Source organism: Patella vulgata, chromosome 3 (assembly GCF_932274485.2).
Source record: "Patella vulgata chromosome 3, xgPatVulg1.2, whole genome shotgun sequence".
NCBI classification, from domain to species: Eukaryota; Metazoa; Mollusca; class Gastropoda; family Patellidae; genus Patella; species Patella vulgata.
In genome coordinates this window covers 68554810-68626898 of record NC_065881.2, presented here as the reverse complement: position 1 = coordinate 68626898, position 72089 = coordinate 68554810, and the positions used below count along the sequence as shown (strand labels likewise).

Sequence of the window (72089 nt, the reverse complement as noted above, 5' to 3'; positions counted from 1 at the left end):
CAAATATATGTGAGAAAAAGTTGTAACGTCGATGTTAATTAAAGTTGCTTCCATGATGAATCTCAATATAAAAAGTTGAATAGTCTGTGTAAAAAAAAAGTTCCACATTTGGAAACCCCATCTTAAATTCAGAAACGAAATACGAATAATTAAGTCATTGGGGAAAGATATGTTTCTAGAAAAACGTGAGAGCAATTTTCAGTAAGGCAGTTTAAGTTGACATTGATACAAAGGTGACGGATTCCATGCTTCCTTTTTTGTATCGATTGTCGGTGTATAATTTTAAAATCTATATCCCCACTGCGAATCTGTATTTAGGTGATCTGTAGTAAATCGTTAGGGAATCGATGTATGTGCTGTAAACTTGTGATTAGAAAGAAAATAAATCTATTAACGAGATTCCTACATGATTGTATCTATATTAAACCTTAATGTCAAGTTCTTGATAAAAATCCTGTGAACCTTGCATTAATAATGTGCTGGTGTGCTTCGCGTTTCTGCCATTAACTTTAAAGTGGGTATTTATCCAGTGTCTACATCTAAGGAGCAGTAGAGCTCTCAGCTAAAAAAACAAAGGTTCATAATGGTAATTGGGGCATGGGTGCCTAGTCTGTGTGTAGTGTGCATTACTTTTCCCGATCATAAATGTTGAAGGAAATGCTTGTCTAGCAATCTATGGTTAAGCAGCTGTGGAGCTTTCGACAAAAAATTAAACCATATGTTAGTCCCGAAATGACTTAGTTTGTGTCGAGTGGACGTTAAACTCCATTTCTCTCTCTCTCTCTCTCTCTCTCTTGCCCGGACAGCGGCACTACGGCCTACTCTTATATCGAATTCCAACTGTCAAGGGATCTTTTACGTGCACGCCAATATGTACACGGGACCTCGGTTTTTCGTCCCATCCGAACGACTAGACAACAGCTGTCCTTGTCAGGCCCTCTGTCCTGCACGACGGACAAGGGGGAAACCACGCCGGAAAATCTGGATGAACTTTCTCGGCCAATGCAGGGATCGAACACCCGACCTCCAGGCTAGCGAGCCAGCGTCTTACCCACTTAGCCACGTGATCCACGAGTGATGTAGACAGGTCGTTAATATTTTCGCATCATTCGATTATTAAAAAATCCCAAATAGTTCGGTCTGGAACACACATCGTACGACTATACTCTAGTTCAATCGATCCTTGCTCTCTTCTCTCACGATCGCATAAGAGTAGGCCGTAGTGCCGCTGTCCGGGCAAAATTTCCCTCATAGCACACTGTATGGCGTATGCCCGTCTTCATTAGCCCAGGTTAGGAGCAGAACAGTAGGACGTTAAACCCCATTTCATTTCATTTCATTTCTCTCACGATCGCATTGATCTAACTCTTATAGACACGATATTGGTGCCGTGTCGACGATCCAGTCGACCGTCTCTCTTAATTAATTATTCTCTCGCGATCGTATAGACACGTCAATAATCCAACCTCTGCCATAGTTATTCCATCACGATCCATCTCGATACCTAGTCGACGAACCGGTCAACCATTCCCATAGTTATTCTATAGCGATCGTACTTAACACTATCGATACGTAGTCGACTAACCAATCAATCAATCCAATCAACTCAAACGATCGTATCGGTCTACATCCCTGTTACGATATATATATACGCCAGTGCTCTCAGTGACGATTCTCACTGGAATCAATTGTACTACCCCCTGGTTTCAATCGAAGGAAATGGGCTTTAACGTCCTATTGTTCTGCTCCGACTGGGCTTATAAATGTTACAATGAGTTGATTGGATCGCTATTAAAGTTTCGGACATTTCGTTCCTGTTGATTGTTCAAGAGTTGTTCAAGATCGTATTCGATGGTCGTATTAATAAATATTACATGCCATTAATTGGAAATTTTCGATCATTCCGACTGACAAAGTTCGGGCTGCGATCTTGACCCGGTCTTGAGTCGTTTTCTGTAATGTCGCAATGCGTCGTGTCTCCGACTCGTCTGCAACGATAGCAGATAGCACTACTACCCAAGGCTACCTACGACGGTGTCTTTGATTCGCCAAAAAATGCCAAATACAAACGTTGAAAAATGTTATCAAAGTATGTATGTACAATGTTACGTATATTAACGTCTTTCGTTGCAATGTCCGGGAAATGAACGAATCCCGGCCATCTTATTCATATTTTCCTATATTTCGACATTCGTAGTTTAAAGACAATGCTACCAACGATTGCCAAGGATAAGTTGTGGCTAGTAGTGTTACCAGACACGGATCGATGCCTATAAAAAAGAGTTTTTATATTTACTATCGCATGTTTTATATATATATGACACTGAAGTGATTAAATCGACATATAAACGTCGATAATTGTATTAAGAGTTGATTGGGTCGATACGATTTAGGCGATCGTACAATGAACGAATTGAGTTGATACCATTGATATATTTTGTCGAATCAATCGATTGTGCCATACCTCTGTGGATATCTAGAAAACCTAAGGATCCAGCCAAATAAAGCCTATATTTTAGCGAAAATATACTATACGAAGTAATCACATATTCAATCCAATATAAATTATCGTACCTGTTTTATACGGCAATGCTTTAAAAACGGACTATAATTATTTTATCTGAGAATGGTCCGTGCACACTTAAATAACTATGAATCGCAGTTAACATTTCTTTAAATTGTTCAGTTTATAAACAAACATCTTGAAACTTTTTCTCTGGAACGGGTTTTCTAGCTAATAGCTTTAACTATATTTTATTGTGGCGTGAACATATTTGATTTCATTATTTGTCAAAGCAATGTGATGCCAAAAACATCACAGGATTGCTCTTTTTCCATCTCAAAAAACAAACCTCTTTGATGTCATTCGTCTCGTGTTAACTAGAATCTATCGACGATGTTCAACACAGTTTATTTGATGCTTTCTGGACGAGTTTGTATTTATAAAGGTGTGTTTATTTATATATGTTACTTCACAACACCTGTAATTACAGGTAATGTTGAAGGGGCAGGGTGATGAAGAGATAACGTGCATTTGTTATGGGTATAAATATTGCATCGTTTTTCGTCTAAATAACAAGGGCGTTGATTCCATGTAAGATAAATGTTAATTAGTATCCCGGTTAAAACAAACATGTCCTATGACATTATAAACCAACTATTTAATATTATGAAAAGATACAAATAGTTCAAACATTAAACTCTCATTTCCCATTAAATGAGTTCAAAAAATGTAATTTTACTACTTTATATTATTTTTAAAAATCGGAATGCGCTATATAGACGATACCATATCATTTGATAATACAAAATAGGCTAATTGTCAATAACAAACATGATGTGGCATTGATGTTCTATTTACTGATATATAGCTGTACTACATGATTTGATAATACAAAATAGGCTAATTGTCAATAACAAACATGGTGTGGCATTGATGTTCTATTTACTGATATATAGCTGGTATAGTCACACATTTATCTCGAGATATCAATAGATCTGTCACAGAACTAAGTCTAAGTAGTCGTTTCATTAACGCCGGATCTAAATAGTCCTGTATATACTAAGTTGTGGTACTATTATACACTGTTTTTCTTGTCGATTTTCATTGACCTGTTCTATTTTTAAGTGGAAACATTGGTCAAAGAAATCAAGTACGTCTTAAGTAACGTGATACCGTACTAACGGATTTACGATGTCTCTTACGCTTCACTTCAATTGCACAACGTAATCATAAACATAATTATCAATGATGCGAATGACGTCATATAATTAATTATAACATTTAATTAGATACGGAATGGTCATATGACGTTTATTAACCATGTATAAATAGATCAAAAGCGCAATTAATCTTCCCGGAAAGATAACCTTCCTTTTAACCGTTTAATAATACGTGCTTGAATAGCGCTTGGTTTGTCCTTTTAACATTAGATGCTGGAATCCTGACTGGCATTTCACTTTAACGTTAGATGCTGGGATAACCTCAGGTTTGTCCTTTTAACATTAGATGCCGGGATCACCTCAGGTTTGTCCTTTTAACATTAGATGCTGGAATAATGACTGACCTGTTAGTTTAACATTAGATGCTGGAATAGCGTCCGTCTTTTCTTTTAACATCAGAAGCTAGAAGACTACTTAACCGTAGTACCTCTAACGTTAGATGTTCTATTAACATTAGATGCTGCCATACCTCCTGGATTGCTCTTTTAGCCCTAGTAGCAAAGCGACTGGACCGCCCTTTTGACATTAGATGCTGGTATAACGACTGTCTTGTTCTTTCAACGATGGTTGCCGAGAGAGATGTTGATCTGCCTTTTAATTAGTAGATGCCGGAAGAACGTTTGTGTTCTCCTTTTATTGGTACCGCGTATGTGCTGGATGGCCGTATGATCCTACTTCTTAACAATAGGTGCTGGATAAGTGCTTTATTGTCCATTTCACTATGGATGATGTTAGGGCGAGAGGAAAACAGTGATAGCAACCAGAAGCAAACATGTTTTATATCAGGGAAAATTAGGTTTTGGGCGTTCCATACAAATTACCGTTTCTTGACAGTACCAGTAACATACGAAAACAGAAATCAAGATAACATTATGCTACCCACATGACAGTCCACATGTAACATGGGACTCTATTTAAGCTAATCGGGATGTGTGCCATCCAAATTACATCTCTCATCATTTATTGGTTGGAATCATTTAATGGGTTTAGAAGAAGAAGCAAAATAGTTAAAAAGCTACGGGATCAGAAAATGTATGAACTAACAATTCGTTTCGGTTTATTGACCTATCAGATATTTCATATTAACAGAAATCATATTGTTCATGCAAATTACTATGAAACATAAAATATATCCTAGAAATATGGTAGATAACAACAAATATATGTGAGAAAAAGTTGTTACGTCGATGTTAATTAAAGTTGCTTCCATGATGAATCTCAATATAAAAAGTTGAATAGTCTGTGTAAAAAAAAAAGTTCCACATTTGGAAACCCCATCTTAAATTCAGAAACGAAATACGAATAATTAAGTCATTGGGGAAAGATATGTTTCTAGAAAAACGTGAGAGCAATTTTCAGTAAGGCAGTTTAAGTTGACATTGATACAAAGGTGACGGATTCCATGCTTCCTTTTTTGTATCGATTGTCGGTGTATAATTTTAAAATCTATATCCCCACTGCGGATCTGTATTTAGGTGATCTGCAGTAAATCGTTAGGGAATCGATGTATGTGCTGTAAACTTGTGATTAGAAAGAAAATAAATCTATTAACGAGATTCCTACATGATTGTATCTATATTAAACCTTAATGTCAAGTTCTTGATAAAATCCTGTGAACCTTGCATTAATAATGTGCTGGTGTGCTTCGCGTTTCTGCCATTAACTTTAAAGTGGGTATTTATCCAGTGTCTACATCTAAGGAGCAGTAGAGCTCTCAGCTAAAAAAAACAAAGGTTCATAATGGTAATTGGGGCATGGGTGCCTAGTCTGTGTGTAGTGTGCATTACTTTTCCCGATCATAAATGTTGAAGGAAATGCTTGTCTAGCAATCTATGGTTAAGCAGCTGTGGAGCTTTCGACAAAACCAAAGGTTCATAATGTTAAGTAGGGCATGGAAGCCGAATCCTCGTGTAGTGTGCTTTTCTTTTCCTGGTCATAAATGTTAAAGGAAATGTTTGTCTAGCATCTGAATCGAGGCTTAAAAAACTGTGGTGCTTTCAGCAAAAACAAGGGTTCATAATGGTAATTGGGGCATGGGTACCGAGTCCCTGTGTAGTGTGCCTTACTTTTCCCGGTCATAAATTTTATAGAAAGTTGGCCTTGCATCAGAATCTATGGAACAACCGAATTTTTAACGAACATGTCCTGTGAGCACTTAATAATCTTAACTAAACATGTTACTTGATGATTTATGTTTTTATGCAGGTAATGTGATATTTGTTTCAAGCTTTGGCTGCTGTGTGAAAGGTATAGACATCGTCGAGAAATATTTATTACATAATAATAAATTATCAAGTTGATGGTATTTTATATCTGTTTACAAGTGGATTATATATGACGTATTATGGCATAATCAATGGACCTGTACACATTTACAGTTTAGTGGAAAAATTATTTCATAATTTAAAATAATCTATAGCATTATTATCGATGATATGGGCGTTCTTTGGAAGATGTATTGCGTTGTATGGTAACCCATTATACAATGACAAACCATATATACTATTGGCGCCTTTTTCTCTTGCCAAAACCTATTTTTAAAAGATTTCTTTGATGTGGCTTTAAAAATATAATGTCAGTAGACTTACGTGTGACGCAAATTGCAATGGTTGTTTTTGTACAAAGAGGGTATCTGTCTATATTCAAAATTGTATGGCTGCAAACATGGGGCGTTTTTGAGAAATTGTCGAGTTTGTGCAAAACGTTAAACAAAATATAAAATAATTACATCCACTGTCGTTTACTTTAGCCGAATGCTGCTTATATAAATTCAATCTTGGGTCTTGGTTCACCATATCTTTTCAATTCTCGAGGCTCTGTCAAGGCATTCTGTGTTTGTGGAAAACTGAAATGAAATGAAGTGGGGTTTAAAGTCCTACTGTCCTGCTCCGACTGGGCTAATGAAGACGGGCATACGGCGTGCAGTGTGCTATGAGGGAACTTTTGCTGGGACAGTGGTGTTACAGCCTACTCAAATCGAACTTCAACTGCCACGGGATCTTTTACGTGCACGCCAGTATGTACACGGGACCTCGGGGTTTCCTCTTATCTGGACGATTAGACAGCTGACCTTGTCAGACCCCCAGTCCTGCATTACAGAAAACCAGATGAACTTTGTTCGGCCGACACCATGAACGAACCCGCGACCTTCAGACAAGCTAGCCAGCGTCTTACTCACTTAGCCACCATGGCTCCCAAAAACTGAAATGAAGTAGGGGTTAACGTTCTACTTATCTGCTCCTTAAAGAAGACGGTTCTTGTGGGAAACGGTTCATTAATTGCAAGGGTTAGTTTTTTTCTGGCTAAAATCATGTTAATCAATTTTGATTCAACTGGCTTTTATGTTATACATTCATGGTGTTATAATATCAATTCGAGTACACATTGTACCATCTCCTGTATTGGATTTTTTTTAAAACAGGAAATGAGTGACGTAAAGGAAATGAATTAAAATGGGGTTTAACGTCCCACTGTTCTGCTCCGACTGGGCTGATGAAGACGGGGTGACGTAAAGGAGTCTGGTGTATTAGAGCAAGCTATTCAGTCTTAATAAAACTCTCTCCCTTGTTAACGTTTTACAGTTAAAGGTATTACATAAGATGGCGGAAATATTCTTTATGTGAGACAAATGGCACAAATTAGGTTCTCATCATCGATCAGAAAACCGACACCTTCCCGATTTTATTCATTAGGATTGGGACCATAACTTTATTGTTGATAGCATCATTATGACAGTCATTCCACGTCAAAAGTCGTCCATAGACCATTTTGTGGAATATATTATCATTACGAGAAGAATGTTATGTAAGCAACACGTGTCGCCACCTTTGCTGTATCATTAAAAGACAATATATCAAGGCACAGTAACGTGATTGTAGGTTATTCCGTTACTAGAGGACTGTTATCTTTCCTACATGGTGTCTTATGGGATATTTACATGTCAGAGATGGAATAATTCTATAAGAATGAATTGACGCCCGTCTTGACATTAATGTACATAGATATTTTATCTGTAGAATAGTCTGGTTCCTGATAACGAATAAATGTACTTAGACATGCACAGACACATGCGGTGTTAAAAGGACAGCCCAGTTTCTTAAAATAAATTAATTTACAGCAGGCGTAGATTAATTAACAAGACGAATGAAAACACAGAGCCTAAAGTTGTACAACGCAACAGAAACGTTAAAGGGGCATATTAGTCGTAGCTGTTTATCTTATTTAATAATTATCTAGTATTGTAGGAGTCACGGTGGGTAAGACGCTGGCTCGCTAGCCTGGAGGTCGCGTGTTCGATCCCTGCATTGGCCGAGAAAGTTCGTCGGGATTTTCCGATGTGGTTTCCACGTGTCAGTGATGCAGGACGGAGGGCCTGGCAAGGACAGCTGTCTAGTCGTTCGCGTAGAACGAAAAAACGAGTTCCCGTGTACACATTGGCACGCACGTAAAAGATCCCTTGACAGTTGGAATTCGACTGCCCAGGCAAAATTTCCCTCATAGCACACTGTATAGCGTATGCCCGTCTTCATTAGCCCAGTCGGAGCAGAACAGTAGGACGTTAAACCCCATTTCATTTCATTTCTTTTTTATCTTAGTATTGTGACAAATCTGAAATTTCTTTGAGACTGACTGATTACACATGCATCATCTATTGGACAATAGCATCCCTGTGGATTTTAGGCTATTCACGGCGAACTAATATAATTCCTAGCATCCAAAAACAATAAGGAAAACCTTTATATGATATTCATAATGAAAAATCACGAATTGTTAACAGTGTGCACAAAGCAAAGACACTGTAAAACGTTATATTTTATTAATAAAATAAAGCTGATACTAGTTTTAAAATTTAACCGGTGCTACTTATAACCAACCCTTAGTATGGCTATTTTCAGTAGCGGCGACAATCTGCATTGTGCCTATCATGCATATTTTTTCCCTTACTTTTACTGAATGTTATACTAAATAATTTAGTTGGTTAACGGTTGTGTTAAATCACTTAAAATGAGTTTTAAAATAAAATCGTTAAACATTTTGTGTTACAATATTGATAAACGCTTCCTGTTATTATCCCATGGACCTGTCCTGAGATTTTTTAGTAGAACCCACGACGCTAACGCGCCTTGGGTCCCAATGGTCCCAGGAATGTCTATGGCAGAATAACACCCTTTAAATAAGGAACAGGGAACATAGCATTAAATTAAATAAAATCTAACAGCGACAATGACTTAAATTCTCTGGCAACAAACTGACATTAATATTGCTGTTGGTGTTTTAAAACAAAATCAAAACCCAATTCAATATATTTATTGATGAGTGACTATCACTGCGTCGAAATCAATTTTCAATAATGTCACTAAACTACATCATGGAAACGACACAACCCAAATGCAAGTGTGGGTTACCACATAATTAAAGACATTGCTAGCAGTAACTCGTATAAGGAACCCAAATGAATTCAGCTGCTGGGTACAGAAATTAAAAAAAAATCCAACTATAATTAAACTCAGTGACCAGCTGAAGCAAGCTATCAAGAGAAGATATGAGATTTTAGATCCACGTATATTCAGATAACGGTAGTCTATTCCCTGTGTTTAGTTTAGATGTTGTAAATTTGAGTAAATATAGATCTGATATATCATCTAGCATTTAAGGGTTAGTCAAGAGACAACACGCGTTCTATAGTGAAAAATATTTTTTAAAAAACAAGTACCACCCTAATATGGACCAGGAATTGAGTATGACGTCATCGCAGCCATCTTAGAAACCAAATTCGAAGTCAGTCAATCGGTGTGCAATTATCTAATGAACAAGACTTTGTGTCACCCCCAAGAGTAGCGATTGAGGACTAGTTCCTATCATGGTCCGAAAAATGCAAACTTTATAAAACTGAAACTTTTTCGGCTCCAATATTTAACAGTGCTTATACACAAGGGAATCTATGATGACCAGATCGATAATAAAATCTGGTTAGTATGATATTCATTGGGGATATTATCCATAATTCATATTAGTAGGTTACCTCATAACATATAAAACTCCACGTTATAATACACGATACACCATCTACACTGATCGATAAAAATTAATTAAAAACCAAATTACGCACTACGCCATTTCCATTTATTGAATACCCTAGAAAAATGCATAATATACTTTATGAATGCTCAACTGTTCGTGTTCTATTTATAGCGTTAAAAAAACTATTATGAATCACCGGCGTGGTCATTTTTTGCTATAGTGTAAACAGCAAACGGCTCGTCAATTACATATTTAATCCCATCTATACGTCACTGTCTGACTACAAAGAATCTCTTCTTTTCATTCGTATATTTGTATTTACATATACAAGTTACCTTTTCTAGGTTGCTGTGTTGTAAATCGTAATAAAATTGATACCAGTCTAGACTTTTGTGTAATGAATTAATACAAGTAAACAATCAGCGCTGATCCATGTTTAAATTTATCGGTTATTGTGAAAATTGTTGGTGATATAAACGATTTTAAAAAAGCAGCAGCGTTTTCTTAGATCGTTTGCATACATAACACAAAAGCTAACACGTGTTGTATTTGACATAAGTGGCTAATTATGTTTAATAATTATGTTTTCCTCTTCATTAGGAGACTTACATTTTCCATGAAATTTGTTTTATAAACAAAATATGAAATTATGGGTATTCTTTAGACAAAATACCATTCTACAGACAGGGTTACCCACTGTTCCAGTATTGAACTCAATTCTACAGACAGAGGTACCGACTGTTCCGGTATTAAACGCAATCTATACGCTGTTTTCAAGGCAATATATTTCTTCAAGATATAAGGTTGCCTTTATGTTCCTGATTTTGAGACATAAATATTTAGACAGACATTTAATTAAGGGATTCACAAACTGTATCAGCTGATAAACACAGTTGAATTGAAGAACGGGACGAATTTAAAATATGGCGGAAGAATTTCAGAAGAAGGTGAGTGGGCCACCGTGATACTGGTTGATCTAGAGGGCTAGACGTCACGTCACGTATACGACACTAGCCGAGTATAATTGATGGGGATAAACACGGTGAGTATCTCCCGGATTCACTAACTAGAAGGTCCCAGGAATGACCGAGAAAGTACCTCGGGGTTTTCCAGTCTATAGTGTCCCATTGTCAGGGCTCTGGCAATGAAATGGCGTTTAACGTCATACTGTTTCTGCAGAACTATGATAATGCAGATGTGCATAATAGTCTACTCATAATTAGAATTCCAACTGCTACGGGTATCTTACCTACATGCCAAAGTGAACACAGGGTCTCGAGTTTCTTTCCGACAAGCAATACGAACATAACTATTACATTCTCAGATAGTATTATACCGAATCTAAATATTTAACATATTACGAAGTTAAAGTCCATTTCCCACAAAATGTCATTTTATAAACTTCAGAAATAAAAATCATGGTTCAACAATGGAGAATTTTATGTGATGCCATAAATTACGTGGCTCCTTTCTATAACCCCCACTCCCTCCTACCCCCCCCCCCCCCATCTTTTAAAATCAAATTGACCAACATTTGAGCTATTTTAAAATAAGATACTAAACTAAGATTATTTTTAATAACAATTTGACTTTCTACAAACTTAAGATTATTCTTAATAACAATTTAACTTTCTACAGCAAACTGGACTGGCATCTTTAACCGTTAATGCACTATCTAGATAAGCTTTTTACAATTAGGAAACATTAAGTCAGCTTTTATCTCTCTCCCCATGCTCCATTTATTATGTGTTCTAAACACGATCATTTCCACAATAAAATTAATCCCATACTAAACCATGACATTAAAACACAATCATTTAAAGTATGTAACAAAAACACCACATATGGTTAGAAGGAAGTGGTGGTGCATAGTGGGGATTATCGTCGGCCATTGTTCAATTAATATGACCTCATTTCTCTAAATAGTTATTATTATGTATCCATTTACCATTTGAATGATTTAAAACTGAAATTAAGAACTTCTCTGTGCGTTTATTTGTCTGTTAATCGATTATCGATCATAGTGAAACGATGAGAATCAATTCGTCTCCGGAATGACAAGAACCCATCTAATACAATGTATAGAAATCGGTATTCAATTGGCAAGAAACCGATCAATTCTCGCGCTAATAAAGATTTTAGCTAAAAAACAAAACTAAACAACTACTTTAAATCAAATGTAGCGAGTATTGATGAAAATGGAATCAGTATCAATTTCTTTCACACCATTAGAAAAACTGAAGCTTACATAAGATGCATGACACGCTTATAGTGTTGAAGTTTTGTCAATATTTTTATCCTAACCAACAGTCAATTAAACTAGGTAACCCATAATAAACTATGGAATGAAAGAGAGCTTTTTGTGATTTATGGTTTGGCTTAAATCCGATTACAAGTTTAAAACAAGCTTATGTTTGGAAACTCGACTTATGTCTTGCGCCTAAAAGAAAAAACCCATTGATAGGCTTAAACTTCAAGCAAACACAAATATATATTTTTTTTAAAATAAAAGATAAAAAAAATGTAAAGAAGAGAAAGGGTAGGGATATATTTCTAGTGTCTAGAGGGTTTGCATGCTTTACTAAGTTTTGAAACTCGACTTAATGTTTTAACGTACTTATTAAAACAAAACATCTCAGTGATAGGCTAACACTTTAACTTCAAGCAAACATACACATTTACTCTGGTTGTTCTTTCTTAAAGATAAACAAAACGTAAACAAGAAATGAAGTGTGTATACATTTAATTCACGGAATTCAACAGGGTGTCCCTTTAAGACAGATGATGATATAAAATTATGGTGAGTACACGTGTATAGATGATTTAAGTTTGGTTACTGAAAGTCTGGTTATCCATATAGATAATAATACAATAATAAACATAGGGATTGCTTCACAGTATTATTATTATTATTATTATTATTATTAATAAGAGATATACCTCTCTTTCGTAAAGAACCGAATCAATGAACAGACCCGAGTTAAAACAGTAAATAACAAGTGAAACCGCCTTGCACCAAGACTGGTGTTAATTTAAACATATCTATATAGAGACCGAATGGCTGTATGATAACAGTAAATATTAGACTACCAGACTATTTTCTAAAGTACATATTACTATTGATAACAAATATTACAGAGCGGATTCGGTAAAATGTAATATACACACATTGATTTAGCCAACTGAACCTCTCCTGTCATCCTGGTAACCAATATCGATAGTAAAGATTGTGTCATGCACCAAATACGTCTTGCAATTGTAAATATTTTGGAGATTGACTTAACTCTATAGCACTTATATATAAGATCACATACTATAGTAAGTATACAGAGTATTGCACACAAATGTTACCCCCGATACTGTAATTTCTACGTTAGTCAAAAAAGTATGACGGTTTAACTTGGTACCCGTTTGGTTGGGTAACTTGGCCTTGATATGTATACATATTTACAAGCTAAATGGTTGGACCTTTAATGTCATCTATGAACCAAGTTTCGTACGGAAATAAGGGACCAAACTGATGAGGTCCCGTGTACAAGACACCAAGCCAAACAGGACAATGGGGCAAACAGGCGACACCGGTGGCACAAGAACGACTCTGCATTTGTTCCAAGAGGATTTAATTTATGAATATTGGCGTTGATTATAATATAAAAAACCCCAATGAATTCAAACGTTCATATAATCTGATTATGATGATGAATCAGGGATCGTTTTCATTATGGTCAGACTGCCCTTGTGAAAGATCATTTAATTATTCTGTTAAGATGCTGACAACCTTAATATTTACTTAATAAGTATGGGTATGAATGTACTGGTTTGGGTTGTTTATTGTCAATTCATTTATAACTAGCTTGATTATGAAATCATCGCAATCTTTAAAGTTTGATATATATTATGCGAACACTCCAGTGTTGTTCTATTTATCTTATGTAAGCATATTTCTAAAAGTGATATAAATAATATTTTATGATAAATCATAAATCAGTTATCTATGTCAACAAACATATTTACCGTAACATATATTTTAAAGTCCTATATGTAAGTTTAAAGGATGTTTAATGCTTATATACAGAAATAGATTCATTATTATTATTATTATTATACCTTTACGTACTGTGTTAATTAAATAATAATTGTCCAGAACTTAAAAACATGAGGATTAATCTTAAAGGAACTAAACCTTTAATTCAATATTTTTCATAATATTTGAAATTAAAAACACAAATTAGAAATCAATATTTGTATATTTCAATCAATATTGATATTGTTACTTTGGGATCCTAATATCCAATATACCATGAACATTTTATATTCACTACACTAGTCGTGTATTCAATGGTTTCGGGCCCGATTAGTAATGAACAAAGAAAACACATCCAGCAAGACAACACAGAAATAATAAATAATGGCTGATTCACAAACGACAAAATAATAATGATAAAAAACATTAGAATGGCCTGACCAGTCGTAAACGATTGTCGTTCAATTTGGACTACTCACGCATTTTACTGAACATAACTGATTAGGAATTACAATAATATGTTTTTTAAAAATTGAATATAAATCACTTTATATACATTATAATTACATGAATATGTGTCTATTTTAAGATTATTAGAATAGAGTCATATGCCCTTTAAGTGTAGATAATTATATCAAGAAGATTGATCTGAAACAGAAAATGATGTATAATGTTAACTTTTATGCACTGTTGAAATAATAATGATATTTATTGCTGAGTAGCAGAGTAATTAGAAAATTATGTTAATTTGATTGATCTGCGTTTTAGCAAGCAAAACATTAAACCCCAGCAAGCATATCATTATATCCGTGGTTGTACATTATGTTATGAAATGCGTGTATGCATGTCCATTAAATTAGTCTACAATTGATTCTACGTGTAATAATTAATTTAGATGGTGAGATATCACGTCAATATCTCTCCATTTTACTAGGTAATGGCACATATGATCTCTCATTTTCACGACTGATACTAAGTACTGAGAGAGAGAGAGAGAGAGAGAGAGAGAGAGAGAAAGAGAGACTATGTTTTAGGGAACCAACGCAAAAGCACTACTTCAGTGATATGGAGAGTTACCATTGTCAATTCGAAGCACTGGGCCAAAATTTCACAATTTATAGGTGACAGATCCCCTAGTATACAGAAAAATGTAGATTCGTCAGTGATCCACAGAAAAAGAGTTTCAGCCAGGCTTTCAAGGAAATAATCCCAGAACTGAAACTTGATGATCTTGTGATTAAAAAAACCCCACGAAATATCCACAAGTGTTACATGGTCAACCTCGACTTGCTCCCAAAAAAGTAGACGAAAAGAACAGTTCATCTGCTGGTAGAGGGTTTTAGATGTTGAGAAACATGAATCTCCATCACCCTCACTAAATCCTTTCTCTCTTCTTGGCATTTTTCGCAATCGACCAGTAGTACATTTCTGGTGATGTATTGTTCTCCACATCACAATGGTGACTTGATACTTGAAGTGTTCATTTCATCCCCGGTTTCGATACAAGTTTCCATACAGGGCCTATCCTATTGAGTGCAATAGATCGCTGACTCCATCGCGTAAAACCCGACATATTTTGCTAAATGTATAATTTAAAAAAAAAACTTTCGGAAATTACAACTTGAAGTGTGCATTTCATCCTCGGTTTCGATACAAGTTCACATACAGGGCTTATCCTTTTGAGTGCGATGAATCGCTGACTTCGCTGCGAAAAACCCGACATATTTTTATGTTAAATGTATAATTTAAAAAATCTTTCGGAAATTATATCATATTTGGCGTAACTTCCGATAGGCTTAATGGAGATTTGGAGATATTTTTATTCAGTATTTAATAACATCAGATTTTACGAGATTAAAATAAAATCGGGAATTGTATGATCATTACCTTTATTTGTAACCCTTTCCAATCAAGTAAATAACATTCTTTTGTGTAATAATAATAGTCAGTAATGAGTGTGACGAATTCATTATTTCATAAAAAGAGATTTAGATTGACAGATTCATGCTTTAAACAAATGAAATAAATGATATAATGATTAATGACAAACTGTTTCAATATCAACTCGATCACATTAATAGTTTTGTGCACAAATTTACCGTAAAATATCAATTCAGTGGGGATTTTTAACATCATCTTTTTCATCAGTAAACGTAGAACACGCCAACTTAAAGAATATGTATTGTCATTAACTCGAACAGTTTAATATGAATACAGATTGTTTTAGAAGAACTATAAATATCTTTCTACGCTTCATTGCTTTTATTAGCTTTCAATTCTGCAAATTTCTAATACCAACGGATTTCAGTTCTCGTGCACATTCTTTTGAACTGAACTAATGATATTCCCAATATAAATTGTGTTAAATTTAAGCGACACAAGCAACATGCGACAATTATTAATTTCCACATTGTATTATGAACCTTCCAAGGTCCTTTCCGAATTTCGAACACCTTATCAACTTCCGGAAATGTTGCCCCATTCTATTCAATGCATTTTTATTTTCATTGTTCCGCTTCGCTCTATCTATGCAATTTGCAATGATAAATGAAATGATATGATAACACTTGAGACCATTTGACAAACAATACCTTATTTAGTTATCAAACTACCAATCTAACTTGAAATGTGCCGTTAATCTTTAAAGCTCTACCTAGATAAGCCTTCTATTTTAGTAAACATTAAATCATTTTGATCTCGTTATGCAAGCTCCGTGTATTATTGTTTTTTAACACGATAATTTCCACAATAAAATTAATCCCATATTATGCCACAACATTTAAACAAATCGTTTAAAGGTACATAATAATGTCGATTTCCTTGTTGTTACTCCATAAGTGACTTTTAAACAATTGTTTAACAATTTTTACATTTAAAATTTAGCATCTTTTTACAAGACACAAATAATATTAATTGCTATTACTTTAAATAAGGTTATAGAAAAAAAATACGAACAATATTAATTAATTTTGCTTCTTGATATTATTCAAGTACTTTGAATTGAAATTGTATCAGTCAGTCTATAATCGATAATAGGGAACTTTGTGGTGGAACAAATCCTCTCTAGAATAACACAACTCTGTATAATACAGACTGTTTCGAGTTTCATTTTTTTTTTTTAAAAAAACAACATAGGCCCACCTGATATTTTTAATAATATATTTATATAAATTAATTTCGACCAATGTTAGACTACAACATTGTTTTACAATTCCGTTATATTTTCTTCCTGTATTATAGTGTAACAACTTTATATGGTTTTTTTTTTGGACCAGGAACTGGTCGCTAACCGCTACCCATCTTCTCCCGCTTCTTCTTGGGTGGCGGGTCGCTCTTCGAAAAAAGCCTAAGGCTCCCTCAATTCAAGTCCGATCTACATGAAAATTGGTATTCGTCAGTTCCTAGTCCACAGTACGATAGTACTTTTTTTGTTCAATAATTGACTTTAAATCTTCTAAAAAAAAATTAATTTAACTGGTCGTAGATGTTTTTACAGACATTCAATTATACGTGCTTATAAAGATTACAATAAAAAATAAAGAGAGAGAAATATTAACCATTCACTTTTCAAAATATATAAGCTGGTAGTTATTTTGTTGCTTTTTTTTAATACCTAGTTTTGTTGGGCTTTTTGTTTGGGGGGCGGGGGGGTAATTTATCTCCATAGGGGTATTTTACAGTATTAAAACTACATTCGAAGCTACAATATAAAAATACTTCCGGTTTTCGAAGTTACAGTATTTCCGGTTTTGGAGAAAGCTCGGTATTCCGAAACGCTGTGTGATCCGAATTATTGTAACGATCCCACACGATGTCGGATGTGACAGAGTCATTGTACTTTAACGTCAGTTAAACTAAATACCTCCCAGTAATTTGAATAAAAACTCTTTAAGGGGTGGAAATATGTTTTATAGTTTATCATTTCAGTTAATCAGAGTGGAAACAGAGACCAAGCTCGCATATTGAACTCACGTTGGTGGACTTCAACTTAATGCAAATCTACTCTTTCTCTGCTTTTTAAAATTAGATTAATTATTAAGATTTCCTCAAGAAAGCAGGGGGTTGTGTACGGATATCATTGAACGGATTGACATACAAGGTCATAGTAATTGTCGAAAACAGGTAAGACTAAAAATCTTAAAACTTGCTTTCACAGTACAAACCATTCATGAATAAAACAGACTACGTTAGCAAGGTGAAGATAAATTTCTATACCTTAAATTGCGTTTCGTTGAATTTGCCGAGGGCAAATTTGAGAACGGGGCCATCTATCGATTCAATGGTATAACTGCTTTTTCTATAGTGTTTCCCTTTAAGATAAATGATGATATATAGTAAGTACACGTGTAATGAAAACTTTGTATTTTGTTATTGTTATGTCTGACTAATATTACACAACTGTTAACCACGTGAACATCTGATGGCAGTAAAACAATAATAAATATTATGATTGGGTCACACTATTATTACAAACTTCTTACGAACCGCCAGATATCACTCTCTTCCATAAAGAACCGAATCAATGAACAGGACAAAGTTAACGATAAACAACACGTGCGACCGCCTGTACTAACACGCTTCTTAATTTGAAGATATATATATTGGGAGAATCTCTATAATAATGCGAAATGAAATGGGGCTTAACCTTTACCTTTCTGCACCGACTGGGATAACGAGACGGGCATACAGCATGTAGTGCGCTATATGGGATCTTTAACGTGCAGCCAATGGTATACACGTGACCTTTTGAACAAATAAATATTTTTCATTACCAGACCCCACGTCAGAAACAAATAGGACACTTAACTGAAAACCCCTGATGAACTGTTTTGATGGTTATTGAGTCAGTGCGACCGAGGCACCAGGTCTCCCCAGTAATTTTAACTCGGCTATCGTTGTAATATAGGACGTCACAAACCTAGCCGTCTACATCAACCAGTACCACAGTGGTTCAGACACCATCATTGCTTAAATTTGTCCTTTTCTTCAGTTTAACAATTTGTGAAGCCACTGGTACAGTTTGTGAATTACTTAATTAAATGTATATCTAAATATTTATGTCTCAAATTTATGTCGCCACACTGACAAGGGGAAACCACCTGAAAAATCGTGGGGAGAACCATCTCGACCTACATCGAGTACGGTATAACAATGTAAAGCACATATTACTGTTGACAATAGATGTCATAGTAAATGATACAAACTGGTGTTGCCAGCCGCATCTTGTGTAATATTTCACTGGACAATATCAAAATCATCAAGGATAGAAATTTTGGCAAAAAATCCTCGAATTCAGTCATGAACCATAGAAACTATGTCGACTTTTTAAATTTACATTCTGGAAACGTCACACCTGTAACTTCAATATGATTTAAAGGATCGGCCTCGGACAGTACGTGGTATATGTTGACACAAGTAAGCTGAATAATTATGTACATCCAATGCTAAAATGTATTTTTAACCTTTTTGAGATACTGATGGTCACCATAATTGCCAACTCCCCGATTGAGTGTATAACTAAGTTGATAAACAAGACTATCACTTGTCTTTGCTAACGTCGCCAGGTATGTTTTTCAGGCACAACTGAACCAACCACACATGCGAAAAGACCTTTTATATATCTTGTAAACAATACCAATTAGCTTCATATAGCAGGACACGACAAGAAATAAGATATCAAAGACTTTTCCATGTCTTTGTGCACATGCAATAGAATAATGTTGACCTTATGAGGAACCCTTTAAGTATGTTGTAGTGATACTGAACCATCTATATTATATATCTGATATAACATGAGATGGGTGTACGTGTACTAGGATATAGTGATAATACCACCTCAAACAGGGACCGTACAATAGAAAAACATTAATATTTTCATAAAATTTCGTCATTTCTCATAAAATTATCATAAAATTGAAAAATATAAAGAATATAAAATTTCCCTATTTTTCATCAAAAGAGACGAAAATATTTTCTAAATATATATAATTAACCATAAATCGCTACTCCCGAATAAGAAAATCATCCAGGCATTTTATGACCCTCATATTCCCGAAGCTTCTGATACTTGAGCTTTTGAGGGAGTGTGTCTATTCTTCCCGTTCAATCAAATATATCCCAAGTACAGCAACATAACAGCTCTTCGTTTAATCTGGGGTCTTCCGTGAAACTTTGGACAGTGATTTAAAGTAATAAAAACGGTGAAAGTATTGTTTGTCACCAAACAGTATTGTTTACATTGTATCCATTCTGATAGCCTAGTTTGTCACGCAATTAGTTTTTCTGCAATAGTCTGCTATGCACGTAACGTTATGTAAACATATTTGGTCCAATTTTGAGCTCGTTTAAAGCGTAATGATAATGATATTGTTACGCAGTTAGCTATTGCTGTTAATCAGACTGTTGACCAGTTATAATTTGGAACAGAAATTTGCTCCCATTACAGCAGTGTTAAGTGGGATTAGCTCTAATCAAACGAAACATAAGGGCCATAACTCTAGCAACAATTATCGGAAATCGTTGAAAATCTATAGGCATAGGCTTCTTTAAACACTGTGTATAAATTTAAAGTCAATCGGATATTAACTTTAGCCTCTAGAGCGTCCACAAACAATTGTGGTCGCCAGACCGCCGATCGCACCGACGACAATATATACGACTACATTTCAATGCGGGCGTATAAAAACTGTATTTTAAAATTCCTTTAATCATAAACATCAACTGAGCGCAGGCACCGAACAAAGCAGTTACAGTATGCGGATGGCGTCACTGAAACGTATACCCTCGGACGCAACTTAGGCTTGTGAGGGCCCTGTATGAACACAGGAGAAGACGACTGCGATCATTAATACCATCATTACTACTGACTGAAGACTATTTCATGGACCAGGGGTAAGTTTTTTACTGTCAGTGTAGTTATATAAAACAAATTATAACATTTGATAATAATAAAAACATAAAAAGTCATGAAATGTGATAAAAACATTATAAAAATATCATAAAATTTGATAAAAACATCATAAAAAATCATAAAATTACACTAGAAGCTTTCATAAAACTATAAATGTTTGACAAAAATCTGTGTACGGTCCCTGCTGAAAACATCGCATTTGAAATAAGTTAAAATAGCAGTATCTTGAAAGCCGATTTCGTTTAAAATAATGGTTTATTCTGTGTCAAAAACATGAATATTATATTTTATGGTTTGTTTATATGTAGTTTTAATGGGTTATATATCTACATTAATATACATTTTATAAGATAAGAAACATAATATATAATATTAAGATTAATGTAGGGTGTTCGTTAAAGAAATTGATATAAACAGTATAATAATATGTTTTCAAGCACACGACCATTAACCTTAACTGTTTAGAAAAAGCTATTAAGAAAACTGCCCCACACCGTCGACCTAATGATGGCTTAAAGCTAACCCGTAGTTCAATGTCAGTGACAAAAATCGCCCGAACCTCATAATAATTTGTTTACAAAATAACCTAATCTTACAACATCTGCTTCAGATCACTTTCCAGAAATGGTATTTCCCACTGCCAGAAAAGGGCGTTCGGATGGCACGATAGTCGATGCCAAGTCGGTCACACATTGGTGTGTACGTAAATACGTAAATGAACCATTTCATTTGGTATTCGAAGAAGAGTATGCAATAGTCTCTCCCTCGTATTGTATGCATATGTTGGTTTCAAAATGATTGACGTATTACATTGCAGATATCCCACTCCTGTCTACGAACATCTCATTCCGGTATTTAAGATTCTGCATAAAAATGGGCTTGTCCTCAATATACAATATTTTATTATTTGAGCAGTAATGGAGGGGGAAGGGGCAGTGGGGCAAGGTGAAGTATGACTTTATTCCTGATCATTTGGGTGCATACATGCATAGGATTATAGACTGGAGTGGGGATAAAACGTTTGTATGTTCGACGTTATGTTGGTGAATATGTGAGAAAATAATATGCACTGCAGAGGAGTATCCTCACCCCCTCACCTTTCTGGATACGCGCTTGATATAGAGTGCAATATCAGCTTTTATAGAATTCGCTTTATCACCCAGGAAATGTCTATCGGCATTACGCTATCAAAGTTTTCTATTACACCTTGTTTTAGATATGTATACAACTTCTGTATCACGTTCTTCCAGGTAGGTTAACTTCACTGCATTTAATAGAGTGCAATATCAGCTTTTATAGAATTCGCTTTATCACCCAGGAAATGTCTATCGGCATTACGCTATCAAAGTTTTCTATTACACCTTGTTTTAGATATGTATACAACTTCTTTATCACGTTCTTCCAGGTAGGTTAACTTCACTGCATTTAAAGTGCAAGTACATGATGTACATGGTATAAAGCAATAAAAAGATTGCAACGAATACTTTATTTTACCAAATGGGATCCACATTTACAGAGTGTGCTCAAACAATTATGCATAGATAATATAATCAAATCGATGACATTACTATTTTTTTATGAGCTAATTTACTGTAAAGTAACAATACAGTTTGACTTTTAAAATCATTTTATTTGTCAATGAAGGTGGATACATAAACCTATAGCAACTTTATGGGTAATTTGACGATAGAGGTAGATTGGTTTACGGGAACTATAAACTGTGTCATGTGCTTTAATTAAATTGATTTTGAGTACATAAGAGTAAACAATAAAGTACAAAAATAAGCATCCAAATATGATCTTTATAAAAACTAGGCAGATATAATTATCAGAAAGCTAGCAAAACAGTAGCGTAATTATGTTAATGTTTGTATTAATGCCTGCTTTTATAACTGCATGTAATCGCGTGAGTTTACATTTGTTAATTCCATGTAATGTTTGTTGAAATGTTTGTTTATAATTTGGTCTGAAAACACATTTTATCATCCAGTAACACATTCAGTAGATATCGCTTGTGTTATAACTTTTATAATTCATAATGATAATTGGGAACTTTCCTTCAACAATATTACTGGATCCAAAAATCAGATATCGCTTTACATGAATTTGATTGGTGAATTAAAAAGGAACGTTTTATCAAAAAGGAACTACTTTTTGTATACAGTAATATTGTTGGAGGAAAGTTCCCAATTATCATAAACGTGTTCGGTTCGTAGTGGCTCTAAAATCGACCTTAAAGGACACACCGGGTCAATATACAAGAATTTGCAAGGGGTGTCTAGCTGTCAAAAAATGATGTATCACTACGCTGTAATGTAATCAGGTTCAGTAAAATTAAATCTATACCAAAGAATTATATTTATTTATGTGTGAGCTTAAGAAAGGGTTGGGTGATAAATAAAATCTCCTACTCCTATATCAAGAAATTCTCTATATATAATAGTTCGCTATGTTTGTACTGATATTCGTATTCTTCACGTGATGTCACATACGATGTGATAACAGTGATCTCATTCCTGCCAATATCTATGTATCACAAAAATATTTACTATTTTAATGTTAGAATGTTGACACATAATATTGCAGTTGAGGAATCAAGCATGTGAACGTTAAGCGGTCATGTCTTCAAAAATACATTATGCAAGAGCTAAATTTGCCTATTGCAGGTCTTTCTTTAGGCCTGGAATGTTATCTAAATTATGAATTAGACATTAATTAACTTATCCAGATTATAATCAACTCTCGATGTCATCGCTAGCCTGCGATATTTACTGGATTAGGATCCGATTTGCTGCTCAACATTTATTCATGATTTAATCATTAACATCGTATACCGATCAGAGTGGACCAATTTGACTGAAATGTTCAGCAAATACCCTTTACGTTATCTAGTTTTTAACTATTTTAGTGAGAACTGCCAGCTCTTTATCTATTCTCCCATAATGTATCTTTAAGTTATAATTGATTGATATGAATATCATTCGAAGTAAAAATTCTAAATAAACGTACTTTTATTGTGTATGATCTTTAACTTTATGTTTATTCCTCATTCTGTCACCTTACGTAGTGATAAAACAAACCAAAAACTCTGATCTTCAAAGTTTTACAATATTTCCAGGCGTTTTTCAAAATCATCGATAACAGCTGTCTCCTTTTAATGCGAAAGTGTGGCCAAAAATGGTGCTCCACTCCTCTCCTCAAATATCATTAAATATCAGTGGTGTTTTAAATTTGATATATAACCTCGTTAGTTTCGTATACTTTAATTATTCAGTATATTATTAAAGTCTCACTAGTTACACAGACTTTTAAAAATCACCAGCATTCAATAATAAATTATATCAGCAACATATGGCTTTACAGCCATGACGAATTCACTGAATTAGGAGTAAAACTATAAGAAATTGAATATTTATTGTGATATAGATATGGAACATTCACAATGTCAAATTACAATAACAATGTCATTATACTAGAGACTGTTTCAAGTTTTTAACATTACAAAGAAAAAACAGACTTCCTTGATTAAAAAGTTCAATTTGACGAAGTGTGATATAAAATAACTGAGATGCAATGAAAACGAACTCCTTTTATAAATGGATGGGTGGTTGTAAATTTCGTTTGAGAGATAGATGCAATTCTGATTATATAATATTAGATTACAGCTATAACACGTGAAAAGTGTAATTAATTACATAGTTTCGGAATGTTCAAAATCAAGATTTTATAGTGCAGACCCAAGAGCTAAATTTGGGCTTTTAAAGATGGCAGTCTAACTCCTATATATACGAGCGTGGTTCTGTGTAAGGCACAACTATTTGACTATACCCAAGTTTACTCCTGGACACTGAGAACGCGCCATTGCGTTCATTCAAGAGGGCATGAGTACCAAAACGATATGACGCATCATTGCAGGGGCTTATATCTCCGATACGAAGTCAACGGCGTATGCGACTAGTGTAAGAGGTGGGCACAGGTTAGTTATGGACTCTTAATTTTTCTATTACACCTTGTGCCTACTTGTCCTGCCCTATAAAGCAAAGTTATTATGACCTTGTGGGGTGTTATAAATGTCCAACCTACAATCATGCCAAACGTCACATTTTTGCTGCCCATGTCTCGGTGGTGCGTTTTGATTGCGTCTCAGTATATTAAAATTATTGACAAAGTAAGGCCACAAAATACTGCATTTAATCAGTTGAATAATCCGTAGACGTCGGTTTGAGCGGATAGAAAATCCAAAATAGACAATCGAGAATCGAGCGTTTCTGACAATTACAACTTTGTTTTGCTTTGACCACTTTGACAATGTTTCTAAACAATTGTGTTTTTTAGAATACTGATTTCAGGTTAAATAGTTTTAAAATATCATTTTGCAAGATGGTTTTTTTCTGTTTTATTGTCCCTTTAAATGAGACTTTAGTATGAGTATATCATAGGGTATTTTAGTAACGTAATTTATACTTATATCAAATAGGATAATGTATATTCAATCCATTTCGAATAATAATGTACTGATTATAAACAACCACATGGATATCGTAATGAAATACAAACATATTTACAATTAGATACTTTAGTTAATGCATGTGTAGGTTCATGTATCTAGGTACATGTAAAATATCGTCCAGGCGGCTTTGCATATTAGGCTAGTTTTAAAAACTTGCGTTTTAAGCCCGGGGTGTGTATCGTTCACCAGGCTGTGTTGCTGAACATAATCGGAAGGTTATGGTTAAAATTACACACGCATATAGTCTACATAAAAACGCCAATGTCCACGAAAAGTAATGAAATGTAGTTAAAGTGGGAATTTTAAAGCCGGATCAGTTTTCTTTTAATTTAAAGACATCATCGGAACGGTGCTTTTAAAGGAGCTAAATCACTATTCTTTGACTGCTAGAAATGGACACAAATTGGTTGCAACGCATATAATAATGTATTATGAATGTATATAACCGATTTACATTCAATCGTTTCTGTGTTTCCTGTAATTTCTAATCAGTCCGGCGAAATACGCGAAGAGTGCAAATTGAATGGCAGTCTTTGTTGTCTGGTTATTCCAGTCTAGTCCGGTAGTCTTCCCTTGTGGGATTTTAGCCTCGTTCATTAGTCGTGTCATTACAAATGGCGCGCGGAAGCATTCTGGCACGCGATTCGTATGCAAAGTTTAAATTTTTTATTGCGTCTTAAATATTGGAAACCAGAAGCGCATCTTTTCACGGTAAGATAACAACATCAATGTTGATTTAAAATGACCAATAAGTCGTGTTTGCAATGTCGAAGACTGTGAATGGTACCGAGTTAAAGACTTGGCTACTTTAAAGTAGTTTATTTGAACCACCTTTGCGTTCAGATTGCTTAACGATCGCCCACAATTTTTTTTTACTTTTTTAATTTTAGCACACTTGAATTGACATGATGCTACGTACATATCAGTATTCCAACTTTAAAAATGTTAAGTAATATTAAAATATTTATAGTAAAGTTAAACATCTGTAACTTGTTATACTAAATGATAGGACTAAGCAATTTATAAAATCAGTCAATCGTAATTATTTAGGAATTCAACCAGTAGTTATAACTTCACGCCAGCTTAAACATATTATAATCTGTCTGGATTGTTTATATGATCTAACACGTATAACATATAATCTTATTAATACCATGGCATTAGAAAGTATATAAGTGTCATTTGAATAATGACAGATCGTTAGAATTCTACAAATTTTATATGTATGATGATTTCACAATAGGTAACTTGTACTTTTTAAGACAAATCACCCCCAGCCATCAGTGTACTGCTGGTTTCTAATTTTACGTATTAAAGTAGAGATTGTTTCAATCATGGCCAGGATATTGATGCGGAGGAAGGCTATAAGATAGGCTTTAAACCCCATATAGATTGGTTAGCGGATTTAAGTGATTCCAATACTTCAGCGCTATAAATGTGAATCGAATACCGTCAGTGCTACAAACCTGTCTGTGTAATCGACAGTTGATAGTGTAGAAACACGGCGAGCGGGTTAAGTTTTATTCTATCGAACTGCCAGTGGAAACACAAATAATGATAGAGATGCGAGAAGTCAGAAAAGAGTTGTACCGCCTACAACATGCTTATATTGCCATTATATAGCGCCGATACCTCAAATAAATGCTCGTGCTTTGGAATACCTACTAACAGAACACACGAATAAGAGCGTATACAGTGAGCATGTTTTTGTGCATAAAGGCCAGTGTTTTAGTGCTAAAGATGACGGGACTAATGGAGATGTAAACACGACAATCCTGGAACAAAAAGTTTATAAGTTTAAAATAGTTTCTAGAACTTTGGCGCCAACAATTATAATAAGGATAGCTTTAGAATAGCGGTAAATTGAATCTATAAAGTAGGTAATTTATCTTTTTATTATCTTTATATTTTTTCCATCGGCTGTATTTGTTCAAAAACTTATAGCGATAACATTCGTTTAAAAAAGAATATATTACAGGGCCATCATTTCAGATGGTAAGAACAAAATGTTAAAGTTATTAAATAATTTATTATTTAGGTATATAAAGGAGCTAAACCTCTAACTCAAAATTTGAAATTTAAAACACGGATTAGAATTCAGTATTATAAATAGTTCATTTTAATCAATATTGATGTTGTTATCTTACACAAAACATATTGGGGCCAATATTTAAGACACAATTGACATTTTTAAATCAGAACAAGACGCTGTGTACTCTATGGTTTCTAGTGTCATTTGTAAAGAAAAAAGCATACCCTACAATGCGGAATTAATAAATAATGGTTGATTTTTATATACTCAAATAACATTGATATAAGCTTTTAGATCCATTTTCGTCTATTTCAATGTTTGCCTTGTAACGTTATTAAACCTTTAGGAATATTAATTACGGATCATCTAGTTAATGACAAGCTTTTATTATTCAAAAACATTCCCTCACACAATATCCATAGCGAAATCCATAACAGAAAAGTCAAACTATCACTGAAAAAACAACGATAGCGGGATCGTGTCCCCAAATAGACAGTAAAGAAAATTTTAGAAGCCGGACTTAAAGATACCACTAATTTATCAAAGCTGGGATAGATATTGTTTCAAGTTAACGTTAGTAGCGTCGACAAGATGAATATAACACGGTTCCATGCCAACTTTTTATACCAATGAATTAACCCATTCGTTTTAATCAGTGTGTTGACACGTTGTATCTAATCGTATATTGAGCAAACACTTCAGACGGTTTTTATTGCTTATTATTTACCTATTGATTTGTTTTGTCTTCTTGTTTATTTATGGTTTCTCCACTTGATTCAGATTCAAGATGCTTAGGTTTCAGCAAAACGTTAATTAAAGAGGATACCAGATGCCTTCTTTGCAGGGGAAAGATGCTTTTTGTATTTAGAACATAATAAATGTAATGAAAGGGGCTTCATCATCTTTCTATTTGGAGTGTGATAATGCTAGGTTCCCACTATCACGAGTGGTTTTAATGTGGTAACGTGGACAAATCGGGTCTTATCATATACATGTATTGAGGTCATTCGTAGCAATGGTGTTGATCGTATCGAAACGTATCCGAACGTATCTACACGTACCGGATCGTGGACTCAATAGGAACAATCCTATCGTAACACATCTCACGATAGTGGGAACCTAGCATAAGATATAAAGATTGGAAACAAACCATTTGATTCGAGACATTTTTAAGAAAAATTAAAAACAAATAATTCATCCAATCCCCTCCAGCAAAATGTATATTTATATTGTCTTTTATCAGTAACCCTCCAATAAGATGTAGTAATAATACTGTCTTTTATCAGTATTGGTATAGGTATACTAATACACTCCATTGGGTTTTAATCGCTATTTTTTTTTCTTCTGGGATTTACCCTCCGAAAACACCGGACAAAATTTCACAATTATTTAATTGAAATAAGTATTATTAGCAACTATGTTATAATTCGGTTCATTTGTGCTGAAGTGATATTTGTGAGATGTCGTGTCACCCTAATGCACATTAAAGCCATATGTTTATTTTCTCACATTTTCTGTCAGTATATTTCACAATTTTCTAATAACAGTTAACAGACTATATTATCAACACATTTTACATGTTCGTTCAGGCCACGATTAGTTGGTTAATCAACCCAGATCAGTACCAAATGAAATGGGGTTTAACGTCCTACTGTTCTGCTCCGAACTGGGCTAATGAAGACGGTGTGCTATGAGGGACATTTTGCCCGGACAGCGGCACTACGGCCTACTCTTATATCGAATTCCAACTGTCAAGGGATTTTTTACGTGCACGCCAATGTGTACACGGGACCTCGGTTTTTCGTACCATCCGAACGACTAGACAGCTGTCCTTGGGGATACACAATTGCCCATAATTTACCATTGACGTCATAGCCGAATTTTTCGCTGTCTAAGTTGGATGGGAAGATTTTAAAACAAATATCCGTAAATCGGCTAGCTTTGATAAACAATTTACCTTGTTGGAACATAAAAGTAGGACGTTAAACCTCATTTCATTTCATTTGACTTGTCGTTTAGCATGCTCTGACAGAGCCCGAAATATTCAAAGGCCGATTCTGCCTAGACTTTGTGTTCAAGTCCTCCTGGCATGTATACAAAGCAAAATATGCAACAGTCTACTGGTTAAACTCTATAAGAATTGTCCACACTTTGATGATAAAATCGGTACATACTGCGTTTTCAATTTTACTTGATTTGGGCCACGACGGTGTGGGGTGTTGTTTTGGGTGAGGGGGGGGGGGGGGTGGTAGCATATAGTTATTGTTGTCATTACTACATTGTGGCATCGTCTTTGAGTGGTATTTAGCCATTGACACGCGTAATAAGCACAAAAACATAAAATGGAACACAAAAACACAAAATCATGGAACACAATTAATATTTTAATTAAAGCTTTAATGAAAATAGTAATTGTGTTCCATATTATGTTTTTGTATTTATTACATTATATGTTTATTTATGTTTTTATCAATCTGATTTCTGTTCTGTGAGATATGTACTTTTTTCACATCAAAAATAATTTCTTTATATAAATTTTAATATGCTGTGGACTATTCTTATTCTATATCGTTACTCAAAACCACTGCTTTGAAGTAAATTTTACGATCATGAATATTTGAAGGTTTGATTAAAGTCCCGGCATGATATAATGTAGGTTAAAAAAGAAAAGAAAATACTTTATTCAAACACATTTTGGTCGAATACTTTTCTGTTCTTCAATTTGGTTAATTCTGGCTTACGTAAGAAACATTTTAAAGTTTACATTGGTCAATATTGATTTCATACAAGATTATATATGTATATAAGATGACAGACGGCCTGGTAAGGGAAACGTGTAGTAGTTCGAATTGGACGAAAACCCGAGGTACCGTGTACGCATTGACGTGTACGTAAAAACTATTCTTTGGCAGTTTGAATTTCCATAACAAAAAAAGTAGACCGTAGGGCAAAATTTCCCTTTTAGCACACTGTATTAGCCCAATCGGAGCAGAACAGTGGGACGTTAAGTTCCATTTCATTGCATTTCGTGTATAAGACAAATAAATAAATAATAATTCTGACATTTTTGTCGTGTCAGCCAGTCCATTCTACATGCACGACCTTTGTCCTCGATTGTGCTTAATTATATAATTAAGATATTTGAGATTTGAGATATTGAATGATGTGGACTAGGGCCTTTAAGAATCTTTGATAGAAGGTTTCACCTCATCACAAGCAGCGAGCAAATTCCAGCTAACTATCAGTGCGAACACCTGAAGCGGTTATCGAGGGTACAAACACCCGGGTGTCTCGAATATGGAAAGAAAACATCCCACGCCCAATAAGCAGTATCATATTTATTGTTGTTAATATTAATTAAATAAATAAGATTCTCCGGCTTCCCAATAGTAAATAATAATAGTAAATAACTTCGCGGTGTTATTGAGTATATCCAACTAGTAAAATCATGCGAGTTAAATGGCTCTATTAACTGTTTTTTTAATCTTCTTTATCAGCCACTGAGAAATTATATTTCAAATGTGAGCACATGTGCTACTTGTATATGCACTTGTCGAATGCACAACACAGTCTGTATTCGTTCGCTTAAAGTATAGCAAATATTGTTATTAATCTATAAAAACGAATCACGCCCTTGCATATACTCGTTGCTACTTCAATGAATCCGTCATACTTCTTGGCTTGTACAAGGATCACAAGGAAATGTTCTTTTTGGCGTTCCGTAGAAAATTGAATCCAAGAGATGGGCAAGGAAATGTGTATCTTTAACGGATTTATGAGACGATCATTTCCATTCAGGAATATTGTGAAGTGCATAACGTGTTGTTACTGGTGATTTGTCGCGAATTTACTACTTTCATTTTCAATTTAGAATGGTCGCCATATTGAAAAAATAGTTAACTGATAAATTATGCGGTTTTAATCCGTTTCATACACACAAAGACTAAATAAACATGTCCATTTTCATTACTTTGAATAAATTCTTTTCAAATGTATACTTAGTGTTTTCGACTAACATCGTCCAAATGGGAATCAAAATGTCGGTCAACTATAGTTTCGTGTCTGTTCTCAGGTGGAGCTAATTGTATACAGACAGCACATGTTTCGTATGTTGCTGGTGGTGGAGATGTTATTAAAGTGGTAACCTTGTTTTGAATTTAGTCCAAATGATCGTGTGTGTTTACTACACGAAGTAATGGGTATATCGTGACCCCCTCCCTTTGGGGCATCTTCTTTCATATTTATTAGAAAACTATAGACAAGATCAAAATTACGACTGAACTTTGTAGAAATATAGCGGCATTGTTTTCCACAGTGACCTTTACGTTTGGATAGGTAATAAAGTAAAATAGTATATTTAACATATGTGATGGAAGAGATATCATCTTCTCGCCAAGCTATGTTCCTATTTATCATGTCTCGGTTACGCCTAGTCTACAATTAAACATGTCCCACGGGAACATGAGATGTATACCAACGTTAGACCATCTCATGTATGTTTTCCCCGTGCTAGCACAAGAGTCCATATCTTTCAGAAATGAAATACGTTTAGGTTAATGTGTCTTAGCAGTGGCGCTACGGTCAATTCTTACTTCGGGTTTGCGTCCCATCTAACAATTAATTTCCAGGACTTTCTAGGCCAACACTGGAGTCGAATGAGCGGAGTCATACCTAGCGAGCCCACCGCCCCACTTTAAGTTTGAAGAAATACGCGGCTTCATTGTTTCCTAATGCACAATTAAAAAACATTTCTTAATCTACAGTACTTCTTAGCTGACACGAACTTATCAGTAGATCCGACAACGCAATCGTTAAAAGGTTTCAGCATTTGATAATTCATAAGTGTATTTCTTAGCCAACAGAACCTCAATCTTGAATTAAAGAAATGACTATCACTGCCTACTCCTTTAACAGACTGGCGATAATAATCTGGAACTATGATTGGCTAAGTAGTAGATGCTTCATATTGAGTGCACGCATTTCAAATACTTCTGTTTGATGGTGATGTTATCAAAACCTGTAAATTAAGTGAGGGCACATGGTACTTTACATGCTGTTGGAGTTAAATCGATTTCTTATTGAGAATCCGATGAAAACAAGGAAGAGCATACGTACTTTTTCCTGAATACAAATCAGTTAATCTACGAACGAAATGCTATTGAAGTAACTAACAGCTTTGATGTCATCATGAATTAAGTTTTTATCCTATTTTTGTTTCCCTATATATTCGTTCTATCGTGATAATTGTAACCAATCAAATTACGCTCAAGGGCGTTATCTAACTTTTTAATGAAGTGGTCCTTATGCCTTTTGTTGATTTGTCCAAGAAAGCGTATGACGTCGTTATCCAAAAAATGACATATGTCATTTGCATACAGCTATTCCAGATAAAAAAAACCTTTACACTGAAGACATGATATCAATCGGTACCGTGTGGAATTGTACCTAAATTGTTTTCAGCGTACTATATTTTCATCACAATGTTGTGGCATCATATAAAATACAGATGAAAGATTTCATGAAAGAAACTTTCCCATGAAGCGACGGCTAAGTTCAAGTACGGTGTCTAGTCGTTCGGATGGGACGAAAACCGAGGTCATGTGTACACTTTTGTGTACACATTAACAAACCCTTGACAGTCGGAATTCGATATAAGAGTTAGCGGTCTGAGTCCAAGCACCTCCCCCCTCACCCAACACACACACACATCCATGACACACTGTATGGCGTCCGCCCGTCTTCATTAGCGCATTCGGCGCAGAAAGCTAGGGCGCTATACTCAATTTCATTTCGATTCGTTTAATCTTTGAGAATTACTGAAAAAAAAATGATGGGACGGCAATATTAACGACATCCACCACAGACTGAATTAGCACAATAAGGCTCCAGTTTGATCTGTGTAACATTGAATTATTTGGATTTAAAATCGTATATGAAATGAAGAAATCACAATGTCAATTTTATTTATGGAATATAAATCTCCTTTGGACTTATTAGATGAGTTCAGGATATATGAGATGTATAAAATTCCACCCAAAAGGACTCATCAACAGACTTTGGCGCCAACGTAGTCGAATGTTATAGCACAATTAGTTCCTTTCTTGTATGTCATTATTAGCAGGAATACTGGAAGTTTTCTGGTTGTAAGTGATGATCGTTGCGGTATGTAGATTTATATACTTCTGGGGAAAAGATTCGAGAATGCTGTAGACAAAACGATCATGTGGGAGAAACATTAAAAATGAAAAGACGGGAAAATTCTAAATTGATAATGGTCAGAACATATCTTTAACAGCTGTTTACTGGACGTGTTGCCATAATTTATTTGTAGTGCCAAGACTTTCTTCAGATGGTATCAACCGTATACTTTTTTCAGTTTATAGCCGTTAGCAACTTGTAATTTACGTTACATATTCGTTCAGTGTTCTGTATTTCAGTCGATCTAAAGAGATTTAATGGTAATCCGCCCAATGCTAACCGTGGAACTGCAATGTTTCACAGCTTTTATTCACGAATAAGGAACCCCCCTTTTACACACATAGAATGCACCAAGTTGAATTCATCCAAATAAATTTTTGTTTGATCCTCTGAAAAAAGGAGAGTTTGGTGACCGGGTGGTCTAACGCATGCTCTTTACAGAGGTCTGATATTGAGCACAGTGGCATGGTTTGGATCTCCCAGGTGTACGTCACAAGGAGTAGGTTCGCCTGCTCAACCTGGTGGGTTTTCTCCGGGTCCTCCGTTAATGTTAGTTGGACATTAAATCTCTCTTTCTCTCTCTCTGCCCCCCCCCACCCTCTCCATCCTTCCTGCCCAAGACTACCAGAGTCCCTTTTAATCGCTTTCTCTGTTTCCCACGTCATCTTCAATAGCCCAGCATAACAGTAGAAGCGCATTTCATTTAATCATTTCATTTCAGTTTCTCGCGGTATCTAATAAAATATATTCATAATCTATTTATACAATTAGTAAAACAAGTAACGATAGTTTATACATTCACCCTATTGACCCTTTGGATGCAGAAAGCAGAAGGAAATGGTGGTCACGTAATCTAATCAACACGACCACCATGTTAACAATTTTACACAATATCTGTCATTTTACATCAATCTCTTTCGCTCGGGTAATTAGGGACGTGATCGGTTATCATAGAAGAACAGAGACAGCGTCAGCATTTTTAGGATGTTGGTGAACTAGATAAAGACAGACGCATCAAAATCAGTAACAAACGAGGTTGTATATTATACTTGCGAGAGGGGTTCACTAGTTCGCGGGTGCACTAGTCCGCCGCTATAAAAAAAATGCTATAAAAATGGATATCAATAAACCTAACCATAGCCCTAACCCTAACTCTAATAATAGATATCGGTGGATTTATGAACCCGCGTACTAGTGAGCATTCCCCATACTTGCAAACGTCTATAAATATGGATATCAATAAACCTAACCCTAACCCTAACCCTAATAATAGATATCGGTGGACTAATGAACATTCCCTATACTTGCAAACGTCTTAATACATGTGTTTGATTCGTCCATTGCAATTTGCGTTATCTATATATCCATTATGTCCTATTGTGTTTGGTTCATTTTTGTGCATGGGTGGTTATGCATATCTTTGTCGAGGCAAGATGCACCGGAATTTTTTAGTATATGATGCCGTCGGGGGTATTCGGGCCTTAATTTGAAACGTTGCTGACTACATATAACAATTATAATATGGTTACTATTAACCTTGAACGTATTTTTGCTTCATTAAAGCCGAGGCGAATAATGTCATGGTAATTAAGCAATTTGTGCCGGTTTATATATGTACTTATAATAGTAAGTGAAACAAAATACGATTTATAAACTCTTAAGTAATATAAGTTAGTATTCAAATAATAACATGTTTGTTAGGATTATTAATGATACATATAGCGGAATCTTTGATCTTCAAGCTCGTAGATTTACAACGGTTTAACGAGCTAAGAGCCTTGAAACTTGGATTCGCTTCTTGGGGTTTATACCATTTTGATGACTTCTTTATATCAAGTAAAGAACCATGTGTATAGACTTTCCTTGATGGAGTTATCTGTGATAAAAGATGTTGTTCTTATCGTAGGCCAGTACGAGTAATTAGATGTAAGATTTTTTATGGTGTCGATCATGAATGTTTTGGCTGTTTTTCATTCAGCCATTTCGAGAATCTAAATAATAACTACTGCTATATACGAAACATAAACTAATGCACTCAAGAGAGAACGACCTAGATGTTTACTAAATAAAGCCCATAAAATTCCATCGTAAAGATAAAAACATCAAAATAAGTCATAATGTGCAGTCAACAAATTATACTGTCGATATTTCAATAGACTTCAAACACCGTAACATTCCGTGATTCAACGGAATGTGGCAAGACATGCTGTGCTCATTCTACATGGATACAAATCTGCCGTGTGTCAGCATTACGTATTACTCTACATAAAATAACTGAGAATTCGCTTATTTTAATGTTTTTGCCTGCTTTGACAACTTGATTGCACTTCCTATTACCATCTTATCAAGGATGAAAGAGAGAAAGAGAGAGAAATGGGGTTTAAAGTCCACTCGACACAAACTAGGTCATTTCGGGACTAAAAGGATGAAAGAACATACTTGTAAACTGGCCATATTCGTCTTAATTATTAATCTTTCCTTTCGTCTCTGACTTCTTTTCGGTTCCGAAATTTTAGTCCGCCTATCTGGGGCTGTGACCCTATTCCTAACCCTTTTAGAAGACGGAACTTGTTAGAAGACTAAACTTGGATCCAATCTACCTTTTACCCCCCTGAAAAGGATGAGGGTTAGGGTTACTCATTTATATAAAGCGGCCATTGTGGACTCCGGATATTCCCGAACCACCCCAACCGGACTACAATTAGCATCTGCCAATAAAACGTGCGAATTGGGTGATTGAATGACAATATGGTACAGGTAATAGCCACGGCACTTTGTAACAGTTTGAAAAGGGTGTCTGAACACATCCTATCAACTGTTTAGTCAAGACTATTATTTCGCAACGTCAGGCATAGAACGTATGGATAGTTTGCAAAACTCGTTTCTTCTCCCAGTGGTTTGAAATGGTCGGTATTTTAAGTAAAGTTGATTATGAATCCCTATCAATATTCAGACGATTGGGTCAAGAAATATCCTATACTCGATTCTTCAGTTTAATTTCGAATGTTCAATGAATCAGATTTTAGCAGGTTTACAGACCCCGATTGTTCAACCCAGTGAGTAGTATACATTAAACCTTAAAATCGTTAGTGTATAATATTATGTTCAGATGTTTTCTTCTCGTCATCTCCAACCAATTTACATGTCAGCAATCAACTTAAATTCATGGGCGTTTTCGTTAAATATTTTTCCGTTTTTTATTTTCTTTTGAAATTCTTTTGAAATGTGTAGCTAATTGTTCAGGTGGTATTTTGAAATGTTTCGGTTGGATAGAGAGTTACAAAAAAGGTGGCCTTAAAGATGTATTATGTAAGAGCTAAATCTGCCTATTGCATGACTTTTTTTCGGCTTCAAATGTTGTATAAATTATTATTTACACATTTATTAACATGACAAGCCCATAACCAACTCGCTAGAACATCGGATGGCAGAGATTTAAATGGATTAGAACGCCCGCAAGATTTAAAATTTTAACGACAAACTGGATAATCGAAACTAAACTTAGTCTCGTTTGCTACGATAATAAACAACAATCAACGCTACATCTTCCAACACTCACAACATCGCTCAACATCAGTTAACTTGAATGAAATTTTCAATATATTCATTTTTTATTATCAACTATTATAAGAACGGACAGCTTTTTATCAAAATTTTACATAATGCATATTTAACCTTGACATTTATGCAAGTAAAATGTAGGCCAACAAAATATACAATACAGCACCTAACAGTATAATAGTAATACGTAGACAAATATACAATTAAATAATAAATATTTTATACGTCTTTATTATCCTAGTAGGTGCAGAAAAGTGCGACGTTAAACTTCATTTCATTCATTCATTGATTCCAAGACGTGTGCTAATAATAAACGGTTGGGGTTGGGGTTTTTTAAAGCCATTAAGGGTTACGTAAAACATGAAGTTATTCAGGGCTGTTTTAAATAGTATCCTTGTGAATAGGGCTATCAAACAGATACGTAACAAGGGAACCGCGCCAAACCGGGTCACGAGTCAAACAATAAGAGCTCAATGAACTCTGTGCCACCGATATTAACAAATGTAACCTTTTTTACTGATAGATATCCTACTTTACATAAATTGTGATATTTGAGATTGCAAAATGAGATAAGTAGAACCAATGATTTAACAGACTAGATAAAGACCGTAAGTAGTGATTATGTATGTATATTTACATAAGTAATCAACTAAACAACCGGTGATAAGCAATCACTTAATAAAAACAAATTATAGAGATTATTTTTATCATTACTGATGCTCCCGTAAGGTTGAGGGCAAAATAAACCGACAATATTATCATACTTATTTTTATATGTATAAAAGAGTAAGTTTATATATATATTCTGATATAGACCGATATTTGAAGATAATATTTTATTAATTCAAAATTCTTTACGGTTAAAGATAACGAAACGAATGACTGATTTTAGCGGATGGATATAATAATGGATTTGATTCTCTATCGTCCCATCGCTCAATCCATAACCTCAATTGTTAGGCTGGGTTGTGTTTTTGTGGTCAATCTGCTTTAGTATAATGACTATTTATAGTTAGGATTAAAAAATAAGTTTATTAACCTTATAGTCAGATTATAGAGTTTATATGATGCGTGATTTAATTACAGGTACAGGTGGTCATTCGTTGGTCATTTTGTTATTTTTCAGATACATAATCACGCATGATATAACATATATAATGATCCGCATAGCACACGATAATAACAACGACCACAAGTTTTTCGTCTATGTTGTTTTTTATTTCATACGTCTATTTTTCTAAAACCACAAAACATTCATATCATAGTGTGTTGACTGTAAAATTAAAAATAACTATTTTAACAGTGTACCACAGATGAAATAAATAGTGTGACCTACAACATAAGTGCATTATCTTGTTCACTATCATAAGACATGGAGAAAGGTACACGGTTATATAGTTTAATCCCGTATTATCTGGATTATGTTTTGGAGGGATATTAAGTATTATTAGAGCAACGACCCGAGCACACATGACAGTGCACAATAGGTAAAAAAAATTAATGTTATAAGATATAGTTCAAATGTTTTTGATTAATGTTTTTATTCATACTATTAGGGAACGGTATACGATATTGGAGCAAATCATTTCGATGCCAATATACAAGGGTAGTAATCCGTTGTAAGTGGTGCAGGACGGATGGCCTGACAAGGATAACTGTCTAGTCGTTCGGGTGGGACGAAGAACCGAGATTCCGTGTACACATTAGCGAGCATGTAAAAGAACCCCTGACTATTGGAAATCGGTATAAGCGTAGACCGTAGCGCCACTTTTCGGGCAAAATTTCCTTATAGCACACTACAGTGTAGGAAAGTGGGACGTTAAGCCCCGTAGCATTTCATTATACATTTACTATGTGTTTTTCTTTAAATGATCCAAGTGCCGTGATGACATGATAGGTATAGGTATAAAAATATTCATAGAGCTTTCTTTCCGACCATCTGAACAATATCATAAATAAGCATGCATTTCTTAATTCAAAGATCAAGGTATTGATATGAAGTTTAAAGACCTCCTACTTATCTAAAACGTTACGAATTATCACCTTTAACCTCTTCCTTAACCGTAAGACGGCCCAGCTGAATTCGGACACGGGGCTTTTGTAGGTACAAATGTTCACTGTATTTTTGACAATTACTCAGAGAATTCCGCATTTGCTTTGCCAATTTAAGAAACGTTTAACCATCTTTACCCAAAATATTAAAAAAAAAAAAAATGACGAAAGACACCTTTAGGGACGAGGCAAAGCCGCATAACTATAGCACATTTAGACCATGATAATAATAATTATTGATGGTAAATCAAATCAACTATTAATTACTGCATGAAGATATAATATATAGCCACCTGTAAAAATTGTTCTCTGCATTTTACATAAAACCAAGCATAATATTTAACCAAGCATGCATGGCATATAAACAACCATGATAACATCTCGTTAACAGATACATGAATAAATAAATGTAGCATTTTTAAACCTTTGATATTGTCATATGGTGTGATTAAACCTATGTGGTTATTTTCTGAATTATTGATGATATATTGTCTATATCAGATACATGGACTGGTTAACATAACATATATACAGGTTATACAGGTATAAGACATACCTTTAAGTGAGAACTTTAAAGGAGCTAAATCGCTAATATTTAGAACCTAGAAAATGACGCAAATGGATTGCAACGCATATAATAATGTAATCTGATTGTATATGAACTGATTAGCATTCAATTGTTTCCGTTTTGACTCTAATTTCAAATCAGTTAGGTCCAGCGAAATACGGCAGCTAAATCGCTAATATTTAGGACCTAGAAATTGACGCAAATGGATTGCAAGGCATATAATAACGTAATCTGATTGTATATGAACTGATTTGCATTCAATTGTTTCCGTTTTGACTCTAATTTCAAATCAGTTAGGTCCAGCGAAATACGGAATGAGTCTCGACCGAATAGAAATTTCTAGCGTCTGGTTATTCCAGTCAATTGCGCATGCTCTCCAGATAAGTTATGGCGTCGCCGTATGACATGAGTTGTGGAATATGTCTAGCCTCGCTCTTTCTGGTCACTTGTTACAAATGAAGATGAAACGCACTATGGTACACGATTCGTGTACCAATGGTAAAATGTATATTTTGTCTTAAATATTGGATATCAGAAGCCTACCTTGACAAATAATTCTTGTTTTCAACGTGTAAGACTTTGGATGATATTGAGCTAGAGACTTAGCTACTTTAATAGTTTTGACTCATCATTTGACCATAGGTGGCGATATTTATTTTTTACCAGAGAGAGAGAGAGAGAGAGAGAGAGAGAGTTCAACGTCTACTCGACACAAACTAGGTCATTTCGGGACTAACATATGGGTTAATTTTATTTCAAGAATTCGTTTGCGCGTAGGGCTCTTTAACAGGGGGAAAGCAGAGGACCCTGAGAAAACCCTACTCCTTAACACGTACAGATGGGGAATCTAAACCACGCCTCCTGACTCAATGACAGACTTTCTGATGCATCGCGCACGCGTTAACCATTCGCCCCCCCCCTTTTTTTTACTATTTTTCTACGGGAACCTATCGTTTTTAGTAGCGCTTTCGCCACTCTCCTTTGGCTCCTTGAGTATCACTTAGATATTGAATGCATTTTCAGGTTGTTTTGGTTTTTTTTAAATAAGTGTAGGTGACCAGTATCCGTCAAATACATACAGTTAACTTTGCATTTTCAATAGCTGTGTAATGGTCTACCTATTTTTAAAATCTTCCGTTTATGGTTTTTCCCAGTTATAACATGTGTATGCCACAGAGCGTCTTTAAAACTGCCAATCACATAGCACACAAACTTGAGAGTCATTAACGACACCTGCAAATCTGTAGATAGTGGCTTTGTAACAACATGTTTTCTGTTTGACATCTCCGTGACAATAGAGTCTTTGATGATCGACACCCTTGTTAGACATAGTGGACCACCGGATTCCCTCTACTCCCCTTAGAAATGACTTTCTTATAATAGGAAGTGCATTTTCTTTGGTTTATATGCCAACGCCATCAACTAATAAATTATACCACTTCTGTCCCAGTTATCCTTAAATGCGGAATATCCCAGACTCAGATCTAGTTGTTATTGCTGTTATTGTTGTTGTTGTTGCTATTCTCGTCGTTGTTGGTAATACCAGGGGCGAGCTGGATTGAGATGGGTGCGGGAAAGGTGAATCAAGCTAGTTTCGTTTTCTCGTCATATCAAGTATATGGGGGCCCAAGAAACCAATTGTCCCAAGCCGAGCTACCCTTGGTAGTACACTGGTTTCCGTTTCCTGGGCGTATTGTACAACACCCTTGTATCTTTCAGAACTACTAACTCTATACCAGCCATTTATATTTTGATCAAATTGAATTGTAACCTAGTCAGATGTTTAAAATTAGAGTGATGCAGGGATTTAGTTGTTCCTTCCCATTCGGAAGAGTATGGTATGACTTTAATCAGTAGGGTTTTAGATCACCGCTATCTCACTTCTATTTCCAGAGTGGAATCTCGGTTCCTATAGGCCACTATTGTCTGGAGTTTTAAATCTGGGAACTGTATATTCTTTAATATAGTTTTTGAACGAAAACCAGATAAGAATTGTATGTTCTACAAACGATTCTCGCCTACTTCAATAGATAAATTAGCATGAAAGATATTGCGTGAGACTGTGTGTTTAATGATAAAAGATAATAGATAATAACCTATAGTTACTACTGATAAACTATTAAAGTAGAACATTTAAACGCCTCGTTTCTCAAACTAACAATTAATATAAGTTTTAAAAAATACATAAATGGATATTATAAAACATATAGGCCATTTACCTTTGATAATAAAGTATAAGGTCCACAGCTAACTACTAAATAGCAAATAGTGTAAATTGGCATTCCTGGTATTTAAGGCTGGTCCGTTCTTATAGTTGTAGAGATTTCCATTTGATTCTGAAAACTTTACCATACAGGAATTGTTTTTATTTCCCTTTGTAAAGTATAATGTGCATTCGGCGACCAACTCAGAAATATCGAAAATTGGTAGCCTCATTTTTTTTTTTAAATTGGAATTTTGTTTCAGAAATTTGTACTAATGTACATCGTTATGTAACAAATTAGTTGTATATTGCCATAATCCCCTTGTCCGTCCGTCTACAAGTAACATTTATCATCCGATCTCTTTTAAAAATATGTATATGCGACGCCCTTGTCCTCTTAGTAGAATCTTGTGAACGTTCTGAAGGCAAAGGTTATCATCTGTTTGAAATTTATTTGGACAGTGGTGTTTCGGCCCCCGCTTCAACTGTCAAGGGTTATTTTGCGTGCAGGGGACCCCGGGGTTTCCGCCCCATCCTCCTGCACCACCAACAAGAGGAAATCGTGCCAGATAATCCCGAAGAACCCTTTTACTGAACCCTGGATATCCTTGTGAGCGAGCGATAGCCATATTCGCAGAGTAGAGCCAACGCGACTCCGCAGTCTAATAAAACTCCCAGTTATTAACCAAGGGATCACCTCAGACCTAGATCTGTTCGTTAGCGAAATTGTGAAATCCGATTTGGTAATGATACATTATAATCTGTATATACTTTCAAACATAAACAAATAACTAGATTTATATTTGTAGGGTGACCTTTTAATATAGATTATAAGTTAGAAAATACTATCAACTAAGGTTTTAATCTATTAGTTTAGAAGAATAATAAGACTTATTAATTATGAAAGTTTTGGCTGGACATGCGTGGTAGAGTACATTAAAACGGACTATTTCATGTAAATACTACTTTACTTCTTTTGACTCAGTTTTCTACTTTATTCATACTACTAGCCACAGATGGCATATTCCTGAAGCAGTTGCCCGAGAAATCCCTCTCTGGCCATTGCTGGATTGGCTTCTGGTACTTAAGCTTTTGAGGGAGTGTGTCCATTCTTCCCGTTCAATCAAACCTATCCCAAGTACAGCAACATGACAGCCCTTCGTTTAATCTGGGGTTTTCCCTAAAACTTTGGACAGTGATTTAAGGTATTAAAAGCGGTGAAAATATTGTTCGTCTCCAAATAGTATTGTTTACATTGTATTCGTTTTGATAGCCTCGTTTGTCACGCAATTAGTTTTCTGCAATATTCTGCTATGCACTGGTTAATTGGGCATAATAAAATCGTGAGTCATGACGTAACGTTATGTAAACATATTTGGTCCAATTTGGAGCTCTGTTTAAAGCGTAATGATATTGTTACACAGTTAGCTATTGGTTGTTAATCGGGCTATTGACCATTCATAATTCGGAACAGAAATTTGCTTCCTTTACAGCAGTGTTAAGTGGGATTAGGTATAATCAAACGAAACACCGCGAGTAGTTTGCCCAGATGGCGGCTTTAAAGAAATATATAATAATTGCAAATGATCAGAATAAGGGTGAAAGTCATAAGCTTATGTAATAATAAGCAATGATCATAACACCATTGCCTGTGGGACACCTTTTTTTTATTTTTGTACTTAAACTAATTGTATAAAATACATTCAAATGGCGCAGTTGGGCTGTCAATCTTTGGGATTATTTTATCATATCCACGAAGACCATGAAAATTTATCATTGGTTGTTTTTGTTGTGTTTATTTTAATATTTGTTGTGCATCGCTTAGTTTAGAAAAAAGGCACCCACCATTATTCTTGGTATTAACTGTGTTGCTTTACACTTTGGTGTTGCTATGACTAATAACCATCGATGAGGATAGTTTAGGACCATACAATTGATTTAGATCAGTAATAATAATGTGTTTGTACATCAATGATAATTGTTGTTTGTCTCGACTGAACAGATTCAACCCAGAGATGCGTATATTAAACAAAAAAATGCACTTAAAACATTTCTTAAGTCTCTGAGTTTATCATCGGTACTGGCAACGTTCGCTTCGGCCCAATAAGATGTCAAATCAAAAAGTAAAACAGGCCTTCGCTTTTTACAATAACAACAAATAATATAATGCACCAAGATCTAGTACAAAACAGCTCTTTTAGAAATCCCAGTAATTGGTGTCACGGAAAGAGTAAGCTGTCATGTCTCGTGTACGACATCCACCATATCTTATCAAACCCGAAATGAACCTAATTTTATAAAGGAAACAATTTCCCACATGTCGCAATTAAGTTGGGCAGTCATAAGATACGTGTATAGAAAAAAGTAAAGTATACGAAATCCCTGGTCTCTGGAGAAGAGTTAACATTTTAGTTTTGTTCACTTTGTACATTGGATTACTTTTGTTCAGTTCTTCCATTTTTGTTTCATTTATTTTCTTAACTTAAAGTTTTTGTCTTTGTAATAATCCTAAACAAAGAGTTTTTTATAACATAAAGTTGTTTATTATTTTCATATTACTGGTATGCTATGTTATTATAAATATTGACATGTTGGTTAATTTGACAGGTTATAATAACAAGAAAGTGTCAAACATCTCACTAACAAACTGTAATTATACTAGACTAGAAATTGATCTCCATAGTGACAAGCAATAACTATAATAAGCAATTTCCATTGGTGCAATATCTTTATCACTACATGCTTTGTCTGTTAGGTGGATAAGGTGCATTATGCAATATAATACAGGATAAAGGTAATTGGTTTCATTGTCCATTTAGTCGACAAAGCAATAACCTAATATATCTTATTTTTAACTATATTATATTCTGAGCTTTCTTGGCTGACTAAATGTAATAACAAACACAAATCTCAAAACAATGCTTCTAATAATTGCTACATTTTCTGATTACAAAAGGCAGTGCCGGATTTACAATGGAGAGGGGCCCTCTGCTATTTCACTGATGAGGTCCCTCCCACCCTAGAGGAAGATGAAAGTGTGTTTTTGACACAAATGAGTAAAGTCGAGGATGATGCCGGATGCTTAAGTCTACAATGTGTTTAAGAAACGCTTATGACACAAATAGTATACACCTTGACCCGAGGCCCAATATCTTGAGGCCCTAGCCTGCCAAACCTGTAGGTAAATCCGGCACTGACAAATGCATTCGGCAAACCTTGGAGGGCATGATGAATTCAGCCATTGGCACTACTTTAGTACTTTCAAGTTGCCGGATTAAAAATGGTGGCGCCCATGAAGACGCCTGTGACGAGTGTTTTATTTCAAGAAATGGTATAGTGTTCGTTATGTACTGGGCAGTTTTTCTTACAAGGACAACTTTGCAATGAAAACTCTACATAATTTTCGAACGATGCCATTTTGAGAACTTCTTTCTAAAAGTGGCAAGTTTTCCTAATACGTAAACCGGTAACCGCATCACAGTTGTATGAGTGTAGCTACATATCACTTACCATCATACAGCCGAGGTTAGATGTAGTTTACCTGACACTACCGAGGTTTGCCGAATGTGGCAAAGAGGCATCTGAACTATACTATTCAAAAAAAGTAGGGGATATTTGATTTTTAAGTGTTATTAAAGTCACCTAATAGAACTGACGAAGAAAGAAATGACAAAATGAAATGAAGTTCACATTCATCGATTTATTCCAAATGACCGTTAGACTAAGTAAGGCACAGACTGACCATTATAAGGGTAAAATGATACCCGGGGTCAAACAGCAAAGTTACCACAGCATCACAACCAAGTCAGTAACGGGTAAATCCTCCTCTGTTTGCCAAACAAGCATTGATCCGACGTGGCATACTCCTAATGAGACGTCTAAGGTCATTTTGGTCCAGATTGTCCCATTCCTGTTGCAACGCAGCAGCAAGTTCTTGGACATTGGCAGGACGTTGTTGACGTTGACGTAACCTCTGTCCAAGCATGTCCCAGACATGCCCGAAGGGGGAGGTAACCTGTAACGATCCTGGCCCTGTGACATCTTGCGTTGTCATCCTGGAAGATGAAACGGCGGCCATGACGTCGTGCGAACGGCACAACATGGACTGCCAAGATGTTGTCCCGGTAGTACTGGCCTGTAACACGCCCTGCAACAACATGTAAAGCCGTTCTTCCAGCAACAGTGATGCCTCCCCACACCATAACAGAACCACCCCCAAATCGATCATGTCTGATGACGTTAACGTCTTGGAAGCGCTCGTTTCGACGACGCCACACCCTCCTACGTCTGCCCAAAAAATCAACAGTGAACCTTGACTCATCTGAAAACATCACATTGCTCCAGCGTCGATTATCCCAGTGTTGACGATCCCTACACCAACGACGTCTTGCCTGAATGTGATGATCTCTCAAACAAGGGATCACGCGAGGACGTCGGGCGCGAAGGTGACCCCTATGCAGTCGATTCCGAATCGTCTGGCCACTTACTCTCACACCAGTGTCTGTTTGAAGACGAGCGCTGATCTGATTTGCTGTGATGACACGATTTCTCAAGGCCAAGGTACGCATAAATCGATCCTGGGCTTGAGTTGTCGCCCTTGGTCGACCTGAGCGTGGTCTGTCCTGTACAGATTTAGTATCACGGTATCTGGACCATAGCCTGCTTATGACAGACTGAGAAACATTCATCGTCCGCGCCACAACCGCCTGTGTTGTGCCGATCTGTAGCATGCCAAGGGCACGTAACCTTTCATTTTGGGTAAGCCGACGCATATCAAAATTCGTTTTCTGGTCACTAAAACAATTAAACTGATGTTTCCACCCTGGAATTCAATGCCACAATGACTGTAACATTCAAAGTCAGAGTCGTGCAAATTTTGGGTTGGACCCCCATGATGATCCCAAGCATCACCTGCATTCCATGCGGTAGCTATTGGTGCGTTTGGGCGTCACATGTAACTGGAAATGTTTCTTCTGTTAGGTTCTATAGTGACTTTTTTCGTAGTCATTTGCATATTTTAGTATTATGCCCCCAAAATCAAATATCCCCTACTTTTTTTAATAGTATATTTAGCTATACATATGGAGTGGTATTAGTATATTATCCTTAATCGTAAAAATCGTAGTGGATTGGTATGGTTAATTTTATTGCGTGTATTATGCAAAGTAATGACTAAATCTCCACGGTTAAGATGTATTTAAATATGTGTTGCCTTTTAAAGTTCGTGTGCTAATTGTTTTGGGTAATGAAATTGCGATTTGCTAATATCATAAAAGATCTTTAATCAGAAGCTTTTCAAATCGACCGGGCAAAGTTTCTAGTTATTAACATCAATATTTTCACTTCACTCAATTTAACACGACACTAAACTTTTTCGAGACGGACCAAAATAGATATATGATATGATATGCTGTGACATATCCATAAAATCACTGATCAGCTATATTTTAAAACTGTCTCTAAAAGGTTCTTGGTTGAAAGCAATCCTTTCAGACATAAAATTATATTGGTTTCACATACAAACACGTCAAGTTTGCAGTAATCTGGAAAGTTGAGTGTAGTAGGAATTATAGATGTTTTAATTTGACATTATATCGTCGTCTTAAACATCTTAATAGAACACACGATTACAATGCAAACTTCCACTGGAAGATAGATGATTAATACTCGATCTAACAAACTAACAAATTTTTAAAAAATTTATCATCTTTAAATGTTTGAGCTAGTATTCCCACCATAGCTTCGCATGGTTTAAATCTTTTGTTAAGGACAATATGAGTATGTATAAAACAAAACCTCAAAATGATATTTTACTGCTTATTTGTCATGAGTGCCTTAAAGATATTTTTTTAAAAAGGTGACACCCCAATAAGTAAAGAAATACATGAATATGCGGACAGCGTGTTTCTACTTGATTGGGAAATACAGAAAGCGGTAGAATTGAAACAATTACGCCATTAACTTAAAATGAAATGGGGATTAAAGTCCTATGCCATTCTGCACCAACTGGGATAATGAATCTGGCATTCGGTGTGCAGTGTGCTATGATGGAAATTTTGCCCTGAAAGCGATGCTACGTCCTATAATGTTATTTCAACTCCCAACTATCAACGTGTAATCTACACGGAACTTCAGCCTTTTCTTCCCATCGGAACGACTTTGTTTTGTACCACTTCTGTGCTTGTGATTTCTGTATCAGTGATGAACATTTGTGATAAAACGAAATCTTAATTTTTTTAGATATTCAGTTTGTTATAATGCAATGTATATCAGCGAACATGTTGAAGTGCACTGTTAATGAATACTCTTACCTGGGAAAATATTATTGTATATAGGAAGAAAGACTTTTAAGATATAATATGCTGTGTTGTAGCTTTACCGATACAAAGAAACCATCAGCAAAAACAACAGCTGCTGACTATAGTAATGTATGTTCTTTGTGTCTGGCCAGCTATAACATTATAATAAAATAATTATACATCCATAAATAAGTAAAACTGACGCGTGGTTTACACATTTGCTATGATTCTTCGTGGCTTTATAACCTGTCTACTAGGATGTCTGGGAAATGGATGGTCGAGTGGTATAACGAATGCTCATAGAGTCTGTCACTTAGTCAAGGTAATAAGAGTTGGGACGACTGTCCAAAATTGTGGGGTTTCCTCTGAGTACCCCCCCCCCCCCCCAGCACACACATACGGAAGCGAACTATTTTGATTTGATAAAATTATACCGTGTGTTTGTCCTCATTAGACGTTAACCTCCCCTCCCTCCCTCCTCCATCTCTTCCTATCCGGGGGTCACGGTGGCTATGGGGCTATGTGGTTATGTTGAGGACGGGTGTTCGATCCCTACATTGGCCAAGAAAGTTAACCCAGATTTTCCGGCGTGGTTCCCCTTGTCAGTAATACAGGACGGAGGGCCTGACAAGGACAGCTGTCTAGTCATTCGGATGAGACGAAAACCCGAGGTTCTGTGTACACATTGGCGTGCACGTAAAAGATCCCTTGACAGTTTGAATTCGATATAAGAGTAGGACGCTGTCCGAGAAAAATTTCCCTCATAGCACACTGTATGGCGTATGGCCGTTTTTATTAGCCCAGTTCGGAGCAAAACAGTAGGACGTTAAACCCCTTTTCATTTCTTCCTATCCGTTATGCTATGTTGAATGGGAGTTAAACTATCTCTCTCTCTCTCTCTCTCTCTCTCTCTCTCTCTCTCTCTCTACCTCTAATTAAATATTCAAAATCTATTGAAACAATTTAGCAAAACAAGAATGATACATTCACCCCACTGACCCTTTGAATGGATTTCCTGCAACGATAATCTGATAGGTGAGTTCGTCTAAATTGAGTTCCCTTTCGCCCCAATCAGGTTTTTATGTTGCAAATGTAAACATTTATCTCTATCAATTATATGATGTTGTCGACCAGTCCCATACGCACCCAAACGTTTGATTCAATATTGACTTATATGATTTCTCAAACAAACTCTTTGCTTCTCTCTTGATTTCCAATAGTTTTATCATATAGTAACACCTATATAACCACCATGGCTAGACATAGCGAGGTTTAGACAGGCTTGATATTTGATGAGTTGGTAAATAGAATGATAGTGGTATTATAGAAACCATAGAAGAACTTCATCGATTCTGTTAATAAAGTCAGTTGGATTCACATATTGGTATGCTTTGCTACCGTATATTTAGAAAACAAAAGTAAGGATGCATAAAGGCATGGAAACAGCTTAAGTCAATAATTACTTAATTGCATAAAGTCTGAAGCGTTGGGTGGGGGTGGGGGATTTGTGATCATTCGAGCCTACACTTGGTGAGATGCTTCCATTTAACACCGTAGATCAAAACGTTATTTCCTGCATTTCTTAACATATAGGTCAATGATTCTGCTTGAATTAAACTGCCAGTATCCATTAAAAACAAACCGCCTAAGCTTTCGCAAAACGGGTGCTTATGTGGCTGGTCAATAGTGTTAGCTGAAAATATAATTTCCGCTGTTGATCGACATTGATCCTTTTTAGTTCCGGGGAGGGGGGGGGGGGGGGGCAAGTAATAATTGGAAGCATCTGTAGTTTTAATTCTACGGCGGTTTTATTTTTTCAAGTATTGTCAATGAAACATTGAATCAATATTAAATGAAATTGAGATTAACGCCCTACTGTTCTGCTCCGACTGGGTTAATAAAGGCGGGCGTATACCATACAGTGTGCTATGGGGAAATTTTACCCGACCAGAGGCGCTACAGCATACTCTTATACCGAATTTTAACTGTCAGGGGATCATTTACTTGAACGCCAATGAGTAAACGGTGCCTCGGTTTTTCGTCCCATCCAAACGACTGTACGTTTAACCTTTTCATACTGCACCACTGATAACGGGAAACCACGTTGGAAAATCCCTTAAACTTACTCGGCAATACTGCGTTCGAACACGGGACCTCTTAGTTTTTCAACCAACGTCTTAATCATTGAGCCACCGTGACTCACAATGAAACAGAATTTCCCGCGTTTGAATCCAGTCGTGGACCGATAAAAATCATCAAATCCGTGTTGCGCTTCCCTGTGTTGTTGTGAAAACCGGGTGTTTCTAGTCCTTCAGATGGGGTGAAAACTTAGTAATGTATGTAAACGATATCTTGGCAGTTTGGAATTCGTCAAAGATAGGGTAGCCGGAAACGCTATATATACAAATAATCGAGATCAGAAACCCGTTCCTTGAATTTCCTTACAATATATAGATGTAACAGGTATAAACGAATATTATATTATATTATTATTGATAACCAATAATATCTATTTTCGGGCTAATTTCCGGCAGATCAAAGAAACTAGGAAAGTAGTTCGTATATTAAACAGGAACACATCTGCTGTACGATGTATTTATATAAACATACATTAAAACAGTGCCCGAAGAAAAATAAGAATATTGCCAGGTTTCTATAAATTCTATTCTTGATTACTGAAGATAGATAAATATACCATATGCACGATAAAATGCATTTAAAATAAATAAAATGGGGATTAATATCCTACTGTTCTGCACCAGCATGGCTGATGAAGATGTTATACGTCATGCAGTCATTGATTGAGCTATGAAAGAAACTCATGCCCAAACGCCTACTCTCCATTGATGGATTCTTTTACGTGGACCTCCACGTGTACGCGTAATCTCGGTTTTCCGTCCTAGCCTAACGACTAGACAGTGTTCCTTACCCAGTCCTCAAACTACACAGGCATTGCCAATTTATCAAAAAAGACTTTCCAGAAAGTGTCCGTGGTAAATCCAACAAGTAAAGGAAATAAGAACATGTTAGCTGCATGATCTTACCACAAAACAGGAAACAAGCAAAACGGACCTAAATCGGAAGTGGTATCGGGTATTTAGTTGATAGATATTGGTTGATATTTGTGTATTTTCACCTAAAAGACTAGAAAGGGCGAAATGTGCACGTTTTAAAGTTACAATTTCATATTTTCTAAGAAAGTCAAAACATAATTATTTCTATGTCTTTTGCTCAACTAGTATACGATCATAGGTTATCTTTCCCACACTTAAAAATCTTCACACCTGAAATAATAACACAATTACCCCCCCCCCAATTACCTCCCTTGTTTTCCTATTCCCCACCATGGAATAGCTATCTTCAAACGTTTGAATGATGATATTTTTCCAATTTCTCACCTAGCAATAGTGAATTATAGGATTAATAGGATTATTCTTTAACAAGGTAGGACTGTTTATAGATACCATCTATTTTAGGGCTTTATTTTAATACATTTTAAAAATATAACTTAAAAATAAGAAATTGTAACTTTAACTTATTCGTGCCGAATTAATAGTTTGGCAAGAGTGTAACTTAGCCAGTTAATGCGTTGCTTCTGTTTGGAGCCAGTTTGACACCCGTTATTTTGGACTGGAGATTACATACCATATTTCGACCCGAACTACAGTGCAAACGCGTGCGAACCAACCCCAGTGCAGGAATTTCGTAAATGAATTAATTATTGATACCTAACTGTCTCGAATTCATTGCATGAATATAAAATAACCTACTTTAATAAAGTTTAAAGGGGCTTATGCCGTATTGATTTAATTCCAAATAATAAGGAAATGAATTTCATTGATCTACTGTATTATTTAACTATACGATTAAATAACGGAAATCGGTTTATTTATTTTAATTTTATTTTCGCGTCTGTAAATCTCATCAAAATAATCCAACACATCAAATCCAAAGTAAGTTTATTTTTAACTCTGATCAAAACCGTTTTATTGGCGCGGTTGACGCAGAAAATTTGGACATTATACCCCATTTCATTTCATTTCCCTGCCTGATCAAAGATATTATTTTGGAATGTAACAGACCGTGCGCCCTGTGGAATGGGGAACGGACTGAAAGTGCAATTAATCCCCAAAGTGTTTGTCGTTTTAAAGTAGCTAAGTCTCTAACTCAATATCATCCAAAATCTTCGACATCGAAAACACGAATTAATTGTTAATTTAAATCAACATTGATGTTGTGATCTTACCGGGAAGAGATGGCCTTCTGGTATCCAATATTTAAGACAAAATAAACATTTTACCATTGGTACACGAATCGTGTACCATAATGCGTTTCAGCGTCATTTGCAACAAGCGACATGAAGAACAAGGCTAGACATATTCTACAAGTTATGTCAAACGGTGACTTCATATTCTTATATAGAGAGCATGCACAATGAATAATATCATAAATTAGACTCGAATAACCAGACGCTAGAGATTTCCATTCGATTGAGACTTCTGGCGTTTTTCGCCGAACATAATTGTTTTGAAATTAGAGTAAAAACGGAAACGATTGAATGTAAATCAGTTTATATATAGTCATATTACAATATTATATGCGTTGCGACCTATTTGTGTCAATTTCTAGGTCCGAAATATTAGCGATTTAGCTCCTTTAAAAATATTACTTAACATACATATCAAATAAATGGCCAACAATTCATATTTATAATTAGCTTGAAGCCTGGAGATACTCAACAAAAAACTTCTAATCAATAACCCAATAAAACTTATATTCACTTCCACTCAATAGCGATAGAATGGAATTAAATTACAAGATTGTAAACGCCAGTCGAATTCTTTTAGGGCCAGACAAGCGGTAAACGAGATATCGACAACAAAATCCTTGAGAAGAGACTTTATATTAAGTAACTGCTGTGAGCAGTTTGTACAAAAATACACGAACAGATGTACGTCACCGCTAGGTATGGTGTATTGGACATGTTTCTTAATACGACATCTTAAGTTGACAACTTAAATAGCGCCACACAATACAGTGCTAAAATGGGCTGAAAGAGACATGGTCGAATGTAGGTTCCATCTTTAACTTTAGATAATAAACATGAAGGAAAGCCTTTAGACTGGTTGTCTTTGTGTTGATTTCAGAATGTTCTTTCGGTGCATTTATCATTATTAAATTATAAGCCAGAAAGAGGATCATATAACGTATTTTTCTTATTGTATACTGTTCCATTAGTATTATATTGCCAATCACAAAGACAGTACTATAATTAAAATACCAGTTATTAGAAATCATTTTAAACTCCTTGACAGGCCCTCTGTCCAGGATCACTGTCAGTGCATGTGTTGGGTGGGGGGGGGGGGACACCACGGCCAACACCGGGATCGAACCCGGGGAAATTTGCGATCTTACTGTATAGCCACGCTTTTCTTATACCTTACAACGGCAAAATAGATTTCCTTATTAGACGTATTGGAAAGATGGGGTTTACTTCATACTATTTCATTTCGGGACATTATTATTATTATTATAATATTTCGCTTTTACACCGTGCCATATCGTATCACCCGACCACCCTACTCATAATTTCATGATCGGTCGGGTTGTTTGTGCCTTGGACTGTCAAGTTATGAGTATGAATCCGATCTTAAAACCGTGAAAGCTTCGTAGTAATTGCCGCAACGTTTGACTTTTCAGAGTTGACTTAGTGCGTGTCCTGATAATAAAATTCATACCGCTCTCCCCAAAATACTTACTTAATAAAGTAATAAAACTATATAAATAGACTTACTATCAATTAAAGCTCTATGTAACGTCGAGGTTTCAGACTTTTAATTGAAAGCTCTCCATTCCACCTTAATTAATACTTAAAATCCTAAATAGACAGGCGTTATCTATTATGTTTTAATTGCTTTAAAACTAGGAGCTTTGGCGTTGAAAATACTTTGCTTTAATTAAAAGACACGACATGTAAGTATCCATATGAAATGTTAAAGTGTATTGTGAATCTCATCGTCTGAATTAGCATTATTTCCCCTGGACACTTATAGATATTCCTTTGACATCTTAATTAGATACTTATATAATCACCAATACAGGGTCGTACCCAGTGTGGTGGTTTCGGGAGCCCCCGCCCCCTTGCTCAGCTACATAAAAAAAAATTGTAAAACAACCTTTTATGAGAAACGTGTCACGGCCGTGTGCTTTATCCTTTATCATGAGATGGTGGGATGGGATGGACATTCAAAGCGCGAGATAATGATACTGACACATGTGATATCACAATTAATGCTTTGCATCAATGAAATTGAATCACAAGGTGATCCTATTAATTCATAATAAAAGTTGACGTCAAACGGGGTGTAGGATTTTTCTCTTTAAAAAAGAGATGTATGTATGTTTGGAGACGATGATGGCATTATGCATTGTCAACTGTCAAATCTAACAAACCCCCTCCTGCAAAAATTCCTGGATCCGCCTATGCAGTAGGCCAATATATAGTCAAACTACAGAGTAAACTATATCTCCCTAAAAATATATATGTTCGGGTTATTACCGGGATGTCTTTTCTGTTACAAACCTGACAATAACTACAAACACGCCACTTTAAGTGACAGTCCGATTTGGTTCAGCTAGAGACTATACTACTCCTAGCGGCCAGTTTTGAACTCTTGCATCTTGCGTGCGAAGCCTTGTCCAGATACTTTTAAAATCTATTAGTTAAGAGGTATATTTAGCTTGTTTTTTATTATAAGTTTATTTATAACTTTCAGTTGGTACTTCTATTTTTCCGTTCGTAAGAAATGTCAGAGTTTAAGTTAAAAATATATTGTGATTGTGAAATAAACGATCTATTTAACCTTGAAGGAACATGGATATAGCTTTAAATCAATTTGATGCGCAAATGTTTAATATTTCAATATAATAATAACAAAACAATTTGTCCTTGTTATATTATAGCCATTAAACAAATTTATTACGTGATATTGTCTTGGTGTGAATATCAAATAGCACGAACTATATTCATCAAGCGGTTGTTTGTTCAGTAACCTTTGATAATAAAGAAATAGACTATAGAATAGGATATAGAAATGATAAGGACTTTCTTCTTCTTCTACTTTAAGACATTAGATAAAACATGCACTATCTTATCAATACCTTATTACATGATAGGCCAAAGAAACCTTGTATTCTGTAGAATAATTTACCGTTATTCAAACAACGATCACGTTCTGTAGACTCAAACAAGATCAGTGGAGAATTGTAATTTCACAGTCTAACCGTATGCAAATGTAACAATAAAGTAAGCTGAATATTGAACAGTGCAAATATTGTTGGTGTATATATTAAACAATAGAATAAGTTTGTAAATAAAACTCATATTATGAAATATAATATTAACACCAAGCATCCTTTTCCCAAAGAAAACCAACCATATTCATTTTGAATTCAATTTTTGCCATTTTTTTTTAGCTGTGAAGGCCTCTTTGTGCTCTTATATTAGTTGGTGAAGCCGTACTATTAAAACACTATTTCATGGCTTCGTGTGTTGGAGCACTGACTCGCTAACCTGTAGGTCGCGGGTTCAATCCCGGCGTTGGCCGAGATAATTCCTCGGTATTTTCCGGCGTAGTTTTCCCGTGTCAATGATGCAAGACGGTGGGCCTGGTAGGGACAGTGACTAGTCGTTCGGATGGGACAAACGCCGTATAAAATAACCCTTGACAGTTGTAATTCGATATAAGAGTTGGCCGTAGTGCCGCTGTTCTGGCAACTTTCGCCCCAGAGCACACTGTATAACGTACGCCCGTATTCATTGGCCCAGTCGGTGCCGAAAAGTAGAACGTTAAATCCCATTCATTTTATTTCGTTTAATCTTTGAGAATTATAGACAGAAAATGGCATCCACCACAGACTGAATTAGCACAATAAGGCTCCTGTTTGATCTGCGTAACATTTAATTATTTGGGTTTAAAATCGTATATGAAATGAGAAAATCACGATATCAATTTTATTTATGGAATATAAATCCCCTTTGGACTTCAGGATATATGAGAGGTATAAAATTAGGTCGGAGCCCAGGGCCCTGTTTCTCGAAATCTTGACTAAAGATAAAAATCCAAATTTTAGTAGATACTTCAATTTTGAATGGCTAAGCATTAAAATCAATCTAATATTATCCAATCAAATTATTAAAATTGGATTTTATCTTAGTTAAAATTTCGTGAAACAGGCCCCTGCTGTCCGAGCAATATATTCCGCATATCACACTGCATGGCGTGTGCCCGTCTTTATTTGATATCACATTAGATGAAAATGCACCTGACCGAAATATGTTAGTAACACATTTTAATATTTAATAAATTTCTATTTCAAAATACTTTTATTTACAATTGATGTTATAGATCATTTGAGTGGGGTGAGATCCGTGGATGCGATTGTGGTACGTCAAGGATGTTACGATAAATGAACCAGAAGTTGGTAACAAAAGTCGCAGAAGTTACATGTTGACGAGACATTGAACTCCAGTTATAGATTATAACTTGACGTTACCATACCTCATATCCAATGTGACATTCAATGTGACATGTAATGAAAAACATGTTATTAATTCAATCGTATAATAAAGACTCAATTCTAAACATAAACACTTCATAAATTACAATTGTTGGTGAATTGAATATCTTATAATATTAGCTCAGAAAGGTAACAGATCATTTATCATTTTGTCAGTATTTTCTGTCAAATTAAACTTTGTGATTGATCAACTATATATTAGAGGGCAGTTTTATATAGAGAGAGATAATATTTGTTATATGTATATAATGATATCGTTTATCTAAGCCCATGCAGTCGGTGCAGAAAAGTCGGACTTTAACCGTCATTTCATTTATTTAGCTGATAAGCTTTTGGTATAATACACAGGTTACAACTTTAGCTGTCTTTTATTACACCACCATACACTGTAAAACTCTCAGTGTGAAATTAATATTCCATGGTAGCGCTTCAATTATAGGTCATTGACTTGTTAAACACTATCAAATTTGACCTGGAGGTTAAAAGTGGTAATGGCCTCCATACAGAATCAAGGTATGTTTACTTTCTCCGTATCACCTTTTATCATTGACCAATATGTTCATTAAAAAAAGAGCCTATCAAGTAAAATGTTACTGTTCAAATTCCGGCGTGGACAGAAAAGCACCTTTGATATTTTCAAGCCAGGTATTGAATTAGAATCCTTCGCGTTGCACCCATAATCATAGAATTCAAATTACCATATGTTAGTTAAAATTTATTATGTGGACAAGATCCATTTGAATCTATTAAGTCTTGGGGAACACCATGCATCTGACACTTTTCTTCCTTTTCAAATCGCTGTTTTATTTATAATTCTACTGTATGACAGTACTATCAGTTCTGTCTGTATCTTGTTTAACGTTTTGCCTGAATTTTCAAGTAAAGACTATGCAATATGGGGACATTAAAGTCGCAATATATATGATATAATAGCTTTGCTGTTAAAAGATGTATTCAGAATCTAAAATTGGAGGACTCGATAAGTAAACATATATACCAAAGTAATGGGGTTGGCAATATACAGTTATGGTAATAACTTGTTAGTCATAAAAAATCTGTATCGACCACATAATATGATTATATGATTGGCATAAAATACCAGACTTATTTAATAAAATGACGTCAATTGGTATTTTAGGTTAAAAATTCTGCACCGGCTTACACCTATTTATATATAAATATGTTTTAAATACGTGCACTTTTACACCTTACACGTTCTTTTATTATTAAAAGTTCTAATTAAAATTTAACATATTTTGTAACTAAAGGTTTCAATTGATAAATCATTTTATGGTATTTTTTAAATATTTGATAAGAGAGTTTATGATGGTTTTACACATCTATATTAGTATGATAGATAGGATACGAGAAAATGGCGGATCACAATTAATTTATTTTCAGAGTAAATTACCTTGAAAATCATAAATCCGAGTCACACCCTGTGTTAAGACCTTGTATTAATTTATTCGTGAATTTACAAGCAAAATCGTTGAATAATTGCCAAAATTGCATTCCTTATGTGAAAAATAGTGCAAATCTGTTCATACTAATATCATACACTTAATATATTCAATTAAAGATTTTTTGCTTCACCCTATTAATTCACAAAAATGTGGCATATTTTTGGTAAAGCATCGGAATTGTGTGAGGTTTGATTTATCTAATTATAGCAATAATGAGATGTACTTTAAATGGGAGAAAGTGCATTCATTTTGATATTAGAAAACCAACATAAATTTAAAGATTATAAATCACGTTGGTACAATAGCACGCTTCCTTGGTTTTGATGTGTTAATATATTAAAAGATGTATTTAATTAAATTGAAATAGCTATTTATTCGAGCTTAGTGGTCGAATTTATTTAAAATTAGGTTAGAAAAATAGGTTAATTAAATTCATTTATAATGCTTGTATATTAAAGCTTCCTGTATATAGAAAATTATATATAATAGATAACAGCGCAATATAGAGTACAGACTATAACTTGTCATTGAGTAAAGCAGATATACATTTCATTCGTTTACAGTGTAATGTAATATAATATAGTAAGACTAACGTATTAACCCCGCACTTTACAAGTTTCAGTCACATCGTTGTATATATTTGTTAGTTTGGGATAAGAATTTCTCAACGGGTATGTATTGGTTTTTGTTTTCTTTAGTACATGTATAAATAAGTTTTACAACAAATTATACCGACCATCTTCGTTCGTTGGTCCCTTCCTTAAGGCTTGACGTCCGCTTCCACATTGGGTGATGTTGCAGACTAGGCGGTTATCTTAAAGATTGGGATCTTTTATTCTGTTTATGTGTGTGTGTGGGGGGGGGGGGGGGTAGCGAAAATGACACCGACTGATGCACAGTCCCCTAATACGAATGATGCAGCGACGAGCCGAGCACCACAGGGGGCATGCTTCCACGGAGCTGTGTTTGGATCTATAGACCCTGAAATGTCATTTCCTGGATTTTGCAGATTTCTGATGGTTACAACATACATATCATGAATAAAATTGAGCACTACGCAGGAATTCCTGTTATTTATTAAGAATTTTGCAAGAACCTATACAAAGTACTGTGAATCTGTGACAAATTCTGAAAGTGATAATTACATCATTTACATTGACTTATATCTTCGATATATTGTTGTGGTGAATATGCATAAATTAGCAAAGATATGACTTATGTCCTTATATTTTCATCAAGCATCCGCGCTTAGTCAGGTTAGACCAACCATCGGCGATTTTGTCAAGATCGATGATGTCCGTCAAGCTCACACACAAGAGACAATAATTCATTGACGAGTTTCTGTTTCAGTACTGAACGCCTAACAGTTTTTACTAATTTGAGCTTTGAAAAACTGGCGAGTATTGTAATATCTAATCAAAGCAATCCTGCGTATACACAGAATCCATACATACATTATATTATTAAAGATACATTATGGGGAGATTAGGTAAAGAACAGGCAGTTCTCACTATAATAGCTAAAAACTAGATAACGTTCCACTCTAAACCGAGATGTTAGCGATTGAATTTTCGGCCTAACCTCGATCATCATCAGACTATGTTGGTATACACGAACAGTTTACCCATGACTTTGGATTCAACTAGGGTGCGGTTGACCTTGGGTAAATTATCAACCTTTCTTATTACACACGTGATAACCCCCCTTTTTTTTCCTTGTACATATGACGACATCATTGGACCTAACACTAGCTTAAATTTAATACGGTTCTCGACAATGTCTCAATCCACCAATTTCACCTACAAATTATTTAAGCCATAGAAGATCACGGTCGATCAGTTTGCCCCAGGAAATAAGAACCACACAGGGTCAAAGAGATTTTTATTTCTGACATAGAGTATCGTTCTTTTTGTTTTCAATTTGTGGGATTAAGCACCAGACAAAAGTACATAGGTTGAATACATGATTTCAGTACCAGACAAATCCAGATAAAAGTACTTTGTGTGAGAGAGAGAGAAGAGAGAGAGAGAGAGAGAGAGAGAGAGAGATGGGGGGCTTTTTTGGACTATATTTTACTAGACAAGTGGACACCACGTTTGTGTTGGATGGCCAAGTCTCAAATCAATCTAATATATTTCCACTATCTACGAAAAAAAAAGATTTTATTCACAGAATTGGCGGAAATCTGACTCTGACCTTTCCATGTACATTATATTATATTATGTAATAATACTTTATGAGATTATACACTTGTTGTGTATGAATATCTTCTCAACTTTTTGCATCAGGCAATATAAAAGATTGGTCTTATGGGAAATATTTATGTGTGTGTGGGATTCCGTGTGGAGATACCGGCCTTGATAAATTTAATCAATGAATAATATTTCATTGAGACCGTCTGAGAGGAATATACCGAAGAAAATAGATTGAAAAATTTGAAACATGAAATAGTCTCATAATTCAAATAACGTTGAAAAAAAAACCTACGTGTACCACATAAAAGGCAGTCACTTTATGACGTCATTAAAGTAACACTCCGCCAAGAAAAGTATGTAACTATTTATCTTTTTATGTGTCAAAGTTTTTAACACTGACTTAATGGCGGTGTTTCCTCCTCACCGACCTCCCGCCCGCCCACCATCCACAAGAAAAAAGAAATCCGACAAAAAAAAACAGACCCCAATAATTGATCTACTACTAAGATAAGCGTCAGATCCGAATTTAGACTTTGTAAGTAACTGGGTTACATGTACTGTTAGGTCGTAACAAAAACATCTAAAAACATGTATGTGTTCTGAATCTAGGAATTTTTAGCCACAAGACACCCTTTGTATACAGTACTATGTTGTATATTTAATTCAGAGATATATATATACTTTGATCTATCGTTAATAAATGAAATAATTTAATCTTAATCTTAATCGCAGACCCACGGGTTACAATCCGCATGCCTTAACCCGGCTCGGAAGCGAGGATCAACAAATGTATGTTCAAACACCACAAAATACTTGATTAAATTTTACAGTTTCATCATCCAGAAATACAAAATATTGATACAGAAAGTTTGCTGTCAAATTTATTTAAATCATCTGGTAGGACATTTTGTCTTTGATAACAATCTGACATTCTCTTGAAGTCCTTGAAGTCTTGCTTCCATGGCACGTGATGTATTTCTATAGAATTAATCTAGGTTATGTAATTTGTGATATTCCGTATTGCCTTTTTTTTTTCTTTTTTTTTTTTTTTTTGCTAACGTGACGTTTGGAATATTTTATTATATATGAATATATTTTGAATTGACGATGTTTCCAATTATGAATTGACGTTATTTCAAATTATGAAGTGACGTTGTTTCAAGACATTATGTTAATCATATGATTGTGGAAACTACGGTGATTCGGTGGGTATGGAGCTTGCTTACTAACCAGAGGATCCCAGTGCAGTCACCCCATGCTCCTAGCCCCTTGCCCACTGCAGGTGTCTAGTGGTTCCGATGGTACGACAAACCGAGGTCCTAACGTGTACACATTGGTGTGCACGCGAACAGAAACGTAAGACCAGGGACGGATCCAGGAGTTTTTGCAGGAGAGGGTTATCCAGGTCACTGTTGAGTAAATTTGACAGTTGACAATGCATGATGCCATCATCGTCTCCAAATTACGTAGGCATACATAACACCCCGTTTAACGTCAATTTTTATTGTGAATTAATAGAATCACATGTGATTCATTTTCAATGATGCAAAGCCTTAATTGTGATGTCACATATGTCTATAATTTCTATAATCACCCCTCTACCTCCCTCTGGATCCGCCCCTGAGGTCGTTTAACCCCTTACCATTGGGTCAGTTTTGACAGTAATATGTTTCTCTTTATTATTTCAGATTCCGGAAAGTTACGTTGACACCGATGAAAAGAAGACAAAAGGACGATAAATGAAGAATTCAGATAATGGAACGTTAAAAGAGATGTTTGACCTGTGTTATGAAAGTTCGCGATTGATCTTCCATCCCCGCAAGGACTTAACACATGTAGATTTCGATGTTTACATGTTTACCTACATAATATGATATATATTTCAATACCTAACACATGGTGACGTATATTAGTTATAATACAGGCAATAAGTATGTATATTATCAATAACCTAGTAGTATTTATACCAATATCTTACAAAATATACAAAACACTATAACTGTATCGATTAAGAAACCAGCATTGTAGGCGTGCTTAGAACCCATGATGTAAACGACCATCAAAAACTATGGAGAATTTCAGCTATTGTGTAAACGATTCGGGGCAGGTTACCAATAATGCTATGGACGCCGGATTCATTGTGTCAACGATATGTCTAGGTATATTAGTATCAGTGGTCGTAGCCGGTAATATATTAGTCGTAGCAGCTGTTCTCACCACCAGAAAACTGCGAACAGTAACCAATATATTTATTGTGAACCTAGCGTGTGCGGATTTATTGCTAGGAATCTTTGTTTTGCCCTTCTCGGCAGCTCTGGAAGTTCTTGACAGCTGGATTTTTGGCACCATATGGTGTCATGTCTGGTTAGCTACAGATGTACTTCTGTGTACAGCTTCAATATTAAATTTGTGTTGTATTAGTTTTGATAGATACGTCGCCATAACGCGGCCAATGAAATATCCAGGTATAATGTCTTCCAAACGTGGGAAATTGCTTGTGGCAGCAACATGGATTGTGTCGTTTCTAATCTGTCTTCCACCGCTAATTGGTTGGAATGACGGAAATGAAACAACAGAATCAAAACGCTCTGAAGTGAATATTAGTCAACTTGTGATAAAGGATTACAATTCAAACTTTTCTCGCCATTTTATCGTCGACACATACATGTTAGAAAAAAACACCAGTGTGTCCACAAATGGGGAATTTCAGAGTGTACCCCCGGTGCCATGTCATGTAGTGCCAGTTACATGCGAACTTATTAATACCCGTGGTTATAGGATCTATTCAGCATTGGGTTCTTACTTCATTCCTATGTTTGTAATGGTGTTTTTTTATATAAGGATTTACAGGGCCGCAGTGAAGACAATTTCAGCCTATCAAAAGGGTGTTTTAACGACCAAATCAAACGGTGAAACTATGAACAACAAAGTGACTTTAAGGGTGCACCGGGGTGGTAGCTACATTAACCATAACAAAAAGGCAAATCGCCCAGGTAGTTCAAGTAGTTCGCCAAATAATTCTGAGCGCCGAAAATCAGAAGAAACATCTCTCAGTAGAACAAATTCCAAAAAATATGAATTGGGTACACCGTTAATTAACACTAATTATCAGAGACGCTTCCGTTCTCGTTACCATACTTACAATAAAAATAGCGAGTGCCCAACCTGTGAAACAACTATTAAAATAATCCATGATCCCCCTCCAGAAGACAGTCGTCACGATCGACAACTCTCATTAACTAGTGCCAATACTCCACGTGACAAAGATCAAAATTGTAAAAAGTGTTACCCTAGTAACGATCGCTTAAAACCGACAAATGGCGTTCGAATCAAGTTTTCAGGAAATAAACCAACACGCACTGCCTCTGCACTACAAAAGACCGGAAAACACATGAAAACGCAAATGCGAAAATTCAATCGGGAACAAAAAGCAGCGAAAACTCTGGCGATAATTGTTGGTGCTTTTATTGTTTGCTGGTTGCCTTTCTTTTCTATTTATCTCATCGGAGCTTTTTGTGATAATTGTATTCCTGCAGTGCTATTTTCTGTGTTTTTTTGGCTAGGTTACTGTAATTCAGCCATCAATCCGTGTGTTTATGCTCTCTTCGCTAGAGACTTTCGATTTGCTTTTAAGAAACTATTAACGTGTGGAATAAGAAGACAGCCGTGCAAATCGGCCTCGGATCTGGCTTCGATGAACCTCAATCACATACAATCATTGAACAATTTCAGTGACAACTCCTCCGAGAGCTGACTTTAGTATTTATTGAACAGCAGACTACTTTTAATTATTATTTCTAATTTATTGAATGTGACATAATAAAAAAGGTTGATATAAATTCATTGCCTCGCTGATTTACTCTGTAATTACAATAATTATGTAACGCTCTAAACACGAACTCCATTATTCAATTAAGAAATCACTGGTTCGAATAAATTTAGTGTTTTTGGAAAATCATGAATCGGCAAATAACGGTTAGTAGAGCTTATAGGGAAATAAGTCGATGCACTTTTTTAAGTAACCATAAAATCGAATCGAAAAGCAATAACTTAGAATTTCACTTATTTTTCAAGTTCTGGGTATTTATTTTTTTTTTCTAAAAAAGGCTTCCGCCATTTCTCGTGTGCAAGCGAGTTGTTTAACAGACCGTGGCGTGATTTTAACTTTTGATGGGACATAATAAAACTGTCTTGTGGATCTCGGCACGACAACCCAGATCCCATGTACATGCAGTCATAGATCCCTTGGAAATTAAAATACGGTTACTGCTTTGATGAGACATCTTAAAACTGTCTGGTGGATAGCGGCACGACATAGCTCTCTTAGTTATTAGAATTTGGTTACTGCTCTGGCAAAATCATTTCTCTGTACCTAAGCATCAGCCTTATATATTGTACATCGCGCGATGACGCACGAAGACATTCTACGCATTGGACCTTGTTGTGGGTGCAAAGGGTGGGGTTGGGAAAGTAGATATTCATATAAATCAGTGGTGTTAAAATGGCAATTTAGTACATACAAGCATATCTTACAGAAATCTTTACCCGCACCCCTATCACCTTTCCGCAATAAGTTTTACTAACTAATATTGGAGTTAGTGCCCTGGGCATCTTGACAATGCTACCCGTGTTTATTCATTTTTGTCCAGCCTAAGAGCTGTATCGGTACACTCCAGGTATGCGATATCACTCTCAGCGGCTGCTGACGAAAAGCCCCACAAACGAAATGAAATACAGTTTAACGTCCTACTATTTTGCACCGTCTGCTATGGTGGAAATTTTGCCTGGACGCCCTACTTTTTTTCCAAGTCCAAATGTCATGGGCTCTTTCAGGTGCGCGCCAATATACGCGAGACCTAGGTGTTTCGCCGCGCCGAACGACAAGACAATGTCCATGTGAACCCACACCAACAGCGTCTGTGGTAAACAAGACGCTGGCTCGCTAGCCTGGAGGTCGCGTGTTCAATCCCCGCATTGGCCGAGAAAGTTCATCGGGAGTTTCCGACGTGGTGCAGGACAGCTGTCTAGTCGGTGGGATTTTACGAAAAACCGAAGTCTCGTGTAAACATAGACGTGCACGTAAAAAATCCCTTGACAGTTATAATTCGATATAAGAGTAGGCCATAGTGCCGCTGCCCGGACAAAATTTCCCTCATAGCAGACTGCATGGCTTATGCAAGTCTTCATTAGCCCAGTATAGGAGCAGAACAGTAGGACGTAAGATCCCATTTCATTTGGTTTTGTTTTTTCAAAATCACAGAAATTATGCTTTTTATACGCGACTATATAAGTATAATAACGATAGTGGTTAAAGCTCGAATAACAGGTAAATAACTCTCGATCAAGGTATAGAGTGCCATCAGAAAATATATCATTACGTGTCTTCGTAACTTACAACAAATTCATGATCAATAACACATTCCCATGTTAAAACTAACAATTATCAGAATTGTATAGCACAATATTTTTTTTATTTGTATCATCTTTCAAAGGATACTAGCAGGCTTTGTAGAAACAATCCGTAGCTCTTTGAAAGTCTTTGAAGTGTTTCCCTAGCACCAAGGCAACTCTATTAAAAATGACAAAATCGGGAGATCTTCATTACTAGTGACGCACGTTACTTCCCATCGCAGCGATTCCATATTGTAAAGTTTACTTTGACAACATGTCCGGGAAGTTGACTGTGGGCTGAGATAATATTACTCTGATTTTAAAGACGGTTTATTTAATGTTATAAAGTATATTTTGGGGTATTGATCGAAGCTAGTTTATTATGATTGTTAAAAGGGTAACATGTTTATGGAATTGATTGTCTTTATTTTACCTACCCTAACTGCACTTCACTTTAACCTATAAGATCAAGTTCATTCAAATTGTCGTGTAGGATTTCTTTGCAAACTACCGTTGAATCCCTAATATCAGTAAAAAAAATGGTTGTTCCCAATGGTGTTCCATATGTAAACAAGTCCACCGCGTGGAGATTATCTCGCGTTTATATTTAATTCTCGAAAAATGCAAATAAAGCAGGTCTTTCTTTAGGCCAGAAATGTTATCTATATTATTTATTAGACATTAAAGATACATTATGGGAGATTAGATAAAGAGCTGACAGTTCTCACTATAATAGTTTAAAAAAAACTAGATAATGTAAAGGGAATTTGCTGTAAATTTCAGTCAAACTGATCCACTGTGAACCGAGAATTTAGCGATTGAATTTTCGGCCTAGCCTCGATCATCATTACTAAAGTCGGAAGGATAAAAAACATTGTCTCGATTATTCATTGCATGATTAATTCATGAATGAAAGTTGAGCAGCAAATCGGATCCTAATCCAGTAAATATCGCAGGAGTTGATTATGTCCTGGATAAGTTAATTAATGTCTTATTAATAATTTAGAGAACATTTCAGGCCTAAAGAAAGACCTGAAATAGGCAGATTATAGCTCTTTCATGATGTATGTTTAATTAACTTATCCAGCTAATATCTCGGTTCAGAATTGAGCAATTTGACTGAAATTTTTAGCATATTCTATTTACGTTATCTTTTCTTTTAACTGTTCTAAGGAGAGCTTCTAACTCTTTATCTAAATTCCCATAATGCCCCTTTTAATACAATTTTAATATAATACTTCTTGCTTGCCAAATTCTGTCCATAATAGTGTATGCCGGGGGGGGGGGTAACTGTCATGTCAGTACGAACATTTGTTTAATAATGATCTCTACATAAGATCATACATTCAGAACACAGAACATCCTGCGTTCTTACGACTTACTTCTGGTGTTTTATAAAGGAGACTTCATTAAGTTCATAAATAGATCACTGTGATTGGAAGAGCTGCATTTTCATTGGATGTTTACCTTGCACAAGTAATAACAACATGACACCGTGATCTTCGAATGTTCAATAGATCTGAATCCTGTAAGAAATAAAACGACACAGATGATTAAATTATCCGTCAAAATGATGTCTTAAAATATCTCTTGTAACCTGTCTACAGTTATATTTATAACTGGATTGGTTTCGATCCAATGAGAAATTACGAATATATTAGTTCAATCTGCAATACCCCCCCACCCCCGCCCCCAACTGCAGTCAACGGTGATTCGCAGAACGCGTAAAAACTAGGTATTTTCCAAAGATGGCCTTGTGTGATTAACAATGCAAGGAACCTCTGCCTTCTGTTGTAGAGGATGCCACAGAAATTCTAAATCTAAACATTCAAAACTAGTTATCTCTTTGTGGCAACACAAAGCATGTTTATAAACTATTTTTGTTCCAAACCGAGTTGAAAATAATATTAGTTTTCTAATCTATATCTATACTATTACCAAAGTAATCACTTTAAGAAACTGGATTCTGCGGTAATCAGAAACATAATTGAGTCTATTTATTTATTAGATTATCGGGTGGTTTTTGGCAACAATGGGTGTATTTATCATGCCAGTTTGTGATTTAAAATAAAACAATGCCGGGTTCTGTCTGAAACCAAACAGATGATATCCGCTCTGAGATTACTTAAAATATATTAGAGTCTTAAAATACGCCTATATGTCACTATATGCATTGGAAAAATGACAAATATGTAAATAAAACAATCCAAATCCCTCATGGCGTATGATCTGGCTCCCTGATCTGAAATATTTCATCGCTTATAGACTCATAAACTGGGTTATGCACTTTCAATATGTATTATATTTATATGTTCAATGCCCATGTGGGATTGCATTCTTATACAGTACGTATCTTTAAACGTTTATAATCGGCTAGAACGATGCCAATAAATCTAATATTACGAACATTCCAAGAATTGTTTAATTAGTCTGTTAAAATCCTCGTTCCTAAGATGATATTTAAATGAATAGATAATATGCAAACATCAATATGCGTCCTACACACTAAAAATACAGACATTTCTTAATTGTTTTGTATTTGTTTAATAAATGACACTTAAGGCAAGCACACATCCTCGAAAACTCTTGTACCTAGCTCACTAATGTGCCGAGAATGACAAATGTGGCATCAGAAACTGTCAATACAGGGATGTGATCATGCGTTATGTCTTTCATTGGTCCAATTACAAGCGAAAGAAGTAGACCTTGTACGTACTTTGTAAAAGCTTTTTTGTTTATCATATTATGGCTGTTTCCTAGTTGATGTATGAAATATAAAAATTGGTGTATCAAATATAAAAAATGGTGTCCAAATATACAATTTGGTGTGTCAAATATAAAAATTGCAATATCGGGTGTATGTGATGCATCATACTTTTTAACGATACAATGAAAACCATTTTTCGATAAGAAGAATGTGATTACTCGTAAAATTGAGGAGTAAAATTAACAGCCGCTCCAGATCCCAAAACTTTTTGTGAGGTCGAACATCGCTCTAATTAAGCCAAAGGTTTTAATGAATGGACGTGTTAAGATCCGGGTTGCATGTTTGGGTAATTAAGTCGAGCTTCATTTTAGCGAATTATAGGAAATGTACCAAAACGTCTTCTTTAGTCAAATGTATTTGAGTGATACATTTTATAAAAGATAAAAAGTAGAGGAGGACACCTTTAGTGAAACCTATTTTATTTTTATATTTTAATTGATAAATTCAAAATAAGCTTTTGTTAATTTTGACAAAATCATCTTCTAGACTTGCAAGGACACGGATGAGTGCTTCGTTTACCAATTACATCGATACATTTGATTTTAGAAATGCTGATTGCCAATAAATGACTGACCAAAATGGTGGCTGAAATTTGCAAACAACCTAATATGACCTGGGGTGACTTGGACATGGATCAAACCATGTGACTTCCGGTTTTCCTCCGAATGCTTTCCTACATTGACTTCTGCCCATCAATCGCATGCCATTTATCTTTCAGAGAACGGTATTAAAAGATAATGATTAAATGTAATTTGGCTTCGTTCAATGTCCTAGCCACAACCTTTTTTTATATCTTTAAATGTACATTAGCACTCTCACGTTTATCTTCAATTACATTAAATGTAACTTTCTGTCCACCGTGGGATTTTTTCTCAGAAATCGAGATCGAGAAAAGCTGCTAATGATAGACATTAAAGATTTATCGTTTATTTTCAAAGCAGTTATTTTCTGGAAATACATCTGAATGCAATTGTGTCTTGCGGTTTTTTGTTGGAATCTGAAGTAAAAATTGTTCCAACCTTAATCCCAAGATTGCTGCAAATTTTCACACGTACTTTTGTACACGGCTAAAGTCGTACGCTGTATAATTAAAAGCGCAAAGTGTTTGATGGTTGTGTAGCGAAAAAAGAGAGAAACGCGAACAACAAGTCTCTTCCCACGGGCAAACCTCAATGGGAATAAAATAGACAAAAATCAATGTTATCATCGTTGAGTTACAAATGCAAATGTAAACCCTTGGCTTAAGGCAGTGTTTTCTAGCGATATCCAATCAGGACTGTCTATATATGTTTGGACAAGAATGACAGATATTCTTCAACCTTGAATGATCTCTTAGAAAAACTAGAAATAAAACGAACATAATGAAAAAGAAAAACGATAAAGCACCGTCTAATGATCTTGTAGAGATCTTGACCTATATGTGTATAAATTACTATAAATGATAGGAATCGGATCGAAAGATCATTTTTAACAGATACAAGGTTCATTTGGTTGGTATTATAGATCCGCGATTTCAATTTCTGTCAGAATTCGCACGATTATCTTTAACTGTGTACACTATGTAGCTTTCACCAAATGGATTTAACATGCGCCAGGTACAAATAAATGCGTTAGGTACAAATAAATGTAATAACTGTGAAATTCTCAAATAAAAGTGGTAGAATGGAACTTTAATGTTGTCTAGAATGGAAGATAAATTATTAAAAGAAGGACATAATAACATGTCCCTTGAATACATGTATGTTCTTCACAACATCGGCTTATACTGCCATTAGAAACTAAATGTAATAATTAATATTTAGCACCTCGCCACGGAACAAGCTAACTAACGAGAACCTCTACTTATATATAATAATATATCAATAATCGTTAAAACCCAACCTTGAACCTTCAACATACCATTAATAGAACCAATAGCACATAAACGTCACCAAAATTATTATGTGCCATAAACTTTCAATATACCATGCCAGTTATCAGTCTTTATCCTTCATATTACACATTAATACCGGGATTAATGAAAATGCAGGATGACTTATCGACGAATTAAATCCATGCTTAATTCTCCCTGGATTGTCATACATGACATTAATAATAAATAAAAGAAAATAAGTGATATCTAATCATTACGGTATTCGTTATGAGGTTGATGAAGCAGTCGTCATCTTATTCAATACACATAAAGAGTGTGTAAACATGATTAAACTGGTGATAATGAGGTTAATGAGGCTGCAACTGCCAGGAGAATACAGACATTGCACAGCTTTTCAAAAGAGAAATCTTATACCTCTCCCGAGTCAATCCATAAATATCCATTTGAATCCAATTTATACAATGAAATAAAGACTGAAAGACGGCATCAAATCTAAAGAAATTGCTTCTACATCGCGGCAATTAATTCACTGTGGTTATTTATTCATACATGGCCGTTATCAATAACATATTTGTACATGACTATTTTGTAGAATGGTTTGCAATTGGGTATTTGCGAATTGTTTTCGTCTTGGAATTCCATACAGTTTCAACATGGTTCCTGTTAATTGTTTCTCTGGGGTGTTACTGCTGGATTGTTGTTATGGCGCTACTGCTGAACATAACGTCGATGTTCGATGTACTGCTACTAAATTAAAGTTTGCTTTCCCGTCAATCCACTTCTACGTCACCCAGACAGACTGACTGGTTGAAGTAAAATGTCTGCTCCACGGTAGTAAAAACGCAGACAAGAAGTAAAAGTATAAACTGGCTTTGTTATTAGAACATGATTTGCAAATTGGTCATGGATTGGTTTAGTTGGAATATATTCCCTCTATTTAGAAAACATTATAGGCGTAGCTAACCGAGTTGCCCCAGTAAAGTATTTGATTTTAAACAACATGTATGCATCTCTATTTTGTCTTGGGGAGCCACGGTGGCTCAGTGAGTATGTCGCTGGCTCGCTAATCAGGAGGTCTCGAGTTCTTTACTGGTGTTGACTGAGAAAGTCAATGGTGCAGGAGAGAGGACCTGACCACGTCAGAGTCTAGTCGTTCGGATGGGTGGAAAACCGAGCTCCCGTAAAAGAACAATTGACAGTTAGAATTCGAAATAAGATAGTCCGTAGCGCCGATATCTGGGCAAAATGTCCTTCATTGCGCACTGTATGGCGTATGCCCGTTTTCATTCGCTTAATCGGAGCAGAAAAATAGGACGTTAAACCCCATCTCTTTTCATTTCATTCTGTCTTGGTTGATGTATTTAGATGATGCATTATTGCTAACCTATCATCATCATTAATTTCTGAGCTGACGGTGTTTTTAACCTAGACAACAGCCCCTAATTTAATTATTCCATTAGATTGTGGATCAGTTCGTACATCTCGTATTGAAGATCTGGCTTTAAGAAGATTATGTTTTTAGTGTCGAGAGGCATGTTGTTTGACCCCATCATCTGCAATAACATGGGGTTCAGGTAAACACAATTTACAGGCTACAAAACCAATATGCCTGGAAAAACTAACTCAAATAGATCGATTAATAAATTGAAGTATCCGCCTTCAATGTGTGCTTCTGAATCTGAGACACAATAGCCCCCCGAAGCAACATTGCTGCCAATT

At 35.5% G+C, this 72089-nt stretch overlaps 1 protein-coding gene across 4 annotated transcripts; it reads left to right on the top strand.

Moving 5' to 3' along the window:
- Nucleotides 1-26666: 26666 nt before the first annotated feature.
- LOC126816372 (octopamine receptor 1) lies at nucleotides 26667-64178 on the top strand. Of its 4 annotated transcripts, none has more exons than XM_050542822.2 (2): nucleotides 26667-27064; nucleotides 62028-64178. In XM_050542822.2, the coding sequence occupies exon 2, from the start codon at nucleotides 62408-62410 to the stop codon at nucleotides 64091-64093; it is 1686 nt and encodes a 561-aa protein (XP_050398779.1). In that variant the 5' UTR covers nucleotides 26667-27064; nucleotides 62028-62407; the 3' UTR covers nucleotides 64094-64178. The 4 variants fall into 4 exon arrangements, with proteins under 4 accessions (XP_050398779.1, XP_050398782.1, XP_050398781.1 ...); XM_050542825.2 differs by having other exon boundaries at nucleotides 26667-27068; XM_050542824.2 differs by lacking the exon at nucleotides 26667-27064 and adding an exon at nucleotides 38351-38466.
- The last annotated feature ends 7911 nt before the right edge of the window (nucleotides 64179-72089 follow it).

What these genes read in the sequence shown, in the direction of transcription:
- LOC126816372 (XM_050542822.2), top strand. Translation starts at nt 62,408, where the DNA reads ATGGAGAATTTCAGCTATTGTGTAAACGATTCGGGGCAGGTTACCAAT.